Source organism: Akebia trifoliata, chromosome 8 (assembly GCF_017979445.1).
Source record: "Akebia trifoliata isolate Shusen 1 chromosome 8, ASM1797944v1, whole genome shotgun sequence".
In the NCBI taxonomy this organism is placed as follows: domain Eukaryota; kingdom Viridiplantae; phylum Streptophyta; class Magnoliopsida; order Ranunculales; family Lardizabalaceae; genus Akebia; species Akebia trifoliata.
Genome location: NC_141382.1, coordinates 37,329,170 through 37,389,756, shown reverse-complemented (window position 1 = coordinate 37,389,756; position 60,587 = coordinate 37,329,170). Strand labels below are relative to the sequence as shown.

General features: G+C 34.4%; 3 protein-coding genes and 1 pseudogene across 6 annotated transcripts in view; 3 read left to right on the top strand and 1 right to left on the bottom strand.

The window, feature by feature from the left end:
- Nucleotides 1–3,236, bottom strand: part of LOC147396675 (sterol 3-beta-glucosyltransferase UGT80A2-like) — a 32,275-nt gene extending 29,039 nt beyond the window's left edge. Inside the window, 1 exon segment of the mRNA XM_086451713.1 lies at nt 2,932–3,236. Coding sequence (XP_086307839.1) covers nt 2,932–3,211 — 280 coding nt within the window. The 5' untranslated portion in view covers nt 3,212–3,236.
- Nucleotides 3,237–20,213: 16,977 nt separating this feature from the next.
- KAB1 (potassium channel beta subunit 1) lies at nt 20,214–30,581 on the top strand. Its single transcript, XM_086451712.1, has 4 exons — nt 20,214–20,895; nt 24,002–24,145; nt 26,518–26,682; nt 30,228–30,581. Exons 1-4 carry the CDS (start codon nt 20,332–20,334, stop codon nt 30,339–30,341), a joined length of 987 nt encoding a protein of 328 aa, XP_086307838.1. The 5' UTR covers nt 20,214–20,331; the 3' UTR covers nt 30,342–30,581.
- Nucleotides 30,582–32,525: 1,944 nt separating this feature from the next.
- LOC147396673 (RAF-like serine/threonine-protein kinase 20) lies at nt 32,526–44,761 on the top strand. Of its 3 annotated transcripts, none has more exons than XM_086451710.1 (9): nt 32,529–32,794; nt 33,066–36,018; nt 36,102–36,188; nt 36,402–36,554; nt 36,756–36,919; nt 37,006–37,153; nt 37,431–37,553; nt 43,115–43,202; nt 44,153–44,761. In XM_086451710.1, exons 2-9 carry the CDS (start codon nt 33,484–33,486, stop codon nt 44,338–44,340), a joined length of 3,486 nt encoding a protein of 1,161 aa, XP_086307836.1. In that variant the 5' UTR covers nt 32,529–32,794; nt 33,066–33,483; the 3' UTR covers nt 44,341–44,761. The 3 variants fall into 3 exon arrangements, with proteins under 3 accessions (XP_086307837.1, XP_086307836.1, XP_086307835.1); XM_086451709.1 differs by having other exon boundaries at nt 33,012–36,018; XM_086451711.1 differs by lacking the exons at nt 43,115–43,202; nt 44,153–44,761 and adding an exon at nt 42,860–43,086 and having other exon boundaries at nt 32,526–32,794; nt 33,012–36,018.
- A 7,578-nt stretch (nt 44,762–52,339) lies between these two features.
- LOC147396672 (RAF-like serine/threonine-protein kinase 20) lies at nt 52,340–57,565 on the top strand (annotated as a pseudogene). Its single transcript, XR_015180884.1, has 8 exons — nt 52,340–52,846; nt 52,919–53,005; nt 53,235–53,387; nt 53,568–53,731; nt 53,818–53,965; nt 54,247–54,368; nt 56,077–56,164; nt 57,073–57,565. The product of XR_015180884.1 is annotated as an RAF-like serine/threonine-protein kinase 20 (transcript).
- Nucleotides 57,566–60,587: the final 3,022 nt, after the last annotated feature.

Below are 60,587 nucleotides of genomic sequence, written 5' to 3'. Positions count from 1 at the left end.
ATCTACCCAACACTTCCACAACCAACACAAACAACAATGGCGATAAAGGATCCCTTTGTCTCAAACCTCGCGAGCTCACAAAAAAACCAACCGGGCTTCCATTCACAAGAATTGAAAAGGAGGCCAAGGTCACGCATTTCATCACCCACTCAACCCGCATCTCTCCAAAACCCATTCGCAGCATCAAATACTTCAAGAAAGCCCAATTGACATGATTATGCATGTCGATTTTCATCGTTAAATTTGAATTTTAAATTTAGGAGTTCAATAGTCGTCTATTTTCATAACCTTAGATCAAGTCCCCCAAAAAAAATTATTATTATTATTTGGATTTAAGTTTTTCCATGAAATCTAGAGGGTTGTGGTGTTGGATTGCCAATTTGGTAATGAGTCCAACTAGCCTAATTAATTTAGTAAGGATTTCACCCTTACCAAGGGTCCTTGGGATGACCTCGTGGCATCCACAGACATGATCTAATTCTTTAGGGTTGTAGATGACAAAATTCTATAAACTTTGAAAAAAAAAATCCAAAAAAATATATATATTTTTCACCGTTGAATTTTAATTTTAAGTTTGGATTTAGGTGGAAGTTTAGCGGCTGCCAATTTTCAAAACATTGGATCAAGTTCAAAAGATTTTTTTTTTTTTTTTAAATTGATCTTAGTTTTTTGATGCAATTTAGAGGGTAGTGGTGTTGGATTGCTGATGTGGTAATCCATTTGAGAAAAACGACCCTTAGTAAGAAGTGTTTCGCTTTTGTAATCCATTTGAGCTCAACGATCCTTAGTAAGATTTCAGGAAAGTGTTTTCCTATATGAAAATACAGAACTTCTATTAACACAACAACTTTTACTAATTATACCCCAAGATGTGTGTTAATTCTTCAGTAATTTACATACGAATTAGGGTACTGATAGCAGAAGTTAGTGTGGCAATATTACATATAAAAAGCCTGTGCAACTGTCCACAATGATTCAGCCTGTGCAACTGTGAAAGATTTTTTTATCCCAAGATTTTACATATAAAAATATTGTGGGGGGAACACACCATGCACATGTTGTTCAGAGCTTCAGCCTTGTGTTTGTAACTGGGTTAAGCATATATAGAAAATATTTTCTGAAAATTTTGTGGGGGCCATGGCCCCCCCTTGTCTCTACATGGTTCCACCCCTGCCTACCTCCATTACAATATGGCTTTTTTCAGTCTAGAATTCTTTCTTCAATCAATTTAGGATTTTTATTAGATTCTTTCGAAGTCATCCCACGACCATGATTGTTATTGGTAGACTAATGTATTTTACTCTATAGGAGGCCAGGCCCTTGGAAGCCCCCCCCCCCCCCCCCCCCCCCAATTTTGTGGGGCATCGAACAAGAAAGAAGCAAACAAGAGTTTAAAAGCCAAGAGAAGGTGAATTTGGATGTTTAATGTCGACTCCAATGCTCCCTTGTCTTATTGTACTAATGTTTTTAGAGATTGTAATGGTTTTTTCTTTAAGGATTTTTTTTTAGATGTGACCTTATCGAAGCATGCGTTTCCTTTTTCTCTTTTACAATCTCAGTAGGTCTCCCAAACCTCTCTATTTTTTTTCTTCACTAATAAATTTATACTTGTCAAAAAAAAAATATATATATATATATATATATATATGGGGAATGCTAACATCCAAGACTCATGGGAACATTAGCATTGTCCACCAAATTCACTTTCTAATAGTACTCCTCCCAATTTTGTCTTTTAGTGAAAAAATAAGGGTATGTTAGTCTAATACATAATAAAAACAATTATTATGCCCTTAATAAATGCATTTATTATGTTGGCATTGATTGCCAAAGCAATTACTTCAAAAAAGATATTTAAATAGAAAGACTAAAATGCCCTTAGCATTTATTATGTAAACAAGCATTTATTATGTAAAAGACAAACATACCATTGTCTTTTTCACTAAAAGACAAAATGGGGAGGGGTACTATTGGAAAGTGAATTTAGTGGAGAATGCTAGTGTCCCCATGAGGTCTTGGATGTTAGCATTCCCTTATACATATTATATTTCGTACAAAAGAAAAACGTAGAGAAACCTATTTCTAGGCCACCAATGCCAACAATTATTGCCCAAAAATATTTAGTCATCAGATTTTAAGTAAAATTATTCCCAAAAACAAACAAGACAATAGAGCCATAATCAAAAAGCTTCAAAAAATATTTGTCCTTTAACCAAATATATTTTGACTCTTTCGATGATATGTTTGGGCTCAGTCAGTAAAATTTCATAAATGAGGGACCCCCAGCAAGGTGACAACAATACTACTTAGCATATTATCCATATGCCTTATGGACTAAAGTCCTTACTGAAATAACTCAACACGAATTATTTAGGGCTTATAAGACATTTACGCATCACAACATTGTCACCAAAATTTATTTAGGACTTTTTTTTATTATCTCTTTTGATACTATAATGTTATTGACACAACTGAGAAATGTATGGACTTTATTAGATAAGAACAAAAACAAAAACCAAAAAAATCAAACACTCTAGGGAATTCATCTTTCCATCAAAAACCAATACTGCAAATCAAAATCTGCAAACCTGAAGATTCTCCATTCCTGAAGCTAAGAATTGACACTCAATTGTATCCTACTATAGAAAAAAAAAATCCTTTTTGATACGTATAATGTTATCTACACAATTGAGAAACCTATGAACAAAATTAGACAAGAATTAAGAACATTAAAATAAACAAAAAATCGAACACTAGTTTCAGAAATTAAGAAGAAAAATTCATATTTTCATCAAAAAAACAAAATTGCAAGTCAAAATCGACAAACCTAATATTAAAAAAATCGATCAGTTTAGTTCCGGAAAATTAAGAAGAAAAATTACATATTCACATAAAAAATCATCAAGATTGCAAGTAAAAATCTCTACAAACCTGAAGATCCAACAGTTCCAACTCCGCTTCCAGAACTGAAATCTCCAGAACTCTTCCGAGTGTCTGCCTCTGCCTCTGCAACGCCAGATTCAGCTCTGCTTCCAACTTCGCTGTCGACAATCTCAACATCAACAGAAGAACTATCCGAAGAAGAAGAGCTTCGACCATTCACCACCACAGATTCAGGAGAACTCTCACTTATACCATGTTCATGCTTCTCCTTCTCTACAACCAGAGTTGAACAACTTCCTTCTTCTTCTTCTTCCTTCGCAGGAGCCATGGGAGAGAGAGCGATTTGCGTGACAATGTCTGGGAATTAGATGCTCTTATGTGTGATTGTGTGTGAGGAACTTTTAAGAAACCCCTTGTATTTTCGAATTGATGAGATGATCCCTTGCCCTTGGTCTTCTCAAATACACAAAGGAAAAATTTACCTAAATGGCCTTGTTTGATCTCAATATTGCTCAATCACCATGTAGTGTTTTTATACATAAATATTTTATAAAACAAAATTCAAAACCTTGTTGATGTTGTCCAATTTTCATTAACTCAAATGATATTTTTATAATGTCGAATGAGTTGAAGAAAGATTCACGTTGAGCTTCTCATTCGTTCAGGAATGAGGTGTCAAGATGCCTTAGATGATGTTTCAAACGACTTTTAAAATTATCTTTTTCAATCTCACTTGAATCTTTATTTGATTAAAAAAATCTTTTTATTCTTGAAGTTTGAAAATTAAAGTTAATATAATCTTAATGTTGACGACTAAGGTAAAAAGTTTACCCAAAAGGTCAAATATGGCCAGTTTTGGGATGAAAAAGAAAGGGTGTTTACTTACAAGGTGAAGATGAGGGCACTTAGGTCATCTTTTATTATTCTATTTGAGAAGTCTAAGGTCAAACCGCCAAAGAGCATCCTATTGGTTTGAAAAAAAAAATGGAGGTTTGTAAAAATATTAAACCAAAATGTCGGTGGGCATATCAAAATTAGCCAAATTTTTAGGAATCGTGTCTCCGAGTGAGTTACTTCCCCTTAGAGCAAATCCTACCACGTGGCCAACTAACGCATTAAAGGCGAATCTTTTATGAAAAATTCCTTAAGGCACCTTATGCAAGGGATTTCTTTCAAAGTCCCCCCTAATTTTGTTGTCGCATGATCTCGATGGCCTCTTAAGGCTTAAAATGGTATGGATTTTATTTGAAATCCAAGTGATCCGAATTTAGTTTGTTTGGCTTCATCAAATTTATTCGAATTAAAATATGATGCAGATATGAGTTGACATCCCTTGATCCATTTTCGGATCGGATACGATTCCATCTCTATATTTGTCAAGATCCGTATGATATATTATTTTGCAAGTTGTATTATTGCATGTTTTAAGTCATCTTTCATTAACCAATAATGATTGGATGTAATAGTCAAGAACTCTCTTCATGATGTAGAAATCTTTAGGTTCAAATCATATTTTAGTAATTTTATTTGAATAATCTTAAACGATTTAACATTATCCATCCCGAAACAATTAATTCAATCGGATTGAATCCGTATATATTTTTAATGAAAATAAAATGATTCAAATATGGTCTTAGTTAGTATGATCCGAGCCAAATTCGGATCCAGATATGAAATCGAATAAAAAATTTGGATATGGATATGGACACACTCATATCCAGCCCGAGCCCAACCCGTTTTAAGCACTATGGCATATTCTTCAAGAGTTCAACTTTTAAGCAAGTAGTATCAATATTTTGGATACCTCCTTAGATATGCCACATGTAATCTAAAGGCGAGGGTTCTATCGAATTTTGAAGTTAGTTAGCCGCTTCAAAGTTTTTCCTTTCAGCAATATTTTCTTTCTTCCAATCATGGAACATTGATATCAAATATTAAAATGTTGATCACGACATTGGAAGATCAACATTCAAATGGTCAAGATCTATCTTTTTTACAATCATCAATCTATTTCAACAATCATCAAGTTCAACTATTCAAATTAGGGAATATTACTTAATAGTCGTTGATGCTAATTTATCTTTTAATTTAGTCTTTGACTTTTGCGGGTTATCAAAATAGTCCATTTAGTAAATCCCTCTTTTAAAAACAGTTATTGAACTCACTCTAGACATTTCTCACAATTGAAATGGTGATATTTCCTTGGCCATCCAAACTTATCATTTTTTTGTCCAAAAAATTTGGATTTTCAACATCTCGATTGAATTTTGGAGACTCTATTTTGACGAAAAGGATTTGAAAAGAAAGAAAAAATCATTTTCAAGTGATTTTGAATTTTTTCATTATTTTGAAGCATTTTAAAGATGTTCGTAAAAAACTAGGATATTTTAAGTTTTTTGCTTCCTTTTTGGATGAAAATCAATTAAGGATGATTCTTTTAGTTTGGAATCATCTACACAAGTTGTTATGTCAAGTTTTAAGAATATATTTCCTTGTATTTTAATTGGAAAAAATGAAATTAGGTGGGTTTTATAGCGTCGAGGTCAACATTTTAAAATATATATATGTTGTCAAGATCACCAATTATTTAATTATTGTCGACCTCACCAATATTTTTTTTTTTAAGTGTTGACCTCGACGATAAAAAAAAATGGCGACCTTGACGATAATTTGTTAAAAAAAATTGTCGATCTCAACAATAAATGTGTTTTAAAATTGTTGACCTCGACGCTATAAAACTCACCCGATTTCATTTTCGAGTTTTTCCAACTAAAATACATGGAAAAATCAATTTAAAACTTGACATGATGATTTGAGTAGATGATTTCAAACCAAATGAGTCATCATTGATCGATTTTCATCCAAAAAGGAAACAAAACATTTGAAAAAACCATAATTTTTACACACATCTTCAAAATGCTTGAAAAAAAATGTTCAAAATGGCTTCTTCTTCCTTCTCAAATCCTTTTCATCATAATGGAGCCTCCAAAAAATCGACCGGGATGCCAGAAATCCAATTTTTTTGACGAAAATGGTGAGTTAGGGCAATTTCAACTTTCAATCATGAGAAATGTATAGAGTGGGATTCATGAATTGTTTTGAAAAGAGGGTAAAAAAAATTGATTATTTTGATAATCCGCAAAAGTAAAGAACTAAATTGAAAGAAAAGTTAGTGTCATGAACTATTAGGTAATTTTCCCTTCAAATTATCAAGATCGATGATTTCAATGGTTGATCTTGACGATTTGAATCATCAATTGTGACGATTACGAAGTGAGGGACATTAAGAAAAAAAGATTTACTAACTGTGTTGTTAAGATACCACCCTAAATCTCATGGTGTAATTAGAAAGATGCCTCTCATATTAAGTAACTTTCTATCTTTTATTTATGTTTTCATAAAGAAGGTTTCAATGTGTTGTCTGTGAGTGAGACAAGGTGTTTTATTCCCCCACAATGCATGAGTCATGACTACAACTTGGGTAGGCGTTTTATTGTCCACAACTTGGGGTCAAGTATGGGCATAACTAACCTAAGTTTGGTATCAAGTTCAAAAAAAAAAAAAAAAAAAGATCGAATCAAATTGGATAGGGTTCGAGCATAGGCATTGAGTTGTGTAATTTTCCCTAACCCAAACTTAATATGGTTACAATTTAAATATCATTTTCTTATATCTTTGTTATATATATATATATATTTTAATTTAAACATCTAAACTTATGTATTATTATTTTCATTAAATAATCTTTTTTTTTATTATTAATATTTTCTTTTTTTATTAGAAGGGTATCTGGGCCAGCTTGAGCGCACCAACTATTCCCTCCTCCCCGAACAAGGCTTGCAAAACAAGATTTTAATCCTGCAGTCCGTGGCCACTGATATTAATAGCTGGTGGGAATTGAACTTGAGACCACAGGGGGAACATACCCCTAGATCCCGAAGTACCCCTTACTTAACAAAAATGTTATTAATATTTTTGTTAATGTAATTTATATTGTCATAGAATGATATATGTTGCAATTTTAAATATTTGTCTTGTCAGAGCATCTCCAATGGCATCTCAAATTTTGATGGCAAATCCAAATTTTGGAATTATCTCCCATAAAATTTCTCTCTAATACAAGAGTTATATAGACTCTAAATAATGGAATATGCTAAAAATAACGCTATATTTGATACTACTTTTAAAGTATCTCAAAAATTGCTAAATTGTCTTTGAATTATTCTTTTTATCAAATTATTATCCAAAGCATTAAAAAGTTTATATATTATTATTATTATTATGGATTATTTTAATATGTCATTTTTTTTTTCATTTTATTGCTTCAAAAAATGGAATTCAAAGATGCAATTGTAGCATTCCCATAAGAGATGTTCGTAGAAATCACAATTAATAATGAACAAATGTGGTTACTTTAGTTAATCATCATCATCATTTTCTTTATATTTTCTTACACTTTTTGAAACATATTTTTATGATAAATAATTGAAAATTTTATATTCTTAATTTCACATACCATTTAGTTTTATATAAGTCTTTATTATTATTAAACTATTTAGTATTAATGAGGAATGAACTGTCACGTCCCAAAATCCCAACACGAACCCCAAGGACTCGTTAGTCAGAATCTCGATATATGAGGTAAACATACATACAACCTGATAGAAATAACACATACAATAATACTTATGAAATGAAAATATACGCATCAGAACAACAAATATAACTAACATCTATACATATCTAGAATATGTGGAAGCTGTCATCAAACATAGGCATAATCCAATCTTCAATCTCATAATACATTGGGTTATAAAATTCTTAAACTAACATGTTTCTTATATATAATCACATAATCGTTAAAGTCTTCTAAAGATCATCAAATTGATGGCGGTGGCAAGATATCGACCTGATTCTCCTCAAGGACTTCCTCGAATGACTCCTCAAATAACAGCTCATCAAAAGTTAAATAATTTATAAGGGTGAAATATAGGGTAAGTAAGAGGGGAATGTTACTCGACAGGACGAACACTGTTCTAACAGCGAGTCATACATGCACGAGTAATATCTTAACAATTAAATAATGTAATTTTCATAATAAAATATAAGATAAATGTCTAAACATAATCAATAAATAATTGTAATAAACTTCAATCTATTATTTATATCATTTAAAATAATACATACAACTTTCAAATGAAAAATATTTATCAATATTTAAAAATAAAAAAAATACATAATACTAATATAGTGGTGTAGTTGATAAGAGAACAGAGGAACACATTGATATAACCACCTTGATTATGGCAATGCGATCTTCTAAACTTCCAATCGGACGTGAAATCTCATTGCTATAATCTGATTTTGTAGCCGGTCTAACATACCACTGTTGGATGACCATTTATCTGTAGACACCCATTTTTGTACTCGCCTGATTAATCAACTCGTCAATCTGATTGTGACGGTTCCCAATGATGGATGAATATTCTAATATTTTTATTTGTTAGTAGATATATTTCAGAAATTCGGATGAGGTATCTCAAGCGAACAAAACTTTAAAAATCACGTCACGCTAGGAAAATCATCATTCTTAAGACAAAAAGAGCTTTACAAGTAAAAATCACTAAAAAATGGTCAAATTACTTAAATACCCCTAACATCAAAACATCCGTAGAGCTTACATTACACTTAGAAAAATCCTTTCGAACACATAAAATAACAAACTAAAATCAAATAAATCATTTCCATAATTTTCACAAATTTTGACAAATTACGAAAATACCCTTCATATGGTCTACGATCATTTCACACCAAAAATCCATAAATGACACAAACTGATACTCCCATTGAATTTCTTATGAAAAACCAATTCCAAAATATTTCAAAATATCAAAAAACGACATTGAAAAGCAAAAACCCTCTTTGAGGGCAAAACGGTAATTTTTAAATCCTAAAAATTCAAAATTTTAAAATTAATAATCAAAACATTAATTAATGTAAAGTGAAACCTTAATAAATTAAATTTAAACTTTTAAATAAATAAAATCAATTAATTAAGCCCGCGGGCCAAATTTAAGTGGTAACCTACTTGTTCAAATGGAGCCCACCTGACATTTATTAAAAGATCCCTCCATCTGGGGCCCAAAGAATTAAAGATATAATTAGGGGGGTTCTCCCAAAAATTTTAAAAAATATTCTTTCATTTACGTAATAATGAAAATCCTAATTAAAACCCTAATTCAAAACCCTAATTAAATAACCTAATCTTATCTAAAATAAACAAGTCAAACTAAAAAGCTTAAAAAAAACTCTATAAATAGGAGTCTCCACAATCTAATCTCGCAGGTCAAAATAAATCTTATGAAAGAGAGGTTGGAAACTTCTCCTAGCCTTCCCAAAATCCTAAATCTGAAGCCCCAACTCCCTACCTAACGTCCAAACCTCAATTTTTGCTAAAAAAATATCTAGAAAACCTCCAAAAATACCAAGTAACCTTTCAAAAACACATCCAAAAAATTAAAAAATACTCAGATCTAGGAGGAAAATACCTCAACTTAGAGATCAGAAGCAGATCCAGTAACGGAGAAAAAATAGAAAAACTCACACGAGGACGCTCTCTGCCAATTCTGAGGGAACGTATTGTCGCAATCACCGAGGTAAAATAGTCTTTTTTATTTTATTATTTATTTTATTTTTTGTTAGGTTGTTTTTAGCAATGTGATTTTTGGGAAAAAGTAGAGACCGACGTTTGCCGAGCGGGATCGGTGTCTAACACCTTTCGATCCCATAACGTGATCCCTGGACCTTTTCGTAGATTAGTACATTTTTCTGATTTAGAGTTAATATTCGGTTCCTAAACCATAATAACTAGGTGACGAATCCCAAACACAAAAAAACGGATCCGCAACCCGTAGATCGATGCGCTTTTATTATCCGGTTCAGACTAATCATTGACCAAGAACCCAATATTGAGTTCAACTAACGGTGAGATCAACATTTGACAACTACAGATTAACAATGATCACTAACTAGCCCAAGAGACCCTCGTGTCGAAGCTATCAAGAAGCATGCATGTGAACCCCGACTATCTCTATATTATACAGAGATCGCCTTTATACACAACGTTATCTAGGAAATAAATAGGAGAAATTCTTCGATCTCATAAGCTGTAATATGTTCTAAGGTATCCCATACTACCGAAAAGCATATGACATCTAGTGCTACCTTAGATTGACCCACTGCTTCCGGATATATAGCAATGTGTTACTCTTTGTAGTGCTCTCCAGGGATATCCATCTATCATTTTCATCTATCTATCATGTCTTACATGGCATAGCTACCCGTATATGGTTGGAGACATAGTCCATTTAATCAATCGAGAACATACGTTATCTCTATCCATTCATCAATTAATTGATCAATCCATCGAATAATTTTTTACATATTTATCAAAGTATTTTCAATTTTAAAGTTATTCGATTTCATAGAGTCTCAACCAATTCCATTTGATGGTTTTGGTTAAGTATAAAGATTCGGAAAACACAATAAAGTTATAATATGTAAACATTGGAAAAGCTATAAAAATTTAACTAAGTGTTGAAAAAAGTGATTTTTCAAAACTATTTAAATTGAAAATTAACTTTTTAAAATAGAAGCCCTTGATAACATGAGAAACACCATGTAATTTTCATAACTTAATTCAAAGGAACAATAAAAATATCAAGTTTTAAAAATCAGACAAAAACGTCGAAATTTACATTTTGTTCTTGAAACAAAAAATCAAATTTTTATATAATGAGATTTGGATCTTAAAATCATTCCCAAAACTTTCAAATGGAAGGTAAAACCATAATTTCATTAAAGAAATTAAAGTAAATGAAAAGTAAATAAATTAAAAAGAATATTTACTTAAATGTTTTTAATGAAATGAAAGTGTCATTCCTATGTGTACACCTTCACAAAGTATTTACTATGAAATAAATGATATTTACTTAAATATTTTTTGACAAAAATTTACAAAAATCGGTGGGACTAGTTTTTGGGCCGGTGGGACGGCAACAAGTCAAAAATCACGAATTTGCTCGCAGGTTTGATATTTTCGCTTGGTAAGTTGAAGTGTCTTTATTCGAAATTTCAACGAAAAATTTATGAAAACTTAAACTTTATCTATCTAATACTTCATGTAGATTTGAGGAAACATAATCTAATCGATAAAAGCTTTAGAACTACGCTTAAATCGAAATGAACATACATGAATATCATCGATTTATCGATAAATGGAAAAATGAAAATAATATCAACATTCAAGATTATTTTCTATGGAAAATATCGTACAACTAGAGGGTAGAAAGGAAGGCATCTTACCTCGGACTATTTTCGACGGTTGAACGAAGTTAAAGATTGTCTTCGACTGATCACAGAAACTTTCTTTTAACAAAAATCAAATTTCTTTATGTCCACGCGTAATCCTTGACAAGTGAATGACTTTCATTCTTGTAGTAAAACCTGGATCGTTCTCATTTGACATAGATCTGAGTTACAAGGATCGAGGAAAAATAAGACTGAGTTTTATTTGGAGAGAAGAATAAGAAAAATCATATTTTTCTTTACTTTTTTTATATTTATATTTAAGTGGGGACGTAAGCATCATTTCGAGAATTATTTTTCCTGAATGCCGATTCAGACATTCTTATACTCTATTTCGGGTGATTTTCGACACGAAACTAAACGGATTCCTCAAATTATACCCTAAAATTAACTTTTTACCTATTAGGTAAAAGTTGACACAAAGTTCGAGGATTTTACAATGTTTTCGTTCAATTTTTGATTAATGCATGTTTCAAGTTAAAGTATGTTTTTTGATCCTTTTGAATCTATTGGTCAAGTTAGTTTACCTCAAATATTTAAAATTAAGGATCCATACTTTTAAAATTAACATAAAAAACTTCAAATCTTTTATTGAGATACGCATTAAACTTTCAGGTCATTACATAACCAACCCGACTTGGGTAGGTTTCGGATTGAGCATTTCATGTTCAAGGTCAAGTTAGGCATGGGTTGATGTTGGTCCAACCCGCCTGAGTTGTAGTCCTAATGAAAAATCAAATATCACTTATACAATGTAATTTGAATGAATGGTTAGGAGCGTATTTTCTGGAGGTTCATCCACTAATAGAGTTTTTTTTTTTTTTTTTTGGCAAGCTAATAACTAAAGAAGTGAAATCATAGAGCCAATTCAATCTCAAAAAGCCATTGAATGGTTGCCAATAGATTGGATCAGACCCATAATTCCAATCTAATAACTACATGTCTAAGGATTTGGGATCCAATAAAGACCCAATCTATTAAAGAATCAATTTAATAACTTAAATGATTGATTTTGGATCAACCATCTTCTAATTTGATAAGCTTGTGATGTATCCCGACCTTTGGTATATGTGGGGCCGCACACACCATTCCACCCTATCACATGTTAGGGCATTTAAGTAGCCACGTTAATGTGGAGGGGACATATGGCTTGAAGTCATGATCGGGGAACACACCCAGATGTTTCTTACCATCTCAGCTAACCCCCTGTGGGTTAAGTTTAACATTTTATTTAAATATATGTTGGATTATATATATAAGCACCAACTACGCCTTCAAAGCTCTTCGTTCCTTTCACTCTCTGGTTCAAAGCATGCTAAGCCCACCCCTGTAGCTTATCAATATCTCAATTACATCGACCCTGCCATCATCGTCCGAAGCATTTCAATCGAGTGGATCAAAGGGACCAGAGCACCAAGTAAAAGCTTACCCGCGGCGAGCCAGCCCGAAGTAAGACCTTCTAAGGCTGCCTCAAACTCTCTTGTTCCCGTTCCTCCGACTGAATGCACATCCATGTCTCTTCGTTCACCAAAAGCTGTATCAAAGCCCAACTACCCATTGGAAGCTGGAAGCTGTATTCGAGGCTCCTTCACCCGACCCGAGGCAAACTCAACTGATTCCAATCCTGGTTACTGGCACCTGGGAGCAGAGGGAAGCACAGGGTCCGAAGGAGAGTTTGTTTTGAAGCCCTTCGAACGGACGAAAGCACTAGAGAAGAGGATGGGGAATCCATTGACTGAGATCCCTCGCCCTCAGCCTTGACTGGTGATGTCTGCCCTTGACTAAACGAAATATATATATATATATTACTAAATCAATTTGAATTGAATTAAGTTCAATCCAAAATATATTGATTTTTCGGATTGGATCAGATGGAATGATACGTATGGATTGGGTTTGGATTTCAAAATGGCAGATCCAATTAGATCAGGTCTAATGGATACCATTTTGTACCACGTCAATCCGAACTAGATCCATTGATAGCCTAACCATTAATTGTTAGATAACGGTGTCGTAAAAAGGATGTCCAACATCATTAAGCTCATTGAGTTGTGCTGCCAAACAGAAGGACCTAGACCACCTGCTCTGACTTGTATTGTATTACAAATAATTAGGGTGATCTAGATAAAGGGCCTCCATGTTTTGATATATATTTGAGATACTGCTATGTTTTCAAACAGATGACTTACCCCCTTGACCTCATTCTACTCTGGAGTGCTTATGAAAATTGACCTAAACACCCTTGTCTTCAACCTCAAATAATTTTTCTCCATCCAAACCCATCATTAAGCCAAACCTTTTTTTTTTGGTTGATTTTCAACCTTAAAGATTCAATCTCCTTCTACCTTCAAACCTTAAGAGCAAAAATGGATCTTTTTTTTCTTCCGCAAACTAAAAAGCAATGAATTTTAACCTTAATTGGCCTCCTACCCAAACCTACCATCTTGGGTATAATTTTCACCTAGTTCTCAATCTTAAGATCATATCTCCTTCAAACTTCAAGAGCAAAATAGGATTTTTAGAAAGTGAAAAACAATGGATTTTTGGGTAGAAAAATATAGATCTTTTTAAAAGGGGTTGAAGATAAAGTTGAATATAAATATTATTGATTGAATACGAAGTTGGATATGTTAAAAATAAAAATAATTTATCCAAGAAATTGAAGAACTTGAAAATGACTAGTTCTTTGTAGAAGATTTTCAAGAGTTTTTTGCTAGAGATTGAAGACAAGAACATTTAGGTCATTGTATGGAAGTCTTACAGTGGAGGCCAAAGTCAAGGGCATGTCATCAATTTGAAAACAATGGGGAGTATGATTACTTTTGAATTAAGGGTTCTTTCAAAATATTTAAAAAAAATAAAAACAATTAAGTTATATACTTATTAAGAATTGTCAACTATATCACGAGAAATGTGCCCATATTATTTTTTTATATAAATTATTTACTAATAAATAAAAAATAAAATTATAGGTAAAATGTCTCACTTAATTTTTTCATTAAAAAGAATGAAAAAAATCTATAAAAATGATATTCATAGGTAAGGTTCTAAAGTTTATGATGATTTATAAATGGGTAGCGTTCGGCAGACAATCTTAGGGGGATAATGTTGGGAGACAAAATTTGTTCTATATGGCCTAAAAGTTTCAGATTGAGCTGATTTTTTGTGATGATGATTTCTATGGTGAGGAGATCATGCTCTCAAAAAATCAACCCAATATGAAACTTATAACCCTAACAAAAGTGATTCAGAATTGTGAATTGTCGATTTTTACTAATAATTTGTAAACGATTTTTTATGGAGTTAGAAGTTTCCAATTGAAATGATTTTTTTGTGAGGATGATCTCCTCACCATATAGATCATCCTGACAAAAATAAGTCCAATCGAAATTTTTTAAGTCATATAGGACAAACTTTTTCTCCCAACTTTGTCCCCCTAAGATTGTTTGTCAAATGCCCCCCTTTATATATATTAAATTTGGTAATAGAGAATGTGAGAAATATGTTTATAAGTTGATGTGAAAGTAAGAAAAATAAAATTAAAGACTTGGACAATGATAAGTGCATTAAAGGTGCATATAAGATGATATTGATAAAAGATAAAGAATTAGAGAAATTGAGTTATGTTAGTAAACTAGATTTCGCCCTTACCAACGACACACACATCTTCTTTGAGTTAGGGGGTAAAAAAGGAAAATAATAAAGTTGGAGGGGTGTTATTAAAAATCTTTGAGGTTAATCCTCTTCGCGGTTCAAGGGGATAAGAAAGAAAAGATAGTAAGATTGGAGGGAGATTATTGGAAAGGAGAGGGGGGGGGGGGGGGGGGAGAGAGAGAGAGAGAGAGCATAATAAAATTAAAAGAGTGAAGAGAAAAGACAATAAGATGAGTAGTATGGACTATGTAACTCACAAAATTGTGGCCGGAGGAGACGCATATCCCCCACAAAACTGAAACTTAGTGTGATCAACAATAGTGTCTTATTATATAGATTATTAGATGAACACACAAGACACTCGGATTAAATAAGAGATATACAAAAAAATTTATAACAAACATACTTTTGTAGGATTAAGAATGCATAACTGAGAATGACACTGGTAAGGATGAAAACAAGTTGGCTTTTAGAATTGGATGACATCTTGGTAGAAGTAAGGAAATAAATGATATTTTTATATCATATTTGTTAAGTCAGTTGTCCAATGATATTTTTAAATGTTAAAAAGATGTTTGATTAATAGAGAATAAATGAGACATTTAGAGTTATACAAATTGTCAAGATATTAAACTTATGAGGTATACAATGAAACTAAAGGGAATGTGATAAAACAAAAGGTTAAGACAAAAATTATAAATATATCAATTAATTCTTTTGATTTAATTTAGGCAGATCAATTTTATGATGATTTTTCATTTAGACAAATGATAAAGGAGTTCAATGAAAAGAAAATGATTCTCCATATACATTTGTTTTGACTCAAATAAATAGTATAACAAAGTACCTAAGGTGTTAATTTGATTATTGATATGTATGATAGGGTTATAACCATTATAAAAATAAATATAACGAGTTATTTCTTTAAATGAGGTATCCGAGCCTCTTAAAGCACCCGACTAATTCTCGGGGCACATGCCCCCCCCCCTGCAACAGATAAATTTTGGGATAAATCCCTAAAGGTGGCCATTGTGTGATCTTGGCCATCTTACCAACCCTTAGATTGTTAATAAAATGAGTTTTTAATTACAATTTATTTACAATCGAGATCAACCTTTAGCTCATATTTATTTATGATAATTGTTGATGAAGTAATTACTCAAATTCAATAATAAGTACTATGGCCTTTTTTTATGGGTAAGCTGGGTTTGAACCTACAACCTAAAAGTTGATTTGCAACGTGTCAACTAACTGAGCTATGCGTCTAAGCCCTACCTTGGGATATATTGTTTACAAATCATATGGTTAATGAGGTTAGAGAGTGAGCCAATGCAACAATAATTATGGAGGGGCTGATCTCCAAGGGTTTTTAAATAAATGCAACCAATCACTATAATAAGACACAATGGTTATCTTCCCATTGTTTATCCCCTACATAAGTAGGGGTTGGGATTTAATCTCCCCAAGAATCTCAATGATAACTTTTGTCTTTTTCTCTTCTCTTTTTCGAAGGATATACTCCAACTTTATTACTTTTCTTCTTATATCTCTTTCTAATAATACCATTCGATTTTATTATCTTTCATCTTCTCTCCTTTTTTCAGTAATACCCTTCAAACTTTATTGCATTTACCCTTCTACCCTTGTGCAATTATATACCCATACAACTTTACTGTATTTCTTTTTTACCCCCTTAACTCTAAAGAGGATGACTGTACCTAGGCAAATTCTAGTATCAAATATGTGGAGAGCAACTTTGGTAATCACGATCATTGTCACTATCTCGAGTCTAATACATATAAGAATGGAAAAATTGAGGAAGATATTTTCCACAAATCTAAGTAAGATACACTCCTAATTAGGAAAGCACTACAACAAAAATGACAATTAGGAACCATTTTCAACAGTTCCTAAGTATTCTTGAAACGGCTCAAAGACGATTTCGTATTGATGCGTTGCAAAGGAATTGAAATGGTTCAAAACCATTTAAAATTCTGGGGTTTTGGAATCGTTATAAACCATTCCACATTTAGGAATGGTTATTAATCGCTACAGAGTTTAAAATACTTAAAAAAAAAAAAAAAAATCAATGAAAATCCTTCTCATTCTCGTTACAAAACACATTTGCAAGTATAGGAAATACAGGGAATTGTGTTATAAATATTTTAGGATGTTAAAACTTGATGGTCGAGAAAATCATGTTTTTCTGAATGGTGGAACCCCCAAAATGAACAATGTTCATGATATGATATAAATTGTTAGTGACAACGACTACTCTTCAAGCATAGCATGGTCATAATATTCCAAAACAATGACTATAGGACTTGGTTCCTCCATAATTCAGATTGGTAAGCTCTAAGCTCCCTTATTACCAAATGAGACTTTCTCCATTTGTTTATCTGAAATATGGTTTTTGCTCAGACACCTTACTAATTCATATTATTTTCATATTTGATTTACAGATGATAATGCTAGAAGGGCATCGGAAGAAGATGGGATGCCTTGCATGGAACGGACAATCTATACTAAAATTAGGAAATTGCGACAAATCCATTATCAATCATAACGATACTCCATTAACACTTACCATTTTTATTTAGTCCTACATTGAAAAGTAATCTAAAAGAACAAAAAATTAAGCTTACATATATTACACGGGATCAAATCAAGGTTTTTTCAAAAAATTTCATTTTTGTGCAGAGTTCGAGGAATCATGTAATATTTGGGAGAATATTAGTCGTAAGATTCGTTTTGCAAATCTAATATAGATTGATGATGATTGGACCCTAATTTGACTTTAGTCTTTGCGTGTCAACTGTAGGATAGTTTTGGATTGTAGTAGAGATCGATCACTTCGATCAGGTAGGTTCAATGCCTAACACATTCTGAAACCCGTAATCTGCCCCCTTACCTATTTCTCTTACTCGTGGACCAACTCGATCCATTTTAGAGTTATTTATGGTTCTTAGATCTAAATTAGGCGACAACTCCCAATTCTAAAAAAATCCCCTATTTGCAAATCGGATTCCTTTTTACTACTTTGTGAAAAAGGGTCGAGGCGATTTCAATAAAAAAAGGACAGTAACGAGAATCCCTTATTTATAGAAGGACCAGAAGGATGACGTATGCCTAGAGAGGATAACCCCTTCTAGCCTAACTATCGCAACATTTAGGTTTAGTGAAGACGTTAGTGGGGCACGTGGACGACTACAAATAAGGGACGATTCATCTCAACCGTCTAAGAAGATTCAGAACGATGCTGCATTTAACGCGTTGATATGTTCATGACAGAGGTAATGATAGGAGATTATGGCAACCAATCATAGGATAGATACGTGTCTCGAGAAGACGACGAGACTTCGTATTTCTTCGAGATGGGGTAATTGTAGAGGATAATAATGGTACGTTATCCAAACTATACATGTATCCAAGTTGATTAAGTGGTACTTTGTGTAAACCAGTGCATCCGACCCACCCTGCCTAGTAGTAGGATAGACCAAGATAGAGACGTCTGACTTGATTGGTAGAGCAAGACAATATTAGTAGAAACCTGGCTTGCCTGGTAGGGCAGGCCTGGTCTAAGTATCTACGTAATCCTGGTTTACGCATATCACATCTTGAGATCTCAGAGGAGATTTTTCTATAATCAAGGACTTAATCCTAAAGATCTTAATTCTGTTTAGGATCCTTATAGTTCAGGGATTCATCGTGGTCACATCCCGATTAAAGGGAAAACCTTGATTCGAGGGAAGATTTATAAATAGAGAGATCAACAAAGGCAAAATGATCTTTTTGCCAATTCGAGAGAGATAGAGTTCTTCTTATTTTTGTTCTTCTACTTTAACGTGAGCGTCAGAGGGTCATTGGCAGGAGGGGTGCAATTTGGTTCGGGTTAGAGCAAAATCAGAACCAGAATCGAACCAACCCAAACCGACCTTAATTCGGTTTGGTTCCATGGGTTGCCAATATATTTATGGTTTGGTTGTAAATTGCAACCGCAGCCATAGTAGTAGGTCTCAGTTGGAGAGAGAGAGAGAGAGATGAACTTGTCGTCGGTCACAACCGCAGGCTGCAAGTCGCAGGACGCAGTCGTAGAGATATATATATATATATATAAGCCGCTAGTAGCTGGCAAGAGGTCGCACTGTCGCAGAGATGAGAGAGAGAGAGAGAGAAAGAGAGATCAGTTGATGGTCGTTGGTAGTAGCTCGTAGAGACGAGAAAGAGAGAGAGAGAGAGACAAGAGAGAGATGAGTGTTAGGTTAGGTTTTGTAAAAATTAAAAATTAAAAATTAAATATTTTATTTTAAATTAATATTAGTTCGATTTTCGATTTGGTTCGATTTTTTTATATTACCTGAACCAAGAACCGAACTGAATTCATTAGTTTTTTATTTGTTAAACTCGAAATCGAACCGATACTAATCTAAATCGAACCAAACCAATCCAAATTTCACGATTTGGTTCGATTCTCAGTTTGAACCGAATTAAGTTGCACCCTTAATTGGCAGGTATCACATCGATGCTAATAGGAAGGATGAGGGAATAACTTTGGTTCAGTAGGGCAAAGTTTATCAAGGTATCGCCAAATTTCTCCTCTACAAATATATAATATTAATATTAATATTTTAAAAATTGATACAATTTTATACAATAATGCTAAAGTTTTCTTAAGATTGGCACACACTTGGCATGTAAGTGAATGGCAAAAGTATCTATGGTTCCCCTTGTGTGGATACACCTCTCCACGCAAGAGTAGAAGCTCAATCTCTTTGCGTAAGAGTAAAAAATCTCTTCGTGAAAGAGCAAGTTTTTGGAACTTCTCAATAAATAATAAAAATCTTTTCATGCAAAAGCAAAAATCTCTCTATACAAGAGCAAAAGTCATCAAGAAACTCTATCCAAACGCGGTGTTAACTTCCACGTCAATATTGACGATGTGAGGTCTAATCTCGAGGTTACTCAGTACGACTCAATTTTTGTACTCTAGACCGTGTGGAATCGGAGGCGTGTTTTTCTCGACGCCACAAGCTTTGGACAATTTGGACAATTCCTCTAAAGACCCTGGGTAAGATTTGGACAATTTTACGTTTCTCAAACCTAAAATATATATAATAAGAACGATGATGGATGATGACTACGATAGGATGACACGTGCTATAATTTTGAAGCAGCATGCCGGCCCAACAGTTAATTAGATTCGACATATTACCACGTGTCACAAATATAGAGCTTGCGTTGATCATCAAACAATCTCTTGGAGCACAGAATCAAAGTCTCTCTCTCTTTGCTTTTTTTTCACGTTTGCCGTCTGCAAGTCTGCAAGTCTGCAACTCAACCGAACTCCGAACTAAGAACAGTTGAGATCTGAGAAATTAAAAATCTAAAAAAAAAAGAAAAAAAAACTCATACAGAGATTAACCAAAGATGCAGTATAAGAACTTGGGAAGATCTGGATTGAAGGTAAGCCAGCTCTCTTATGGAGCTTGGGTAAGCTTCGGAAACCAATTAGACGTCAAAGAAGCCAAATCTCTCCTCCAATGTTGCAGAGATCATGGCGTCAATTTCTTCGACAACGCAGAAGTTTACGCTAATGGTCGAGGCGAAGAGATCATGGGTCAAGCGTTTCGAGAACTCGGATGGAAACGATCCGACATTGTTGTCTCCACCAAGATCTTCTGGGGCGGTTCTGGCCCCAACGACAAGGGTTTGTCTCGAAAACACATAATCGAGGGTACAAAAGCATCTCTCAAGCGTCTCGACATGGAGTACGTCGATCTTATTTACTGCCATCGACCAGATTTTTCTACACCTATTGAGGAGACAGTTAGGGCAATGAACTATGTGATTGATCATGGTTGGGCGTTTTATTGGGGAACGAGTGAGTGGTCGGCTCAGCAGATCACTGAGGCTTGGGCAGTTGCAGATCGGTTGGATCTTGTTGGACCTATTGTTGAGCAACCAGAGTATAATCTTTTGAGTCGGCATAAGGTGAGTGATTGTGATTTGAGACTTTAGCAATCAAGTTTAGTTAGGAAAGTTAGGATTTTGGGAGATTTTTGTAAAAAAAAATGGGAAATTTTGGGGGATCATCAAATGATGTTTTTGAGTTTTTAACCAGGACCCATCATCTTTAATCTTCCTAAAAATCCTATCTTTTTTCTTGAGATTTGAGACTTTAGTAATCAAGTTTAGTTAGGATTTTGGGAGAGGTTTGTAATTCTCTTTTTTGTGGGAACTTATCAGTATCAAATGATGTTTTTTGGGGTTTTAACCAGAACCCATCATCTTTAATCTTCCTAAAAATCCTAACTAGTTCTTAAGATTTGAAACTTTACTTTGGATTTTGGGAGAGTTTTGTAAAATTTTTTGGGGGATTATCAGTTTCAAGTGATGTTTTTGAGGTTTTAACCTGAACCCATCATCTTTAATCTTCCTAAAAATCCTAACTTAAATTGACCAGTACCAGTAATACTATTTACTATGATATTATTATGAATCCAGAGAGAAGCATGTTGCTCGACATTACGTACCAATTGCTTGAAGCAACCGGTTAAGCGCTGAAGTTTTATGGCTTAAATAAAGAAAATGGAGAGGTTCTTGAGATTTGAGAATTTAGTTTGGATTTTGGGAGAGTTTGTAAAAAAAATTGGGAAATTTTGTGGGATTATCAGCATCAAATGATGTTTTTGGGGTTTTAACCAGAATTATCTTTAATCTTCCTAAAAATCCTAACTTTTTCTTGAGATTTGATTATTTGACTGTTTTAGAAGATACAATTTTGAGGTTAAATTAATTGTTAATTCGTCAATTTAATCGGCTAGTCCCTTATTCGGCATTTTTTTCCTCTTCAAATTTTTGGAAAATTAGGAGAATTTGTGACTGTGATCTCCCCTATCTTGTTCTTGAGATTTGAAGGTTGAAGATGATAACATTTTGAGGTTGAAGGGTAAAATTGTTGTGATATTGGGTGATTAATTGATAAATTTGTCAATTAATTTACCGATTTCATTGGCTGGTCCCTTGTTTGGTGAATTTTGGAAAATTTTGTGACTATGATTGAGACTAACCCATAGCTAGAAAAATTAAAAGTCTTATTATTTCAAGAGTTTTGTTCTTGATTGATAATGTATTTCATGTTTATTTCTTGGGTAATTTTGAGATATTCCTCTGGTTTTCGGTTTGTACATTTGAGATATTTCTGGTTTTCAAACTGATGACAAATCCCATTGATTGTGGTTGAAAGTGTGAGACTAACAACAAATGACAGGAATGTCCAATCTTTGACCTCGTTAGTAACCCTTGATTTCTCTATCTTCTTCAACATCTTCAAAGTCCAGGGTAAAAAGTTTGACCCTCACCTTTAACCTCTAGATTCTATCTACTTCAACTTTCAAACCTCAAGAACAAAATTGGGTTTTTGGGAAGAAAAATACTTGATGATTTTTTCCACAAGAATTTAAGAAAATATTATCCAAGAGGTTGAAGACAATCGGTTTTGGGGAAAAAAACATCAAGGTTCATTTTTGTGCTAGTCACACATAAGATCTACCCAAGTCTGAAGGAATATATCAAAACCACCCTTAAATCTAATAATACATTGGATCCCATTTCTAAAACTCTCTATAGGAATATTGATCGGAAAACAATAAAGCTTGTGATGCTGAAAAACCTAAATCTAATCGATTCTAAGGTTGTTCTACTTGGGAAGGGTGGTGGAAAGGTTAATTGGAGGAAGATGAAGGTCAAAGAAATTTTATTTTTATTTTTATTATTATTTATTTTTTTATTTTATAGGAAAAGGGTTTAGAAATCTCTATTAGTTGTATCCTAAAGGGTAATCATAAAAATTTGTCATTATGGCATTTTTTTAGGGCAGTAGTGTGTTAATTTTGGTGAAGGTTTTAGGTTATTTGGTTGGAGCTGGATGAGGGTTGGGGATGAGAAGATGATAGGAAAAATATTGCCTTGGTATCACATTCCACACTAAGATGGATGGCCTCTAATCACTAGAGAACTCTCTAGAAGAGCTTCGATCTTTTGTTTTTATTTCAAAATTATTAAAAATTAATTACAATAGCCATTTATATTTGTTAGACCCGAAATCCTAATTCTAAAATTACATAAAAATTGACACTTTTGACTATAACTTTATCAAAACTCATTGGAATTGCGAAATCGTAGGCTTGTTGGATAGGTAATTAAATAACCTTTCAAATGACATAAAAATGGTCAAATACTACAAGTTTTGACCCGTCAAAATAAGTCCTAAATAAAAATGATGTGAATAGTATCTAAACTCGAATTAAACTCCTAAATTAATCTAAAGACAACTCAAACTTGGAAAATAAGTAATCCAAAAAAAAGAAATCTAGATCCAAGTAAGTGAAAACGTAAATAATTATTAAACTTTGGATTGTTCCCTTGATTGTTTTCTTGATTCGGGTTCTACATTAGCTTGAGGTCTTGTAAAATTCGGGGTTTGAAAGTGCCCAACGTGATATCTTCAGTTTTACCCTCAACTGGCAACTTAGATGGCTTGTGTGTATTTCCCCAAGTGGGAAGTGGTGGGTTTAATCCCACGAGTAGGGTAAGTTTCCAGGAGTTCAAATTATCTTATTCCCAAGGTTAGTCCTCTTGGGAACAGTGTACTGCCTTGTAGATGCAGCAATAAGTCTAGAAGATTAATGATCTTTCATATGAAGAAAAAAGCTTCAGTTTTCGCCACACGAATGCCCTGACCAGGACAGCAATATTTAGGTTAGCCGTATCCATAAAAAAAAAAAGGTTAGGCATCCACTGAAATAGTATAGTTAATTTTATATTTTGCTTTCAACTGTGGGCAGCATGCTCAACATCAATTCTCATTGGTTGGGTAATTTTAGCTAATTTAGGCCTTTTTATTGTATTGGTTCTGTTGTTTCACCTTGTTTATCACCCTATTTAGTGGATCCTCTGGCCTAGGGGACAGCTTTAATTGATCCCTTTTTACGATTGTGGCGATAATTTTTGCAGGTTTAATAGGCAACTAGTGAAACTTTGCTTTGTAAACTTCTTGGTATTCAATGTGATACCTGGATATTGTATATTGATGCAGGTTGAATCTGAGTTTCTACCTCTTTACAGCAACTATGGTATAGGTCTTACCACATGGAGTCCACTAGCATCAGGAGTACTCACTGGAAAGTACAACAAAGGAACTATACCGCCTGATAGTCGGTTTGCTTTGGAAAATTATAAGGTAAGAGTTCTTTGATTGTGGATCTACTCTTACACTTTCCCAAAGTTGTTATATCCTGGTCTCATTAATATTTATCCTTAATTTTTTGGGTTTCCTTTTGGTTCTTAGTTACAGAAAGATTCAGCAGTAATATGCTTTTGCATTGACGTATTCACCTATAACTACTTAGCTTAACTAGCATTATTTATTGAGTGATGATCGGTTAAGAAAATTCTAAGTTAGTGGTTGTGTAACTATTACTTTCAGAGAATTCATAGCATTAACTTGGGAACTCATCTTGGTTTATTATTTATTGGGGCAAAACAGTTAACATAGCCATTCATTTCATCATAAGCATCTGTAGGTGGCTTTTCAAGTCTGCCGTCAAATCCCAGGGCTCAACCTTGGACAGGCAGTGGAAAGTACCAAGCTAGAATACGGTAGGGGCATAGGGAATTTCCGGGATCTTTCAAGTCAATCTCTTAGCACTCTTTTTTTCTTGATAAATAAACATTTATTGAAGAGGAGGACTATGTGTCCTCGAAGAGAACAAAACAGCTAGTCTCTCTTGCTACAAACAAGATCCCATCTAAAAAGGAAGTCCTCAAAAAAGAAACCTCTAAAATCTATAAACTGTTTGCACCAAAAGAAAAGTCAGCCGAGAATGATAATGATTAGATCCTGAGAGGAGCTTTCCTTTCCTTCAAAAGATCGTAGAAAGCTGGAACAACTGCGTGGTAGTTTTCCACCAAACTTTAGTTTCTAAGGTTAGGATATGCAAGTCCATACTTTTTTTATAGGGGAGGGTGTGGGCAATGAAGTGGGTTATTCAACTGGTTTATCATCTGTAATGGGGCAAAACAATTTGAAATAACTGTTCATTTTGTCACATCAAGTATCGACCATTGTAACTATGAAAAAATATTCTAAGACCCATTCACCCTGGTTCGTTTACTTGACTTTCTATTTTATCAAATACATCTTCAATGTTGATATCTTCTACCTATCCTTGATTTTTTCCAGTTCTATATCCTCATCAATAAATTGAAGAACACCTTCGCCCTTGCATAAATAGCTAGCCTTGGTCATATGACTTTGACCTCTAAGTTCATTTGGTTTTACCTACTATTCTTTGTACATTATCAAATGGAGACAAATCTTGAATAAGGTGCTTATCGCAAACACGTGTATGATTCAAGAAGTGGTAACAGTGAATTGGGGTTTTAGAAACCATGTTGGGAGAATGGGGTTTCGCTTTAAGTGGAGGAGATGGATCCAGATATGCATCTCTTCAGCCTCATTTTCCATATTGGTGAGCAATGAGCGGCTCCCCTCCTAGGTACTTTCAGGAGTAACCGGGGCTTGCTTCAAGGAGAGCTATTATCTCATTTTCTCTTTATACTGGTGGTGGAAGCTTTTAGGTTGATGGTGACCAGATATGCTGAAAGAGGTGCTATGAGTTTGTTTTGATGTTGGCAATGAGGCATTGCACATCTCTCAATTATTGCTTGCAGATGAAAACGTCCTTTTCCAGGAGCTTCTCAGTAGGAGCTTAGGCTTGTTTGCATGGCCTCTTGTGCTGCTTTGAGGCTGTTTTGGGTCCTGAGGGGTTAATTAAGGTAAAAGAAAAATGTGGAGGTTGAAGTTGTGGAAATATCTATATGTTAGCAGGGTCATTGGGTGTGACACTAATTCCTTCTCACCAACTGTCTTAGCCTGCCTTTAGGCACCATGCCAGCTCTCTCTCTAAGACCCTATGGGACCTAGGGATGAAGGTTGTCTTTGTGGAGACCTCTTTGTTTTCCAAAGGTAGAAGCGTAGTGTTGATCAAGAGCACCCCTTTTGGTCTTTTGTTGTACTCTATGCCCTTACTAACTACACCTGTTATCCTAACTAGGGAGTTAGATTGACACGAATTTTTCAAGTGGAATGACTTAGAGCAGTTTGACAATTATAATTCGATAGTGGAAAGTGAGTAATTCTCCAATGAAAAATGCCTGTTCGGGGATTAGAAAATTAAAAGAGATGGAATAAAGCTTTGTTAGGGAAGTGACTTCCACAAATGATTCCAGAGATATAAGAATTCTTCCCATATTGTATGTTCACACAGTAGAAAAATGTTTTAACTGATTTACTTGTACACGTACATCAAATTAATAGGCTTCCTATGAAGTCTCACATGTAATTATTTTTTTAGATGTTTTGACATTCTGCATGATATTGTTTTTGTAACTAACTTTTCTTGAAATTTGGATTGGATTTTGATTGTCTTTTGAAGAACACCAAAGTTTTATTGTATCATGGAAGAGTACTTGTTTGAACATGGACTATGGTGATTCTCAAATTTTTGTTGTCTACGCAGCATCTCTGATGTACAATTATATGTTGTGTAGAATCTGGCAGCCAGATCACTGGCTGATGACATACTGAAAAAAGTTAATGGATTGAAACCCATTGCGGATGAACTGGGGGTGCCTTTATCTCAACTTGCAATTGCTTGGTGTGCGTCAAATCCTAATGTTTGTTCAGTTATTACTGGTGCAACAAAGGAGTATCAGGTATGTTTATTGTATAATTGCGCATCCCTTGGGCTTAACTGTAAGATTATGACCCTGAAACTACAATGCATCCATTACCTTCACTCCGTCTCTCCTTTAATTTCTTTGCAAAAAAATAAAAATATCACTTTAAGTGCAATTTAAATTAGAATGTAGTAGTTGTCTTATTTGTGTACTGTAGGTTAATGTGATGGAATTGAGGTGGTCTGCATTTCTAATTTACATTTATCTGTTTTTTTTTTTTTTTTTTTTTTTTAAATTTTTTTTTTTTTTTTGAGAAGTATAATATATTGAAAAAAGGCAAACAAAATACATGGAGGCCGAGAGAGCCTCTCGAAAAAAACAAAAAAAGAAAACTACAACATTAATAATTACATAAGGAATGCCATCTAAAAACAAAGTCCTCAAAAGTAGTCCCTGCAAACTCTATACTCTGTCTCGACCACAGGTATAAAAAACCCAAGATCTCCAAGAAAGTAGCATGAACGCTGTTAATCCTGTTATTGAATACTCTGTTATTACGCTCGATCCAAACCCCCCAAGCAATAGCTGAGGGAGAACAGCCCACAGGATCCGTTTTCTGGTGTGAAAAGCAGTACTGGTCCATTCTACTAACAACGAGGAGAAATTACGAGGAAGGACCCAATTAATATTGAAGAGACCAAAGAAAGTAGACCAAATATTATAAGAAAAAGAACAATGGATTAGCAAATGATCCACAGACTCTCCATCTTTCAAACAAATGGGACAACAATTGGGAGTGATCCAACCCCGCACAATCAAATTATCCAACGTACTCTTTTGTGTGGAAGGTTTAAGATTTATTCTGAAAACTGTATAGGGCCTAACAGGTTGAGATAACCTACAAAAGAGAAGCGAGAAATACACATAAGAGATGTGTTGGGAGATAGAAAGTTGGAGAAGCCAACAAAAATTGATGTGCAAATGTTCATTGCTAGGAATTCTGCTTCAATGCTTCAAAAAGGAATGCGTTGTGCATGAAATGAGGCTGACTCCTGCTTTTGGTGTGTGGAGTTCACTAGTGTGGTGTATAGCTAATCTTTATTCGATAAAGAAACTAGTGTTCCCTTTTTTATTTTATCCACTTAAAGCTAATAATAATATCCAATAATCAAGAATTAGAAGCTGTTAGTAAGGGTTTGGGGTGATGGATTAAGATACAGTTAAAGTTCCTTGGAGTATGCAAATATTTTGGTCATGGCTAGGGATTCGGTTGTTCTAGAAATGATGGAAATGCGTGAGTTCAAAATGTTACGTTCTTGAAGTTTGGGTGAGTTGAGGCTAGACTGATCAGCTACATCCAAACTTCTTTGAGGATTGTGTTTGCAGGTGGCCATTTTTTCTCTCAAGGTTAGGGAGGGTAGGAACCCCAAGAGTACTGTAAAAGCACTCTTTGAACAATAGTGCAAGTTATAATGAACAAGTTCAAGAAGAAAATAACTTCTCCTTGAGTCACTATTCTCTTAGTAGCTCAATCAATCACATAGTGGGACCATGTCCATCATTTCTTGGTTCAAGGATTTGAATATAAGAGCCTTGAACAAGAGTTTGGACCTGGTTTAGTATTACCCACCTCAGCATTAGGACTGGAGAATCTAAGATGACCCCTATTTAAAAAACTATTCACATTAACTATTGATTAAATCTTCTAGATCGCCTAATAGGTAAAACTTACGCTTACAACGCTGCTCTTGATTATGTTCTCCTAATCAATTTCAGTGTCTGGTTTACCACATATCATAATTCTTTCTAGACCCACATCCACCTAGTAATCAACTTTTTGACTGCGTCCATGATCTCTTTTGTAGAGGAGTTCTTACCTATAAGTTGTGTTCTACAAGAAGGACCACTTATCTCAGCAGTAAGACCTTGTGGAGGTTGTTCCCAAGGTCTTAGGTTCAAACCCCTTGAACCCCTTATTCCGCTAACCACTAACCCCCCTAGCAAAAAAAAAAAAAGATGTGTTCTAGGAATTCTTACTTAGACAACACAATAAACTCTATTTGAGAAGTTACATTCAAATATTGATATCCAATAAAAAGGAAGAACCTTCATATGATTTTTGTTAATTTAAGAGAAAGAATACGACAAAGTATTTAGAGAGCTAATTTGGTGGGTATTGGGTAAGAAGGGAGTTCCAACTGGATAAATTAATATTATTATGGACATGTATGTGGGGGCTGTGCCTAGTGTGAGGGCAAATGGAGAGGTGAGAAATGAGTTCCCAGTTACAAGTAGCCTGCATTAGTGATCAGCTTTGAATCCTCTCTTCTTTTTTTGAATCCATATTTGTTTGCTCTAGTTTTAGATGAAATAACTGCTCATACTTAGGTGTATGTACCTCGGTGTATGTTATTTGCAGATGTTGTATTAGTTGGTAAGACTAGAGAGGGAATTGACACAAAACTAGAATTATGGAGAAACATGTTAAGAGTCCAAGGGCTTTATGATAAGGAGAACCAAGGTCGAGTGTGTGGAGAGCATTGACACCCAGAAAGAGGAATGCCCAGTTAAGTTTAGTCTAGAATCAATTTTGTTATCTCGGGTCTATTATTTTTAATAAGTAGACCAAATTGTATTAAGAGAAAAGACCGGTCGAGGTAACCAGCCATTAAAAAATGGTACAAGTTATGAGTACTAAAACGAAAATATACTAAGTTAACTTGAACATAAAGCCTCTCATTTAAACACAAATCCGTCAAAGAAGACCCCTTTGAAATCCGCATCTAATTTGCACCAAAAGTTATCTTGGGTCTATCACACATAAGGATGGAGAGATTGAGGAAAATCTTATGCATAAAATCAGAGCTGGATGGTTAAAGTGGAGGTGTGTTATGAAGTACTATGTGATGGATGCATACAATCAAACTAAAAGGAGAAATTTATAGGACATCAGTAAGACCAGCTACACTTTGTGCAGAATGTTGGGACGTCAAGAAGTATCATGTTAATAAATTGAGCATTGCAGAGATGAAGATGTTAAGATGGATGAGTGGAAAGATTAGGAATAGATAAAATTAGAAACGGACATGGTCATGAAAATGTAGGAGTGGCTCCAATAGACGATAAACTGAGAGAAAGTTAGGTGAGATGGTTTGGGCATGTTCACCAAAAGCCAGTTACAACCCCCCTTACAAGAAATGTTCAAGTTGAAATCCTAAAATTGCGAGTGGAAAACCCAAAAGAACATGGATGGAGACAGATACGAACTCCGTAAGTATTGGGGATATGGCTTTGTTGTTGATGCTTGTGAGTAAGCCGGACTTGAACAACCTCAAAATTGCATGTATACATGATAATTTCTCTCTTACCTGTATGCTTGAATGATCTGTGAGGTGCACGTATGTGCTTCAATGTTATGATGGAGTTTCTCCCCGTTGATTTTCATGCTTACTGTCTTTGATGTTGGGATGGAGACGTATATGGTTTGTTGTTAAGAGAATACTTGAACTTGGTTTTGTGATCTTGCTCTCCTGTGTGTGTTTTTCTCTTAAATTAAGAGACGTCCTTTGCCACTAATGCAGATTCAAGAGAACATGAAGGCGATTAATGTCATCCCAAAGCTGACACCTGAAGTGCTGGAGAAGATTGATGCAGTTGTCCAAACCAAGCCTAAGCGTCAGGAATCGTACAGATAAGGACCGAACATTCATATACTCATTCCTTGTAGCAGTGAGTTTGTTGCTTGCAACAAAGGACGATTCCATTGATCCTGGTGATTGCATCAAAAAATGTTTCGAGACACTAAGATTATGTATTTTAATTTACGAAGAGTTGCTACGAGATGCCAAATTTGTTTTGCTTTGATTTCCAATTGGTGTGGAGAAAAATCACATTTGATCCAAACATTAATTCAAAAACATTTATTTGTGCCTTAATGTTACTATCCAACATTGTTGTGTGATCAGTATTAAGGAAGCTGACATACTGCTTGCGTTGCAGGTGACAGTGAACACCTTGGAAATACCAAGTGACACTCTCTCTCATCTAATATTGTACCCAATGGTAGGGGTGTAATATGGGTGACGTTGGTCGGGTTAGGTCCAACTCTGAAGCTCTGATAATTGAACCCAACATGGACCTAGGGTAGGATCTATGCTGCTTGACCAGGCTCTAATTTGACATATAACCTGATCCTGGGACAGTCATCCTGTTGAGTGCCACAGTGCACCCAATGGCCTGAACTGCTTGATTGTGCCTTCACCTGATCTTATTCTGGTTAGTTGGACTGGATTAGCATGTATGAGGGAGACAATATTTAGGCTGGGTCTTTTGAGGTCTCAAAGACCCCTAGGTAGCAAATGCTCAGTTCAAGCTATTAGCTATGATTCAGGCATTGTAACGAAGTTCGGATTCCGCAATAATTATCGACAGGAGGTTTGGTTTGAAAATTTTTGTATACTAGGGTTTCTTCCCTAAAGCCCATCATCTTCAACCTCCCTAATCTTCTTCTGGAGATAAAATTTTGAGGTTGATGGGTAAATGTTTTGCCCTATTTGCCAATTAATTGTCAAAATCCTCAATTGGTTTGTTTGCTGATTTAATTGGGAAATTTGAACAATTTTGTGAGAGTGGACTCAGGATCAGTATGGGCCTAGTGCAAACTTAATGGCTATAGGTACAAATTGGTTGTACAAAAGCTTCATGTCATATTCTGTGATTTCTTGTAGGATACCTTCAAGTTTTGGGGCCAACTACCAGTTAGGCTCCTGCCTTAACTAACACTTCTAGGTGTGCCATGTGGGGGTAATGAGTTAAGTTTACCCCCACGTGACATGCCCATAAATGGATTGACTCGAGAGTTTTTCTAATTTTTCTATGTATAAGTCCATTATGAGCTAATCTTGCTCTTACATTCAATTATGCTTAAAGTTACATTTAAAAAAAAAAAATTATTTTTGAGGTATAAAATCTCAAATCGATGGAATGTTTTTGTTTGGAGAAAATTTGAAATAATTTTTAATACAATTTAAAATATTCTTGAAACATTTGATGGTTTGAGGTCAATGTCGTGTTTTGTACCCTATCAAAATCGGAATATGTGAGAAGAAAATTTAAACCATGTTTATATCTGGTTTCCTAATGGTAAATTATTTTTCCCCATCCCGAATAGGGCATAAAATGGGTTGGATTTTGCTCAAAATCCGAATGTTCCGAATTCGAATTTAGTAGGATTGATTCATTGGAGTATATCAGAATAAAAAAAAATGGGTCAAACATGGGTTGATGTTCCTTGACCCGAGTCAGATTTTGGTCAGAGACGAATCCACTCTTATATCCGTTTAGATTCAAATGATATATTATTTTGAAAATTACATTTTTATATATTTTTTTGATATCTTTCTTCTACTGCAATCAAATTCTTATAAAATAAAACTTATAATAGTACAACAATTGAAAAAAAATATAGCAAAAAAAAGTTGAACGGCCCGAAATTATTCGACTTGAATCAAGTAATTCGGTCGGATCTAGATACAGGTTTAGAGAAAGCAAAATGGGGTTTGAATATGGTTTATCTAATAGGATTCGAATAAACAATTCGGATCTAGATATACTCATATCCAACTCATTTAAGCCTTAATCTCTAACTCAGCCTTATTTAACCATGGACATAAAGGTCCTAGGGACCATTATGGATTGAATTGGATCGACCCGGATCCAATTTGGGATCAGTTGACGACCAGATCTCCATTTCCAATCCTTTTTGAGTGTTTCATTCAGGGCGGTGGACATTGGGCCCACAACATCAAAAGCAGGAAGAGAGGGAGGGGAATAAAAAAGGTTAATAAATAAATAAAAATTTCTTTTGAGTGAGACACAGAGGAAGAGTTAAAAAGAAAAAATAATAATAATTTTTATAAAAAAAAATTGTTTCAGATACCTCTTGAGTTTATGCCTCCTTATTCTGGTATTGGTGTTTGTATCCCATCCATCAATTCAAACAACACCTCAAACAGTCAAAATTTCCTGAATCAAATTCGAATTCCATCTTTTGGGTTCTTCCAATTCGATCCCTAAATAGATCGAGAGGAAGAAAAATCGAATTTGGAAAGAGAGAGAGCTCTGGAGCTCATTAATAGAAGAAAGACAGGTATATGTGTTCTTGAACAATTTTTTTTTTTTTTGTAGAAATTCTACCCTGTCTGTTTGATTTCACTTGATTTTGATTGTTACCCATATCGAAATTTTTTATTTTGAAAGATACCCAAATCTCGAATTTTATAATATGATTTTTGTTAGACAATCATCTCGAATTTTCTTCTAATTCCTTCACTACTTCTCTGATTTCTCATTATTTTGTGATTCAGCTGTTTGATTCTTGGAAAATTCTCCAATTGAATTCCTATTGTTCCTGTGCTCAGATGGCGGGAATTTTCAGGAGGGTTGAACCTATGATGAGTGTTCTCTAGCTTTTCTGTTTTTCTTTTTGAGTATTTTACCGGACAGGATTTGATTGATAGTTAATTATTGGATACCCATTTTGGTTCGACTCTCGAATACTTAAGGGATTAATGTGGTTGATTCTGAAGGTTGATGAACTATGTGCATAAACCATTACAGTTGAGCTACATTTTTTTCCACCCGTTTTCGGTCAAATTCAAATGTTTTTTCAGTTAAAATAGATATCTGAAGCTGAAGATTTGCATATTTTATTGTAAGTGCTGGATAATGACCTTCACCATTGATTTGGAAATTCGATGGAGAGACGAAATACGGCTTCGAGGAGCTAGAGAATGTTATCATGCAGCTAAATAAAAGAGAGGGATTTCAATTGAAACCATGAAAAATGTGGCTGTTGGCCCTTCAGGCCGGCGGATACAGCAAGGTTCAGCTTCTGTTGTTTCAGATTATGGATTCCCTACAAGACAACATGGGCATAATGTCTTGCCACAGACAGGTGAAGAATTTTCTCTAGAGTTTCTTCAGGATGGGGTCACTTCAAGACTATCCAACATTCCTAATATGGATCAGAGCCAGTTCAAGAGAGCGGGATTTAATTTCAATCAGAATCATCAGGTGGGGTATGTGGGTCTCACTGGAATTCTTGGACTAACGAGAACGGATTCTGAATGTAGTAATGATGTTCCAGACGTGAAGGTTGAGAGCAAGGCTTATTCCGATAAAGCAAGCAAATATCACAAGGAGATTAGTGTTGGTGGAAAAGAATCGATGACTTATTTTGATCAAAATCAAATGAATTGCTATCGAGGGTCAACTGATCCACCTGTTTCAGAGTCTCTTCATGGGTACACCCCTTATGGGTCCGGAACTTCCGATGGTTCACAACTTGGAAAGATGAAATGCCTTTGCAGCTTTGGTGGAAGAATTCTGCCAAGGCCAAGTGATGGAAAGCTTAGATATGTGGGTGGGGAGACACGGATTATAAACATAAGAAAGACCCTTTCATGGGTTGAGTTTGTACGGAAGACAATGGAAATTTGCAATCAACCGCATACAATCAAGTACCAACTCCCTGGTGAGGATCTAGATGCTCTTATATCTGTGTCATCAGATGAAGATCTTCAGAATATGATGGAGGAATACAATGGGCTTGAAAGGGTTGATGGTCAACGACTTCGATTATTCCTCATCTCTTCAAGTGAATCCGAAAGCCCATGTTCTTTCGAAACAAGGGTTACAGAACAGAAGAATTCTGAATATGAGTATTTTGTAGCTGTTAATGGCATCGTGGACTCTACTTTCAGGAAAAGCTCTAGTGGGCAGAATTTAGCATCCCAACTGGGACATAATGTTGATGGAAATTCGAATTTCCCCACTTCATTGCATCCTTCGGAGATCAGAGATGATGTTAGTTCTTCAAATTTGGTAGGGATGTTGTCACATCCTCCTGACCAGTTTTTTATTGCTCCCCAAAATCCAACCAAATCTCCTAATCAATTACCACCCGACAAGTACTCCATTGATACCACCAGTGATTGTGATCCTCCACATGGTCCGACACCATCGGTCCATCATTATTATCCTAACAAACAAGTGTTGGATATCAAAAAACCAAATCAACCCCGTGGAGTACATTTCCATGAATGGAGACCCAACGAAGATTTTGCGGCTTTACCGGCAATGGGCCGAAATAATAGTGATTTGGATGAGTATTCCTGTGAGAGGCCAATGGTCAAGGAAAGGGCCTTTCATTCTGACAAGTTGCTCTCTCAGCTCGAAGATCTGTCAGGATCACACGAATCGTCCAGCTCTCGTCGTGGGATTCCTCAAGTGCTTTCTGATTCACAACTGCAAGAACATGGGGATAAGTCTGTTTATTGTTTCCAAGAAGTAACCAACCCAAGTGCCTGGAACAATGGGCTGATACAACTTGAAAATACCGACATTTCCAATCCTGAGTTCCAAAAGAATTTACCAAATACAGAGTCAATTGGCTCCCTGAGGAATCTGTATTTGCCAAATTCTTCTCATTGTCCAGATGTCTCTGATAGAAATGAATGTATTCGCTTGGGCGCTCCCGATCTTCGTGAGAAAGATCAAACTACCGAAGATGAGTCGAACTTGATTTCATTAGAGCTTTACAAGGAAAATCCTGGATCGAATCTTAAAATGTTGAACTTGATGGATGAAAAGGGTTCTCTTCTACATCAGGAATTTTTTCCAGATATAGTAAGAGAGCAAATTCAAGGATTCCAATTGGACGAAACAACATCTGATCTTCTTGTGAAGAGCCAAAGAGTTGACAAGGATCAGAAGTGTGCTTTGACCGAACCAATGAATGCTGAACCAAGAAATGAGAAAAGCAGAGTCTTGCCATGCACATCTTCTGATGAAAATACCCCTATGGATCCTGTTTGTGGTTCCTCCAGTGCCTTATCTTCTTGTGCATCACCTTCGTCACTACCCGTTGTGTCTCAGAAGGAAATGGGTGATCAAGAACCGATAGTCATAAACTCTATAAATTTAGCTCCTTTAGTAGGCACTGTTGCGGAGGCAAGCTTGAACTTGCATATAAACGAACCCTCTCTTACTTGGTCTTTGTTTCAGAATCAGGTTGCTGATTCTTCAAGGATAGATGTTTCTCTCCTTGATGAGGCTCCTGTGATTTATCCTAATCATAAGGTTGATAAGCTGGATCCTGGGGGGTACCCTAGTAAAGTGTCCAATGTGGAAGATGTTATCTTAGTCAAGTCAGATCCCACTGATAATAGTTATGTTCAACAAGATCAATTGGAATCATTGGTTATGGTTGAAGATGCAACAGATAGGATGGCTCTCGACATCCACTTTTCCTCAACAGTTGTTCCACATGTAGCGGATGCCAAGAACATCACTCCAGGGTCTGGGTCCCAGGTAACATTCTTTTTTTCCATTTCGTTCAGACCATTTAGTTTTGAGTCTATTGAGTCACTGTTACTTAAACTTCTATGCCATAGGACATTAAAGCTGATGAATCAGATACAGATGAACCTATCAGTGATGCTGCAATTGCTGAAATGGAAGCATGCTTCTATGGTTTACAGGTTTGAATTCATTTCTAATGTTATTCTTAATTTATGAGTATAGGTTTCCTTGTTTAACATGCGTTGTTTGGGATTATTAAATAGAATGGTTTGAACATGCAGCTTCTTGTTTCAATTTCTAATTTAAGAGTGAAGTTTCTTTCTCTCTTTTTCATTTAGTAGGAAAGTTCGAAACTTTATATGTAGCTGAATATTCCAGATACTCATGGGCAGATCATAAAGAATGCCGATCTTGAAGAAATAAGAGAGTTAGGATCTGGTACTTTTGGAACTGTTTATCATGGGAAATGGCGTGGAACAGACGTTGCTATAAAGAGAATAAAGAAGAGTTGTTTCTCGGGGAGATTATCTGAGCAAGAGCGATTGGTGAGTCCAGAAATAAAAACTCTTTAAGTGCTGAAATTTCTTTTATGGCATCCAAGATGTGTGTTAATTCTATGGTGATTTACGTATGAATTGGGGTGCTTTTAGCAAAAGTTGGTGTGGCAATAGAATCTCACTTAATTTATTAGCTATGGAAATGTACCCTGTACGTGATTGTGAGTGATTATTCTTTTGCTTCTGCAGACTAACGACTTTTGGAGAGAGGCACAAATCCTCTCAAAACTTCACCATCCAAATGTGTTAGCCTTTTATGGGGTGGTTCCGGATGGGGCCGGGGGTACATTAGCGACCGTAACTGAATTCATGGCGAATGGATCACTCAGGCATGTCTTACTAAGGAAGGACAGGTGAGTTCATCTCCACTTGGTTCTCTGTTTTTGTGTCCCCTCTAATTAGCTAATTAATTTATGGGACATTGGAATGCTTCTTGTAGGGCACTTGATCATCATAAACGGCTCGTAATTGCAATGGATGCAGCTTTTGGCATGGAATACTTGCATTCGAGAAATATTGTCCATTTCGATCTCAAATGTGACAATTTACTTGTCAATATGAGAGATTCCGAACGGCCTATATGCAAGGTGATTAGTAGTAGAGAACCTTATATATAACGGGCTGCTTGGGCCATGTTAATGATTAGTTGGACTTGGATGTGTCTTTGAGATCGGTGTTTGGGATTTTAGCTTTCCATATACGCAATACTAGTTCTTGAAACCTTGGGTGCCTAAATGTAGAAAACCTTTACCTACCAACAATACTAATTTTCACTCTGGACAATTCTCTCGAAGATTTGCTCCATTATTTACTCTTTATTTTTATCATTTCTGGTCATGGTTGCTGGAAATTGACATTTTTCAGGTTGGAGATTTTGGATTGTCAAGGATTAAACGCAACACTCTAGTCTCAGGTGGTGTACGAGGAACCCTCCCATGGATGGCACCAGAACTATTGAATGGTAGCAGCAACCGAGTTTCTGAGAAGGTTCGATCACCATCATTCATGGATTTCATACATATTACCCGAACCCCACCAATGTACACATGCCAATAGGAAATGGCATGAGGTGGGACATGGGATCTATGTCAAATCTGACTCAGCTGCACACACATGCAAGCAAACGTTTTATACCTTATGGGGATGTTAGCATTCTCCACCATATTCACTTTCCTAAAATACCCATACCCTTTTTATTTTTTTAATGAAAAAGACAAGCGTATGTTGGTCTTTTGCTTGATTTTTATATAATGAATGGTAAAGGCATTTTAGTTTTTAGATTTTAATTCTTGTTTGTAGTAAATGCTTTGGCAATCAATGCCAACATAATAAATGTATTTATCAAGAGCATAATAAATGCATTTATTATGTAAAAGACAAAAATACCCTTGTCTTTTTCACTAAAAGACAAAATTGGCAAGGGTATTATTGGATGTTATCATTCTCCATATCCATATATATATATATATATATATGGGTCAGGTTCGGTAGCTAATGTTAGGGAGCCAACACGGAGCAATCGATTTGTCCTATATGGCTTAAAAGTTTCGGATTGAGCTAGTGTTGCCAAATGTGATCGCATATGCTATACAAAAGTATGTGATCGCATATTGTAATATGCGATGACATATACAATATGTGATGACATATTACTCCAATAGGCAATGATTTGACCATTGGAGCATTAAATTCAAATTTTTTTAATCTATCTTTTCCTACAACTATTCTATTTCCATCCCCTATTCATGCATTATTCTAAGCTATTTCTTTTATTCTTTCACTCACATATATTCTCTTTAAATCTTATTTTTACTTTATTTTTTCAAAATATTGAGTTTATGCATTCTAACATAAGATCATAGTATCCAATGATTAAACTATTAAAACAGAATCCACGTTAATTATCTAGAACTAAAACTTGAACTTGATAATTAAAGTAGGCCACCTTTGTATCATGAATAGTTTATATATTATTGACTATTTAGCTTCTTGAGTTCGTTTATTCTTGTTACTAAGGCTCCGTTTGATATCATTGTCAAAATTTGCTATCAGATTCTGCTGTAAGAAGCAATTGTAAAATGCTGGAACACTGAAAAGTTTGTTTGATAGAGTCTTGTAAAAGTGTTGTGCTGTTTACTAGAATTTGGTAATTATTGTTTGATACAGCTACTGGATTCTACTGTATTTTGGTAAAATGACCAAAATACCCTAATAAATATATAATTACACTAAATATATATAAATATAATAAATTTATATTAAAAAAATTATTTTAATTTAAATAAATTTATAAATTTTATAATTTTATCAAAATTTCGACAGCATCTCTAAAAAATGGATATATGTCTTGATAAAGAAAATACCTGCATAATACACAATCCAACATGTACATAACATCCTATATAGATAACATATCTACATAACATCTAATTTTTATTTTGACATCATTTAAACATAATAACCATAGCTAATATAATAAGTAGAACTGAAATAAATAAAAACATGAAAAATATGCATATAAGATATATTTTTCATTCTTCTTATTTGCTTCCGTTATTTTATCTTGAGTAAAATGACCAGAATACTCTTAATCTTGATAATGCACTCAAAGTGCACCAAAAATGACCAGAATACTCTAATAAATATATAATTACACTGAATATATATAAATATAATAAATTTATATTAAAAAATTATAAAAATAATTATTTTACTTTAAATAAATTTATAAATTTTATAATTCTATCGAAATTTCTCCAGCATCTTATCTAAAAAATGGACATATGCAATTTTCCTGATAAAGAAAATACTTGCATAATACACAATCCAACATCCACATAACATCCTATATATATAACACATCCACATAATATCTCATTTATATTCTAACATCATTTAAACATAATAACCATAGCTAATAATAAATAGACTGAAATAAATAAAAACATGACAAATATGCATCCAACAAATGCATACAAGATATATTTTTCATTTTTCTTATTTGTCTCTGTTACTTTATCTTGAATAACATTATCATCGATAATGTCAACTCCATCTGCCCACACAAAAGACCCTGCATGTTTATATAAAGTAAAATAACACATGAATTAATATCAATCTAATTATATAAGTAGGCACATAATATTAATATTAATGAGATATTATCTGCCAAGATAGACACCTATAAAACATCCTCCCATAATTTTCTTTTGTTTTAACTGTAATTAATGTCATCACTCGACCACATGAATAAAATGGTGGATACATATAGGTTGCCATCAATGCAATTTATCATACACAAAAACAGAAATAAATAAGCATGGAATCTTGGAAATATACTTAAACATAGTATAATTTTTATCCTAACATCGAATAATAATATTTACACTTACAATACAAAGTAATAAATATAATATGAAAATGTATTAATAATTGCCAGTATAAATGGCATCGACTATTGAATTCCTCTGTATTTTCATTGTTTGTTGGCTCTGACGACTTACTGATGGGGAACTGGATACTCTTGATCAGTGATGCTCTCTTCTTTCTCTTCCATTGATCTTTCTTCCTTGAATCGAGCAAATTCTTCATCAACAATGACATATTTCTGATAAAATTGTACAATGCCATGCAGACAATAATAATATTTTGTTGTTTGTCTAAATTATATGAACGCATCAACTTCAATATTGGCCATTTTGCCTTCAAAATCCCAAATGTCTGCTTGATCATGCTTCAAAGTGAAAAATGTAAGTGATTGAATAGTTCTTTTCGACCATTTGCCCGTGATCTCATATAGTCTTGTAGATCGTATTGAACACCTCAATAAGGTGCGAGATAACCATCCATGAGTGGGTACCCAGCATCTACCAGATAATATTTACCTATTATAAAAAAATAAAATTTTATATTATAAATAAACATATATAATTGACAAACTTTTACATACAGACCTGGTAGAAAATACGAAAAATTTAAACTGAGATTATTCAATGTATCAAGGGAGACACGTGGATTATTAGCTGACCTTTCCCAACCAACCACCACATGAGTGAACATGTCAAACGGACATGTTGCCATTATATTTTGTGTGAGGCCCTTATGTCCTCGATATCGCACTTGTTCTTCTATTGGTACAAATACACTAATGTGTGTCCTGTCTATTGCTCCAATACAACCCTACATATATTTTAATATATTAATTTATAAACATTAATAAAATAATTTTTTTTAAAGTATATATATAAGAAATTATCTTAAAATAAAACAAAAAATGAGGATTGTTATGGATATGCGGGGAGACTTCATTAAGGTTGGGAGGTACAATTAAGGACATTGACAAGTTCACAATAGTCAAAAGAATTATGTTGAAATACTTGCTAACTATTTGAATTGAGTGAAACAAAACGATTTACAATTATTTTGTGCCCTTAATTGTGTTCTATTATCAATAAGAACATTTCTACTTATTCTTGAATAGTAACGTATCGTTCCATCTTTAATAGATCTCGCTCCTTTAAAATGGTACATAGATTCAGAAAGACGTGTCTTTCCATTCTAAATAGTGCGTGACATGTTATAGGATTATCATTTAGTATATCCCGCACAAAGTCAATTTCTGTGTACCAACTATTACTATGTGGCTCTCTAATTAAGAAATTCTTGTAATAAAATAAAGAAGTTATGACCATTCCTGTCGTGACTATATTTAAAATACTAGGATCGATAGTATTAGTGGTATCACCATTTGAATTGATGGTATCAGTCGCATCATCATCTGAATCCATATAACCTGTATTTGAATCCATATTAAATTAAATACAAACCAATTTATAATACAGAAATAAAAAACACAATTAAATAATATCCACCACATACAACATAAATCATCATTCATAATATTAATCACAATATCCATCCAACATAAAATAAAATATCTATCCAATATAAAATAAACAGAGTATATTGCATCATATTAGTGAAAAAAGTAATATGGTGTACCCTATAGGTGCATCATAAAACTAACATAAAAATAGATAGAACATGGAAAAAAATGTCTAAAAATCCTTCCTAGTCAGAAAATCAGCATCTTGCCCTCCAACCACCCAAGACGAATAGCTGTTAATCGTAACTCATAAAAAACCTTTCTAAATTGCTTGTTCTTCATAAACATCTTTAATGCAAAACGATAGTGATCACCGTTGGGGGTTACATCTGTTAGCTGGTCTAAGAGGTTGATGGACTCTTGAATACTAACTTCTTTAATAGGAATGGGGTTGCATGAAGCAGATGTCTGGGTGTGAATTATATCTACGAGCTTATCCAATGTCTAGCCAATTCGCATAGCAGTAGTCATCTTTTGTATACAACCTTGAGGGTGTAGAGTATCGCCACCTTTACGTTGATCGGGATCTGTGGGTGGGGATACAATAGGGATAACATCATCCTCAAACTTGTCAGCATCATCAGGAGTCAGGTCTAGAGGTGTCCGAGACTCCGGAGGTTGGGTCTCCATGACATCATCTAGATCATCCGCATCAAGGTCCTCTTTTTGGGCTTCTGATGCAGGCGAACACATCCGCCCACCAATAGCATATGTACTTCCAAAGATGACCTTGATAATTAAAGTAGGCCACCTTTGTATCATGACTAGTTTATATATTATTGACTATTTAGCTTCTTGAGTTCTTTTATTCTTGTTACTAAATGACTAAATGTAATTAATTTTATTCAATTTGAAAAATAAGTGCTATACAAAATCCAAATATATATTGTTATAGGTTTGTTTTTATTTTCTTATATTTTTCTGATTTTTTAAATATTTCCCCATTTTTTTTCTCATATTTTACTGTTTTTATTTATTTTAAAAAATAATAATATATATTTTGTGCAATATGCGACCGCATATGCTATTTGATAACATTGGATTGAACTGATTTTTTGTGAGGATGATCACTACGATGAGGAGATCATTCTCACAAAAAATCAGCCCAATATGAACCTTCTAACCCCATCGAAAGTGATTAGAATTGTGGACTATTGATTTTTAACGATAATTTATAAACCACTTTTGATGGATTTAGAAGTTTTAGATTGGGCTTATTTTTGTGACGATGATCTCCTTACCCTACAAATCATCCTCACAAAAAATCAGCTCAATTCGAAACTTTTAAGCCATATAGGACAAAATTGACTCCCTAACGTTGGCTGCTGAACGCCACGTTAAAATATTATTGTATCAGAAAAATATATGGATCTCGCACCATGGTTCAAAGTTTCATTCCGTTTGGGAGTGTTTGAAGGAACATTCTGGTTTTGGGCGGGACTGGAACAAAAACATTGAATGCTTCACGTGACTGAAAGATAGCCTTGAGAGGAGATTTTAAACCTTGTCTTGCGCTTACTCTAGGCTTTGGCGGTTAATTAAGCGGCTTCAACATTAGGACCGATACCCATAACCAACACCAAAACGCTACTCAGAAAAATAAGAAGTGTGGAAGAAAATATAAACTGTTTTGTAACTAAATGCACAATTTGGGTTTTGACAGGTTGATGTTTTTTCATTTGGCATTGCAATGTGGGAGATCCTGACTGGGGAAGAGCCTTATACCAATATGCATTGTGGTGCAATCATAGGTGAGACATTGTCATTAACCTAATAATTAATTGCTTGTTGTTTTGAATGGAGAATTTTTATATGACCTATATCAAATTTTTGCAACCATGACATGTTCTATATATTGATGTCAAACCCAAAGAACACTACAATTAGAAGGACCCCACCATTATTTTTAGAAACATTGGTGAATGTGATTCTTGTGTTATGCGCATGTTTGTATTTCATGTGACACAATAACCATTCCTTTACCTGTTTTTGTGTCGTATGTTATTATTACATTTGTCCATACCAATGGAAGATATAGAAAACCAAAAACTTATTTCCAACTTCTATTAGTATCATCATCAAAAAGACTAACAGAAATGACTGAAATGCCCTTGTCTTCAACATCTTGTAAAAAACCTTGATCCCCCCCCCCCCACACACCAAAAAAAAAAAAAAAAAAAAATTCTTCAATCTCTTATAACTCTAGGGTTTTCTTTTCTTTTCTTTTCATTTTTTAATCTTCAACCTCTTGTTAAAAACCCTTGATTTCTCTTCCCCAAAACCCCTTTCTTGTTCTGGTGGATTGAAGGTTGAAAATGGGGATAAATATTTTTTACACTATATGTTGAAAAGATCAAAGACGGTGTGTTTTTTTTTTTTTTTTTGGGGGGGGGGGGGGGGGGGGGGGAATCAACAATTTTGGGAAGAGTTTGAAGGCGCTAGCATTTTGGTTAATGTCTGTCAAGGCTGGTATGTCATCAATTTGAAAACTGGGGGCTCTCTTATTTTCTCCAAAACCCAGTGGAGTACCTCAAATTTACCCCTTTTTTTTAAAGATGTTCACAGTAACGTAGAAGTAATTTATAGAGACTATTTCCATCATTTTGAGTTTTTTCTGTTTATTTAGTTAAATACTGGAACCATGTCACACTCTTATCCAGCACTAACAAAAATTCCATCTTTTTGAAATCTATGCGTGAAGGGGGGATTATGAGCAACAAGCTTCGTCCACCCATTCCAGATCATTGTGATCCCAAGTGGAGATTGCTAATGGAACAGTGCTGGTCGACTGATCCGGCAGCCCGACCATCTTTCACTGAGATAACAAATAGTCTGCGTGTTATGTCAATGGCTCTCCAGACGAAGGAACATAATCAGGCAAAGAAATGAAGCCCATCATATACGCACACAAGTCATTTTTTAAGAGCCTGCACGGTGCAATAGCCTCTCGCTTGGATTAAAAGATAAAACCTGTTGAGATTGAGAGTGTGAATAGTATGGGTAATATAGTTTCACACCTTTGTTGATAAATTTATTTGTTTATTTTTACTCCTATGTGAATACCTCAGATCAAATTATGTATCACAGAGTACATATTGTGTTTAAGACATTATTTAGCTTGCATACGAGGTTTTGCATATTGTTTCTTTGTATGGCTTGATTCAGTTAAATTTTATCGAGGAGGGTTGTGTTAGGTTGAAAGTGGTGTTAAATATTGTCACAAATCAGGCGTAAAATATTATTGAACACTTTAAAGATTTTGATTATATTTTTGTTGATTACTAATACGATATATTTGATTGGATGAAAATTCTTGGTGATATGAATTATATAGGATGCCTTGACTTTTCTATTTCATATGTGGGAAGCTGGTTATAAATCAGGATTTAGTTTGAGGGAAGAACATTTGAGAGAAGTCCATTAGAAGGTTTTGGCTTCTCGAATAGGCAAGATACAAGGAGGCCAGCCAACCCCCGCTAATATATTATATTAATTTTTTTGAATGTTTTTGTTGAATGATTCTATTTTATTAGTTTTTTTTTTATGTCTTTCTTCCTAATTAGTTTTTTCCACTTATTAGACTATGTAATCACCTTTAAAGCTTAATTAGGATTTTGTAATTAATTTAATTTTAAGAATTCTCTCAATCCAACTTGGTATCAGAGTCAGGTTCATTGCCCTCCTCTTTCTTACTACAAACCCCATTGTCCCCATCCTCTCTTAAATCCATCTTTAACACCTCTTGTCATAGATTAAAACATCACCCTTATTGGGGTTTTAGGCTAAACGATAGCCCTTGGACCATCTACAAAGACTAGCTTTAACACCTCCTTGGCTGTTTGTTAAATTTTTTTTTGAGATAGGCGCACTTCTTTTTTTGATACCTATGTGACCTGCGATCACAACAAGCTATTGTTTGGGGGTTGCGATAAAAACAGTTGTGCTGTTTGGGGCTGTGCTCATAACAATGTTGTTTGAAGGTTACAACAAGAAGTTGTTGTTTGAAGCTTACGACAGCGGCATAACTACTCCTTGGTGCTTTACGATTGAGTTAATGACTGCTCTGGTAACCTACAACAGTGTTTAATCACCTTCCACGCCTCTTACAATTGTGTATTGTCACCTTTAGGGTGTTGTGATCAGTTTCTTATTTGAACCCTCTTCAAATCAAAGTACATCGACTCTTTGATGGCTTCCGAGACGTCTTCTTCCTCGATCACCAGTAATAGTGATGGATCAAGCAATTTTCCCTCTCATTCGATCGACTTTTCAGACATGCAAATTACCACCTTAAAATTAGATGGTTCTTATTATCTTCTTTAAGTACGATCGGTTGAAGTGTTTATTGGTGGAAAAGAAAATATTGGTTACCTCACAGGGGCGGACAAACAACCTACACCGATTGATACTCATTACCCCCAATGGTTTGTTAATGATTCTATGGTTCGTTATTGGCTGGTTACATCTATACAACCACACATTGTGGCTGGTTTTATATCTTCAAAGACAACAAACTAGGTATGAGATTCCGTAAAGAATATTTACTCGCAATGTTAAAACGATGTTCGTATCTTTAACTTAGAGCGTAGGATTTTTCGTTTTTTGCAAGGTGACTCTTCAGTCACCACCTATGTATCACAATTAAGTGCTTGAGGGGAAGAGTTGACCTTTTATACCTCATCCTATGCTAGGACCTTCTTAATGAGGCATTATATGCGTCGATTCTGGATAAGAATTGAGTCTTTCAGTTTTTAGTTGGTTTCTAGGATGAGTTTTGAGTATGCGAGAGTTCATTTATCGAATATGGATCCCATTCCGTCCCTATAGACTACATATTTTTATGTCTTATATGATAAGAGTCGTCGTACAACTGTCCTACCCTACTCTTTTGGAGACCACTCTACTATGCTTGTTCGCATATATTTTTCACTGTTTCTTAGTAGATCTCTGTCTACACGTTAGGGACATAAGTGTGATCACTGTGGAAAATTGGGTCCGTTGTTATGCGTTTCATGGTCATCCTAATCAGCAACATCAAATGTCTCAACGATCCTTAGCTCATGTAGTCTCTCAGTCAACTACTGATCAGACATTTCCTTCAACCATTACCCCCTTATCAGATTTGGTATCTATGTCCCAGGCTGAATTCGACAAGTTCAGGCAATTCTTCAATCAGATGGAGACTTCATCTCAGCCGGTCTCTACTTTCACTCACTTAGGTACCTTTGCATCTGCACACATTGTTTCCACCACTTCCTCACCATGGATCATTGATTCTAATGCCTCAGATAACATGACTGGTATATCCTTTCTATTCAAAATCTATAGTGTTTGTTTTGATCATCACAAAGTTTCCCTTGCTGATGGTTATTTATCAATTATTGTTGGTCAAGGTCATTTTCTTATTACACCTTCTTTATCCTTAACTAATACACTACATGCTCTTCAACTTACTACTAATCTTATCTTCGTTAGTAGCATTACTAAAAATTTGAATTGCAATGTAGTCTTTTATCTCTCTAATTATGTCTTTTAGGATATGGAGTTAAAGATGACGATTGACACTGGACGTGAAGTGAATGTCTTACATATCTTGGAAGCACCTATTTTACCTAGCACTCATTTTATTTCTCAACTTAGTAGTCGTAGTTAGTTTAATAAGGCACTTGTAATGCATTGACACTTACGCTTAGACCATATTTCCTTTGGAAATTTGAAACACATATTCCCTGCTTTATTTTATAATACTAATTCGTTTGATTTTTCTTGTGAAATTTGTTAATTAGCTAAACATGTTAGTTTTCATTATCCTATTAATATGAATATTATTTTATTTACTCTATTTGACCTAATTCATTCTGATGTGTGGCGTCATTTCCTCGTCCCATTTACTCTTGGTTTTCATTATTTTGTCTTATTTATCAATGACCACAGTCGTATCACTTGGGTCTATCTTATGAAACACAAGAGTGAAGTATATGAGATCTTCAAGCAATTTCTTACTATGGTTCATACCCAGTTTGATCGTACTGTCAAGAATTTCTGTTCTGATCATAGTACCGAATACACCAATAGTGAGGTATTGAAGCTTTGTTTAGAGTTTGGCATTGAACATCAAATGTCCAATGTTAGGATTTTTTAGCAGAATGGTCCATCAGAAAGAAAAAATGATGTCATGTTTTGGAGTTAGCCCGTATCTTTCTATTGGCATGAACGTACCATAATCCTATTAGGCCGATGTAGTTCTTACTACTGTTTACCTTATTAATCGGACCCTTCCCAGGTATTTCAGTTTGTTTATTCCTTCCTTCAGTTCCATCCGGATGTCCCTTGTTTCCACTTTCTCTGTGTGTGTTTGGGTGAGTCTACTTTATTCAAATTCTTGATCAAACTCGTACTAAATTTGACCTTAAGATCGTAAAATGTATTTTTTTAGATTATTCATTTACCCAAAAAGAATACTGCTATTATAATCCCCCCCTCTCGAAGGTGTTTCATTTATCGGGATATCTCTTTCTTTGAGCATACCTCATACTACACTAGATCAGTTAGCATTCTGTCTGAGTGGTTTCCTCTAGATTTCCTTGATAATAACCTCTCTCCATTGTTATTTCCTCATTCCATACCCGTTCCTCCTTCTCCATCTCCTGTCAATTCATTACCTCATCGATTGTAGGTTTACTCTCGACAGCCATGCAATACTACCATCACTTTTATGTCAGACCAACTCGCTTCCTAGCCTCCGGTTCCGCTTCATACTGTCCCTTGTGATGATCGTTCTACCGTCACTCGTAAGGGTAAATGCATTTGTACTTATCCAATTTCTAATTATGCACCTGATTCTGTTATCTTACCCTCACATTGGAGTTTTCTTGCTTTTATTTCCATTGTTTCTCTTCCTAATACTATTGCAGATGTTATTGCCCATCTTGAGTGGTAAGTATCTGAATACTTTTAAAAAAACGCAGACTTGGAAACTAGTTCATCTTCCGCTTGAGAAGAATGCTGTGGGATGTCATTGGGTGTTCGCCATTAAGCATAATCCTGATGGTTCTATTGTTCATTATAAGGCTCGTCTAGTGGCTAAAGGTTATGCTCAGACTTATGAGATTGATTACCATGAGATATTTTCTCATGTTGTTAAGATGACCACCATTCGAGTTCTCTTTTCTGTTATTGCTATCAAAGGGTGGCCCCTCTTTCAGATAGATGTCAAGAATGCATTTTCTTAATGGTGATCTTCAGGAAGAAGTCTAAATGTTATACTCAGCTTATGAGATTGATTACCATGAAACATTTGCTCATGTTACCAAAATGACTACTATTCGAGTTATCTTTTTTGTTGTTACTATCATAATGTGGCTCCTTTTTGGTTAGATGTTAAGAATGCATTTATTAATGATGATCTTCAGGAAGAAGTCTAAAGGTTATGCTTAGACTTATGTGATTGATTACCAGGAGACATTTGCTAATGTTGCCAAGATGATCACCATTCGTGTTTTCTTTTCTGTTGCTGCTATCAGAGGGTAGCCCCTCTTTCAGTTAGATGCCAAGAATGCATTTCTCAATGGTGATCTTCAAGAAGAAATCTATATGGTCCAACTTCCTGATTTTCTTGCAGCTACTTCTTCTGGACATGTCTGTTGTCTTCACTGTCCTCTCTTGCGCAAGGTCTGAGCACTTTACTAAGGCAATTCATTAGTTTTGTTTCCATCAGAGTTTTGCTGATCATACCCTTTTCTTGCGTCATTCCCAGGGAAAAATTGTTGTTCTGATTGTTTATATGGATGATATTGTCCTTATTAGAGATGATTGTGACAGCATTACAGAGGTAAAATCTTATTTAGGACGTCAATTTGAGATTAAGGACCTTAGGCATCTTCGCTATTTTTTGGGCATTGAGGTTGTGTGGTCCCACTTTGATATCTTTATCTCTTAGGGTAAATATGTCCTTAATTTACTCAGTGAATCCGGTCAGCTTGGTTTTCGTCCCGTATACTCCTATTGAGTAGAATCATAGGTTGGTTGATTATGAGGGGGAGTGTTTGTCGAATATTGACCAGTATCAACGTTTTGTAGGAAAATTGATCTATTTATCTATGACTCATCCAGACATTGCTTATATTGTTAGTGTTGTAAGTTAGTTTATGCACTCTCCTATCACATCTTATCTTACTACTGTCTATCGTATTTTTAGATATCGTAAGGGATATCCTGGTCGAGGTATTTTGTTCAGTAATCATGGTCATCTTCGCGTTGAGGCATGGACTGATACAGATTATGCTAGTTCAGTGACTGATAGACTATCCACTTCTGGGTACTGTTTTAAAGTTAGTGGTAACTTGGCGCAGTAAGAAGCAGGATGTAGTTTCTCGATCTAGTGCTTAGTCAAAGTACATAACTATGGCACTTGGAGTGTGTGAGTTGTTGTGGCTCAATACCTTACTAATTGATTTGTGTCTTCTCGTGACAATCCCATTTTTACTATATTGTAATAATAAATCAGTTATTAATATAATAGTAAATCTGGTTCATCATGACAGAACAAAGCATATTAAAGTTAATCGACATTTCATTAAAAAGAATATTATTTCTGGGCAGATTTGTACTTCATTTATTCTCACATCTCAGCAACTTGTCAATATTCTTACTAAAGGTGTTAGAAAAATCGCCTTTTAAGGCGTCTTGTCTAAGTTTGGCATTGCTGATATCCACACACTAACTTGAGGGGAGTGTTGAATAACTCTATTTTATTAGTTTTTTTTTAAATATGTTTTTTTTTATCCTTTTTAGTCTTTTTCTCTTATTATACTATGTAATCACCTTTATAGTCTAATTAAGACTTCGTAATTAATTTAATTTTAAGAATTTTCTTAATCCAACCGTTTTATTTTCAGGTTCATAGCACATTTGTTTAATAAATGTTTCAATATCAAGGAATGCATATTTTCTAAGGCTCATAGCACATTACAAGTTTGTCTGCTAATAAAGTTCCCTCAAAAGTGGCCATAAGCACCCACTAATGTTTTTCTTCATCATTGGCTTCTCTCTTTAGATTTTTATATTTGTCGCTTGACATTTGGTCTACATTGGAAGATTAATAGAAAATGATGCATGTTCCCTCATCTTAAGCCTCCCGCCGAAAACCTTTCATTTTTCTTAAAAAAAAAAATGCAAGTTTAAGCTCTTGAACCTTTAGGATAAATAATGTTTAACCTCTTCAAACTCTTGTAGAAAATTGATACGGATGCAAACAATAAACCAAAAATACCTAAGTGTTAATGGTGTGGAAAAACATGGGTTGGGGTCATGAAAAAAAACCCATCATCGTCTACTTTCCCGTCTTGTTCTTAACTTTTTAACATTGAAGAAAATGGAATCTAAAGGTTGATAACTAGAAAATAAATTTACCCTAAAAGTTAAAGATGATTGATTTTGGGGGAGAAAAAATCAATGGTTTTAAGCTAGAAGATTAAAGATGAGGGTGTTTGGCTCATTTTCGGTTAGTCTTCAAAATAGAACATGGTCAAGTAATACAAAATGCAAGATTAGATTTGCCCCTTATTAAAAGTCAACAACCCTTTTTGTTGATGAATTAATGGCAAAATTTTATTTTTATTCAAAGTATCTTTAAGAAACTTAAATTACTGTATTAAAATTTGAATAAAATCGAAATTTCACCATTAATTCTTATCAAGGGTTAAATCTAATCTTGCATTTTTCAGGGGTAAACCTAATATTACCACTTTTGTAAAGGTATAATAAATTTCCTTTCTCCAAAAAAAATAAAATAAAAATTGAAGTTCAAAAAGACATCACATGAGTCGTGTGGAATACATGACAAGGTCGTTCCGACTTCCACCAAGTCCAAGGAGTATTTTTCTTTGCATTTTCACTTTCCTTGACCTTGACTGCAACCGGTCACACACAACATAAGATGCTTTCTACATGTATTGACCTACAAGATAAAGAGAAAAAAAACTTTACAAGTCTTTCAATTTAGTTGGGTCGTTTAAAATTTTATTTTTTATAAATAATTAAATAAAAAAGTAATTATTTGAATTAATGGAAAGAAAATAATCGTATCAGACGATATTTGAGACTCCACATCAAACAAACGGCTGAGATGGGAGGATAATGCAACATAGATTACTCTTAAAACGAAGGTCAAGAGGTTAAGACAATAATTAGAAGACACATGGGTATTTCAAATAGTCTTCAAAACAAGTTCTATCCACTCTTATGGGATATATCTAAATCATCATATTATATAACTCAATAGAAGTTCTATCTACTATATAAAGAGATTTTTTTGCTCACAGAAATGTCAATTTAGGATTCTATGAAATCCATGATGATCAATCTTGCACGAAGCCTAATGAGGGAAGCTTTAAAATTTGAGAATGCTCTCAACACACGACAAAATCTCATATTAACTTTTCTGTGAGTAAAAAATTTTATGTGTCTACTTTCTAAGAAGTTAGAAGTAGTTCTCATAACATACCCGAGTTGCATTTTTCACTTGGAAGTGCTTCCTAATTTAAATGGGAATTAGAAAATAGAGGCGGATTCATGATTGTTCTATTATAAAACACAATATTTAAAGGAAAAAAATACAAGTCTCAACCCACTCTTGAATCTCTCAGTCAAATAAAAGATTGAGATTTTAGAAATTCCCAAGACAACATTGGGCGCTTCTGTTGTTTCGGATTATGGTTTCCCTACAAGACAACATGGGCATAATGTCTCGGTCATTTTCAGACATTTTTGGTTTAGTTGTATTACTGTATAGTTGAAGAATTTGAAGATGAATGGTTTTAGGGAGAGATTCAGAGGTTTTTAATTAGAAGTTGAAGAAAAAGATATTCAGGTATTTTCAATTAATATAGAAGAAGGACTGGTCAAAGAGGCAATGTAATAAATAAATAAATAAATAAAATTGAAGGGTTGATGGTCAACGACTTCAATTGTTCGTCATCTCTTCAATTGAATCCGAAAGCCCATGTTCTTTCGAAACAAAAGAATTCTGAACATTTAGCTGTTAATGGCATTGTGAGTGTGAGCTCTACTTTCAGGAAAAGCTCTAGTGGGCAGAATTTAGCATCCCAAATACAGGCGCACACGATCTTATTCGTGAGAAAGATGAGTCGAACTTGATTTCATTAGAGCTTTCTTTACAAGGAAAATCCTGAATCGAATCTTAAAATATTGAACTTTGATGGATGAACATCAGGAATTTTTTCCAGATATAGTAAGAGAGCAAATTCAAGGATCTGATCTTCTTGGGAAGAGTCAAAGAGTTGACAAGGATGAGAAGTGTGCTTTGACCGAACCAAGAAATGAAAATACCCCTATGGATCCTGTTTGTGCCCTATCTTCAGGGTTTGAGTCCCAGGTAACATTTTTTTTTGGTTCCATTTAGTTTTGAATCTATTGAGTCACTGTTACTTCCACTTATATGCCAAAGGACATTGAAGCTGATGAATCAGATATGGATGAACCTATCAGTGATGCTGCAATTGCTGAAATGGAAGCAATCGCCCATGGTTTGCAGGTTTGAACTCATTTCTAATGTTATTCTTTAATTTATGAGTATAGGTTTCCTTGTTTAACATGCTTTGTTTCTGATTATTATCATTATTATTATTAAGTAGAATGGTTTGAACATGCAGCTTCTTGTTTCAATTTCTAATTTAAGAGTGAAGTTTCTTTCTCTCTTTATCATTTATTAGGAAAGTTTGAAACTTTATATGTAGCTGAATATTCCAGATACTCATGGACAGATCATAAAGAATGCCGATCTTGAAGAAATAAGAGAGTTAGGATCTGGTTCTTTTGGAACTGTTTATCATGGGAAATGGCTTGGAACAGACATTGCTATAAAGAGAATAAAGAAGAGTTGTTTCTCGGGGAGATTATCCGAGCAAGAGCGATTGGTGAGTCCAGAAATAAAAAAAACTCTTTTTTAAGTGCTGAAATTTCTTTCAATTCTATGGTGATTTACATATGAATTGGGGTGCTTTTAGTAAAAGTTGGTGTGGCAATAGAATCTATCTTAATGGAAATGTACCCTGTACATGATTGTGAGTGATTAGATTATTCTTTTGCCTCTGCAGACTACCGACTTTTGGAAAGAGGCGGCAATCCTCTCATCACTTCACCATCCAAATGTGTTAGCCTTTTACGGGGTGGTTCCGGATGGGGCCGGGGGAACATTAGCGACCGTAACTGAATTCATGGCGAATGGATCACTCAGGCATGTCTTACTAAGGAAGGACAGGTGAGTTCATCTCCACTTGGTTCTCTGTTTTTATGTCCCCTCTAATTAGCTAATTAATTTATGGGACATTGGAATGCTTCTTGTAGGGCACTTGATCATCATAAAAGGCTCGTAATTGCAATGGATGCAGCTTTTGGCATGGAATACTTGCATTCGAAAAATGTTGTCCATTTCGATCTCAAATGTGACAATTTACTTGTCAATATGAGAGATTCCAAACGGCCCATATGCAAGGTGATTAGTAGTAGAGAACCTTATATATATAATTAGCTGCTTGGGCCATGTTAATGAGTAGTTGGACTTGGATGCATCTTTGAGATCGGTGTTTGGAATTTTAGCTTTTCACATATGCAATACTAGTTCTTGAAACCTTGGGTGCCTAAATGTAGAAAACCTTTAGCTACCAACAATACTGATTTTCAGTCTTGACAATTCTCTCAAAGATTTGCTTCCATTATTTACTCTTTATTTTTTATCATTTCTGATCATGGTTACTAGAAATTGACAATTTTCAGGTTGGAGATTTTGGATTGTCAAGAATTAAACACCACACTCATGTCTCAGGTGGTGTACGAGGAACCCTCCATGGATGGCACCAGAACTATTGAATGGTAGCAGCGACCAAGTTTTTGAGAAGGTTAGATCACTATCATTCATGGGATTTCGGACATATTACCCGAACCCCACCAATGTACCACCCATGCCAACAAGAAATGGCGTGAGGTGGGGCATGGGATCTATGTCAAATATGATTCAGCTGCACACACACGCACGCAAATGTTTAATGCCTTATGGGGATGTTAGTATTCTCCACCATATTCACTTTCCAAAAATACACATACCCATTTTGTTTTTTAGTGAAAAAGTCAAGGGTATGTTAGTCTTTTGCTTGATTTTTATATAATGAATGGCAAGAGGATTTTAGTCTTTGGATTTTAATTCATTGTTTGTAGTAAATGCTTTGGCAATCAATGCCAACATAATAAATCCATTTATTAAGTGCATAATATATGTATTTATTATGTAAAAGACAAACATACTCTTGTCTTTTTCACTAAAAAACAAAATTGGCAAGGGTATTATTAGACATTAGCATTCCCCATATATATATATGGGTCAGGTTCAGCAGCCAACGTTAGGGAGCCAACACGAAGCCAATGATTTGTCCTATATGGTTTAAAAGTGTTAGATTGAGCCAGTGTTGTCAAATGCAAACGCATATGCTATACAAAAATATGCGATTGCATATTGTAATATGTGATGACATATTACTCCAATAGGCAATGATTTAATTATTGGAACATTAAATTCAAGTTTTTTTTAATCTATCTTCTCCTACAACCACCCTATTTCCACCCCTATCAATGTATTATTCTAAACTATTTCTTTTATTCTTTCACTCGCATATATTCTCTTTAAATCTTATTTTTACTACTTTCTTTTTTTTTTTTTTTTTTTCAAAATATTGAGTTTATGCATTCTAACAAAAGATCATAGTATCCAATGATTAGATTATAAAAGCAGAATCCACTTTATGCATTCTAACAGAAGATCATAGTATCAAAATATATTGTTATAGGTCTGTTTTTATTTTCTTATATTTTTCTAATTTTTTAAATATTTTTCCCCTTTTTTTCTTATGTTTTACTGTTTTTATTTATTTAAAAAAATAATGTATATTTTGTGCAATATGCTATCGCATATGCTATTTGATAACATTGGATTGAGCTGATTTTCTGTGAGGATGATCACTATGATGAGGAGATCATCCTCACAAAAAATCAGCCCAGTATGAACCTTCTAAACCCATAAAAGGTGATTAGAATTGTGGACCGTTGATTTTTACGATAATTTGTAAACCACTTTTGATGGATTTAGAAGTTTCAGATTGGGCTGATTTTTTGTGAGAATGATCTCCTCACCCTACAGATCATCCTCATAAAAAAACCCAGCTCAATCCGAAACTTTTAAATCATATAGGACAAAATTGACTCCCTAACGTTGGCTGTCGAACGCCATGTTAAACTATTATAGTATCAGAAAAATATATGGATCTTGCACCATGGTTCAAAGTTTCATTCTGTTTGGGAATGTTTGAAGGAACATTCTGGTTTTGGCTGGGACTGGAACAAAACATTGAATGCTTCACGTGACTGAAAGATAGCCTCGAGAGGAGATTTTAAACCTTGCCTTGCGCTTACTCTAGGCTTTGGAGGTTAATTGAGCGGCTTCAACATTAGGACCGATACCCATAACCAACACCAAAACGCTACTCAGAAAAATAAGTAGTGTGGAAGAAAATATGAACTGTTTTGTAACTAAATGCGTAATTTGGGTTTTGACAGGTTGATGTTTTTTCATTTGGCATTGCAATGTGGGAGATCCTGACTGGGAAACAGCCTTATACCAATATGCATCGTGATGCAATCATAAGTGAGACATTGTCATTAACCTAATAATTAAGTGCTTGTTGTTTTGAATGGAGAATTTTCATATGACCTATAACACACTTTTGGAACCATGACATGTTCTATATATTGATGTCACGCCCAAAGACACTACAATTAAAAGGACCCCACCATTTTTTTAGAAACATTGGTGGATGTGATTCATTTGTCATGCACATGTTTGCATTACATGAGACACAATAACCATTCCTTTGCTTGTTTTTGTGTCTTATGTTATTATTACATTTATCCATACCAATGGTAGATATAGAAAACCAAAAAATTATTTCCAATTTCTAGTAGTATCATCATCAAAAAGACTAACAGAATGGCCGAAATGCCCTTGTCTTCAACATCTTGTAAAAAAAACCTTGATCCCTCCCCCCCCCACCAAAAAAAAAAAAATTCTTCAATCTCTTATACCTCTAGGGTTTTCTTTTCTTTTCTTTTCATTTTTTTTTTATCTTCAACCTCTAGTTAAAAACCCTTGATTTCTCTTCCCCAAAACCCTCTCTTGTTCTTGAGGATTGAAGGTTGAAAATGGGGATAAATATTTTTTAGACTATATGTTGAAAAGATCAAAGACGATGTGTTCTGGGGGGAAAATAAACAATTTTGGGAAGAGTTTGAAGGCGCTGGCATTTTGGTTAATGTCTGTCAAGGCTGGTATGTCATCAGTTTGCAAAAAGGGGGCCCTCTTATTTTCTCCAAAACCCAGAGAAGTACCTCAAATTTACCCCTTTTTTTAAAGATGTTCACGGTGCCGTAGAAATAAATTATAGACTATTTCCATCATTTTGAGTTTTTTCTGTTTATTTAGTTAAATACTGCAACCATGTCACACTCTTATCCAACACTAACAAAAATCGATCTTGTTGAAATCTATGCATGAAGGGGGGATTAAGAGCAACAAGCTCCGGCCACCTATTCCAGATCATTGTAATCCCAAGTGGAGATTGCTAATGGAACAGAGCTGGTCAAATGATCCGGCAGCCCGACCATCTTTCGCTGAGATAACAAATAGGCTGCATGTTATGTCAATGGCTCTCCAGACAAAGGAACATGATCAGGCAAAGAAATGAAGCCCATCATATACACACAAAATACATTTTTTAAAAGCATGCACGGTACAATAGCCTCCCACTTGGAATAAAAGATAAAACCTGTTGAGATTGAGAGCGTGAATAATATGGGTAATATTGTTTCGCACCTTTGTTGATAAATTTATTTATTTATTTTTACTCCAATGAGAAAACCTCAGATCAAATTATGTATCATAGAGAACATATTGTGTTTATGACATTATTTAGCTTGCAAATTCTTGCATATGAGCTTTCGCATATTGCTGCTTTGTAGCTTGATTCAGTTAAATTTTATCGAGGAGGGTTGTGTTAGAGTGGGTGTTAAATATTGGCACAAATCAGGCGTAAAACATTATTGAACACTTTAAAGATTTGATTAGATTTTTGTTGATTACTAATTATTTAGGATGCCTTGACTTTTCTATTTCATATGTAGGAAGCTGGTTATAAATCAGGATTTAGTTTGGGGGAAGAACATTTGAGAGAAGTCCATTAGAAGGTTTTGGCTTCTCGAATAGGCAAGATACGAGGAGGCCAACCCCCGCTAATATATTATATTAATTTTTTTAAATGTTTTATTTTCAGGTTCATAGCACATATGTTTAATAAATGCTTCAATATCAAGGAATGTATATTTTCTAAGGTTCATCGCATATTAGAAGTCTCTGTGCTTACAAAGTTCCCTAAAAAATGGCCATAAACACCCACTAATGCTTTTCTTCATCATTAGCTTCTCTCTTTAGATTTTTGTATTTGTCGTTTGACATTGTTCTACATTGGAAGACTAATAGAAAATGATGCAAGTTCCATCATCTTAAGCCTCCCACCGAAAACCCTTCATTTTTCTTACAAAAATATGCAAGTTTAAGCTCTTGAACCTTTAAGATAAATAATGTTTAATCTCTTCAAACTCATCTTTGAACTCTTGTGGAAAATTGATACCAATGCAACCAACAAACCAAAAATATCCAAGTGTTAATTCTGCAGAAAGACATGCATCGTCTACTTCCCCGTCTTGCTCTTAACTTTTTAACATTGAAGAAAATAAATTTACCTTAGAAGTTCAAGATGACTGATTTTGGGGGAGAAAAAACAAATGGTTTTAAACTAGAGACTGAAGATGAGGGTGTTTGGGTCATTTTCGGTTAGTCTTCCAAATAGAACATGATCAAGTAATACAAAATGCGAGATTAGATTTACCCCTTGATTGAAAGTCAACAACCCTTTTTGTTGATGAATTAATGGCAAAATTTTGATTTTATTCAAAGTAATTTTAAGAAACTTAAATTATTATATTAAAATTTAAATAAAATCAAAATTTCACCATTAATTCTTATCAAAGGTTAAATCTAATCTTGCATTTTTCAGGGGTAAACCTAATATTGCCAGTTTTGTAAGGGTATTCTAAATTTTCATTTTAAAATAAAATAAAAATTGAAGTTCAAAAAGACACCACATGAGTCATGTGGAATACAAGACAAGGTCGTTCCAACTTCCACCAAGTCCAAGGAGTATTTTTCTTTGCATTCTCACTTTCCTTGACCTTGACTGCAACCATTCACACACAACATAAGATGCTTTCTACATGTGCCGACCAACAAGATTAAAAAAAAAAAAAACTTTACAAGTCTTTCAATTTAGTTGGGTCGTTTGAAATTTTGTTTCCCATAAACAATTAAATAAAAAAATATTATTTTTTGAATTAATGAAAGAAAAATAATAGTATCAAATAATGTTTGAGATTCCACATCAAACGGATGGCTGAGATGGGAGGATAATGCGACATGAATTACTCTTAAAACAAAGGTCAAGAGGTTAAGACAATAATTAAAAGACACATGGGTATCTCAAATAATCATCAAAACAAGTTCTATCTACTTATGGGATATATCTAAATCATCATATTATGTAATTCAGTAAAAGTTCTATCTACTATATAAAGAGATTTTTTGCTACAATTTTTTTGCTCGCATGAAACCTAATGAAGGCAGTTTTGAAATTTGGGGATGTTCTCAACAAAAGTGAGATTTTGTAAAATCTCAATTTGACTTTTCTGTGAACTAAAAATTTATCTACTCTGTAAGAAGTTAGAAGTAGTTTTCAGAATATACCCGAGTTACATTTTTCACTCTGAAGTGCTTCTTAATTTAAATGGGAATTATAAAATATAGGCCAATTCATGATTGTTCTATTATAAAACTCAATATTTAAAGGAAAAAATACAAGTCTCAACCCACTCTTGAGTCTCTCAGTCAAATAAAAGGTTGAGATGTTAGAAATTCCCAAGAAAATGTATCCTTTGAGGGAGAGCCTCAATATTTAAAATAAAATGATGACTGATGAGGATCAAAATTATGTTTGGAAAGTTCAAAAAGGCATCACATGTAAATTACATGCTAAAGTCGTTCCTTAAGTATTTTTATTTGCTTTCTTACCTATTTTCCTTGGACTGTTGTGACCTTAACTAAGAAGCTGTCCATGTAATGGCCAACAAAGGTCTTACAATGTTGACCCTTTGATATTGTATTTCCCATAAGTAACTTAAATCTTTATAATAAAATAAAATATGGGATTTAATCTTATTACAAATCTTGAAGATAATTTTTAATTTTATTGTCTTTCCTCTGCCCTTGTTTTTGAAGAATACCCTTATACTAATTTTATTGTCTTTCTCTTATACTTCCTTTAATTTTATTTATTTGTTCATCTTTTACCCTTTAAATCCAAAGAGGATGCTTGATACGGGCATATTCTTGCCTATATAATGAAACAAAACGATTGCCCCTAATGTTTAACCCTCATAAAGAAGAATTCAAGTTCACACGTATTTCGAAGGTAATTTTCAACTTTATTACTTTTTCTCTTTTCGTCCTTCCCTTAGAATGAATTTTGTTTGCTCATGAAAATTAAGGATCCACCAAACACACGAACCTGAGTTTATTGAATGGCATCCTTAATTTACAAAACTACCCTTGCATGCTTGACATGACACATACTGAAGAGTTTGTGAGCAAGAAATAATTCGTCGTAGAATACCCCTCAAACTTTATCGTCTTTCATCTTCTCCCCCCTCCATAAATGTTAGGTACACTTCGGTCATTGTACAATAATTTCCCACCCAATCAAATTGAATTTATGTAAGATGATGTGTGTGAAACCTTTATGAATTAATAAATGGGCCTACAACAAGGGGGCCCACAGAAAAAACGTTTTTTAGGCCCCCAAAGACAAAGACCAGGAATTTCTCTAGTCCACGGAGAATCGGAGACCTGTCAATCAACAAAAGTTTAAGCTGTTTCATACTTTTATTTGTACATATGTAGTTTG

What these genes read in the sequence shown, in the direction of transcription:
- KAB1 (XM_086451712.1), top strand. Translation starts at nt 20,332, where the DNA reads ATGCAGTATAAGAACTTGGGAAGATCTGGATTGAAGGTAAGCCAGCTC. An exon ending in ATCTTTTGAGTCGGCATAAG is followed by an intron (nt 20,896 to 24,001) that starts GTGAGTGATTGT and finishes ATATTGATGCAG; the next exon opens with GTTGAATCTGAGTTTCTACC. An exon ending in TTGCTTTGGAAAATTATAAG is followed by an intron (nt 24,146 to 26,517) that starts GTAAGAGTTCTT and finishes TATGTTGTGTAG; the next exon opens with AATCTGGCAGCCAGATCACT.
- LOC147396673 (XM_086451710.1), top strand. Translation starts at nt 33,484, where the DNA reads ATGAAAAATGTGGCTGTTGGCCCTTCAGGCCGGCGGATACAGCAAGGT. An exon ending in CCGAACGGCCTATATGCAAG is followed by an intron (nt 37,154 to 37,430) that starts GTGATTAGTAGT and finishes GACATTTTTCAG; the next exon opens with GTTGGAGATTTTGGATTGTC. An exon ending in GCAACCGAGTTTCTGAGAAG is followed by an intron (nt 37,554 to 43,114) that starts GTTCGATCACCA and finishes GGGTTTTGACAG; the next exon opens with GTTGATGTTTTTTCATTTGG.